This window comes from Pelodiscus sinensis, chromosome 1 (assembly GCF_049634645.1).
Source record: "Pelodiscus sinensis isolate JC-2024 chromosome 1, ASM4963464v1, whole genome shotgun sequence".
Taxonomy (NCBI): domain Eukaryota; kingdom Metazoa; phylum Chordata; order Testudines; family Trionychidae; genus Pelodiscus; species Pelodiscus sinensis.
The window spans coordinates 317,953,111-318,023,616 of NC_134711.1; the positions used below are offsets into that span (position 1 = coordinate 317,953,111).

At 45.8% G+C, this 70,506-nt stretch overlaps 3 protein-coding genes and 1 pseudogene across 8 annotated transcripts; 2 read left to right on the forward strand and 2 right to left on the reverse strand.

The window, feature by feature from the left end:
• Positions 1-5,106: 5,106 nt before the first annotated feature.
• LOC142826581 (protein maestro-like) lies at positions 5,107-7,887 on the reverse strand. The gene is made up of 3 exons (XM_075919522.1): positions 7,653-7,887; positions 6,609-6,764; positions 5,107-5,581 (listed from the first exon to the last, which is right to left on the reverse strand). Exons 1-3 carry the CDS (start codon positions 7,749-7,751, stop codon positions 5,432-5,434), a joined length of 405 nt encoding a protein of 134 aa, XP_075775637.1. The 5' UTR covers positions 7,752-7,887; the 3' UTR covers positions 5,107-5,431.
• A 5,387-nt stretch (positions 7,888-13,274) lies between these two features.
• LOC142827099 (maestro heat-like repeat-containing protein family member 2B) lies at positions 13,275-16,018 on the reverse strand. Its single transcript, XM_075920841.1, has 4 exons — positions 15,842-16,018; positions 15,202-15,398; positions 13,772-13,909; positions 13,275-13,563 (listed from the first exon to the last, which is right to left on the reverse strand). The coding sequence occupies exons 1-4, from the start codon at positions 16,016-16,018 to the stop codon at positions 13,446-13,448; spliced, it is 630 nt and encodes a 209-aa protein (XP_075776956.1). The 3' UTR covers positions 13,275-13,445.
• A 5,059-nt stretch (positions 16,019-21,077) lies between these two features.
• Positions 21,078-48,795, forward strand: LOC102459234 (centrosomal protein of 295 kDa-like). Of its 6 annotated transcripts, none has more exons than XM_075919519.1 (7): positions 31,256-31,711; positions 33,644-33,768; positions 34,652-34,767; positions 36,286-36,489; positions 36,977-37,076; positions 41,597-41,696; positions 48,367-48,795. In XM_075919519.1, exons 3-7 carry the CDS (start codon positions 34,737-34,739, stop codon positions 48,403-48,405), a joined length of 474 nt encoding a protein of 157 aa, XP_075775634.1. In that variant the 5' UTR covers positions 31,256-31,711; positions 33,644-33,768; positions 34,652-34,736; the 3' UTR covers positions 48,406-48,795. The 6 variants fall into 6 exon arrangements, 5 of the variants coding, with proteins under 5 accessions (XP_075775634.1, XP_075775632.1, XP_075775635.1 ...); XM_075919517.1 differs by having other exon boundaries at positions 31,256-31,663; XM_075919520.1 differs by having other exon boundaries at positions 31,256-31,607.
• A 14,493-nt stretch (positions 48,796-63,288) lies between these two features.
• On the forward strand, positions 63,289-68,514 carry LOC142827108 (macrophage metalloelastase-like; annotated as a pseudogene).
• Positions 68,515-70,506: the final 1,992 nt, after the last annotated feature.

Genomic DNA, 70,506 nt, shown 5'->3' on the forward strand with positions numbered 1-70,506 from the left:
CCCCTCCTGATTGGTAGAGGGAGGCGGGGCGAGTTCTTAGAGGGGTCACACGACCCACTGCTGGGCGGGTCATCTGGTCCCGGAACTGCCCCCCGATTGGTCAAAGCGGTTCGCAGGGCAGTCCTACAGGGGAAAAACCCTTCCTGATTGGTAGAGGGAGGCGGGGCGAGTCCTTAGAGGGGTCACATAACACCCCTTACTTCCGGTCACCTGCCCCTCTTGACCCCGGATGTATTACCCCCAAGGGCGGGACTTCCGGTGACAGGCGACGGGCCTAACGGGGGTCACATGACATCCTTTTATTTCCGGTCACCTGTCCCTCTTGACCCGGAAGTACTACCCACCAGGGGCGGGTCTTCCGGAGTCAGGGGGCGGAACTAACGTTTGATTGATGGCAGGGCCTTTATACTACTCTCCTACCCCATAGAGAGCTAGCATATATAGCGTTCAGTCACTGTAGCTGGCCGCATGCCACCAATGTCTAGCTTCCAACCCCAAGGCTACGTCTACACTGGCCCCTTTTCCGGAAGGGGCATGTAAATTTCACGAGTCGTCGTAGGGAAATCCGCGGGGGATTTAAATATCCCCCGCGGCATTTAAATAAAAATGTCCGCCGCTTTTTTCCGGCTTTTAAAAAAGCCGGAAAAGAGCGTCTAGACTGGCCCCGATCCTCCGGAAAAAGCGCCCTTTTCCGGAGGCTCTTATTCCTACTTCAAAGTAGGAAGTACTTTGAAGTAGGAATAAGAGCCTCCGGAAAAGGGCGCTTTTTCCGGAGGATCGGGGCCAGTCTAGACGCTCTTTTCCGGCCTTTTTAAAAGCCGGAAAAAAGCGGCGGACATTTTAATTTAAATGCCGCGGGGGATATTTAAATCCCCCGCGGATTTCCCTACGACGACTCGTGAAATTTACATGCCCCTTCCGGAAAAGGGGCCAGTGTAGACGTAGCCCAAGTATATGAGGTGCAAGCTGGAAACAGAAGCTGGCACAGACAGAGCACATTGTGCTCCAGCAATCCCCAGTGAAGCAATGGATGTGACAAGACAGCATAATTTAGAACATCACAGAGTCTAGAGCTCTAGTATATTTGAGGATCTGGGCTAGTAGATGTTACTATAGTAACGACCTTTGCAGAAACAGTAAAATATACATGCTTATCACTGGGCCTGTCCAGAGACTGCATGTCCACTACAATGACTACATGTTCTGAAGTCTAATAAAAATACTTTGAGTATTAAAATAAACCAAGGCTGCTTTACAGGGCTCAATTCTTTACTCACTTACAGCATCCAAGCAGCATGAGAACAGCTCATACTGGCCAGTATTACAGTTGGCTCTCTCCCCCTCTCTTGTTCCCATTCAAAGTAGCAGGAGCTCTTTGTTCTATTTGTCTGTGCTTCATTCCCCAAGCACTCATCCAGGTCAGATGTCTCTTAGGACCTGAGTTGCCACCAGCTGGACAATGGGACTGGGGTCATTCTGTAGGACCTGGAGAGCTGGAACTACAGAGAATATGATTTACTTTTCATATAGTCACCTATGCCTGCAGTAGCTGGAGATTTAGTACCAGTGAGTACCAAGCTACAGAAGCTCTCTGTACAAACAAAGCTTTAGGTTCCTCCATTGGGATCCTTCCATGCTCCAAACTGAGATGGAGGAGGGGGGAGAGGGGAGACCCTGACCCTACCAGAAACTCATCCAATTGGAAGGTGCTCCATTGACTCAATAGCTTCTGCTTTTAAGTTATTTTACATCTCCTGACAGAAATAAATCTGATGGTGTGGAGTTTGGGGTAGCAAAAAGTGGCTTCCAGGGAGCCGATGGAGCCCAAAGAGTGGATCACACAGGTTGGGAAGAGGCATTGCCAGGATAGCCAGGAGATGCACTGATTTCTATCACACTGGCTGCAGTATCCTCCAGGTACGTCTACACCGCAAAGTTAATTCAAAATAACAGCTGTTATTTTGAATTAACTTTAATAGCATCTATACATGCAAACCGCTATTTCGAAATTAATTCGAAATAGCAGAGCGCTTAATTCAAATTTGGTAAACCTCATTCTACGAGGAGTAACACCAAATTTGAAATAGCTATTTCAAATTAAGTGCTGTGTAGACAATTAATTCAAAATAGGGGGCCTCCAGCCCTTCCCAGGGAACCCTGGTGGCCACTCTGGGCACAACCAGGAAAACTTACTCTCCTCTCCCCCTGGCCCCAGAGCCATTAAAGGGATACACCCTGGCCTGTGCCAGATCCAAGCCTACCAGCCAAGAGCCAGCAGTGGCCACTGGGGCCCGTGAGCCAGTAGCCACAAAACGTGAGCCAGCAAGGCACTGGCAGCCAACCCTCCACTGCTCCTCAGGAGCAGTCTGCCAGCACCCAGGAGCCTGACAGGGGCTGGAGAAGGCGGGTGCCTTCCTGGTCCAGGGTGGAGATCATGGACCTTATTCAGGTTTGGGAGGGATGCCCCAGCATCCATGATCTCCGCACTAGACAGAGGAACACGGCCGTCAATGGCAGGATAGCTGCCAGCCTGGCCACCAAAGGCCACATGCGAACCCAGGAGCAGGTTTGCATGACAATCAAGTTGGTGCGGTGAGACCCCCAACCTTGGGCCCTGATCTTCCCTTCTCCTTTCTTCCCTTTGCTTCTCCCTTCCAACTTCCTCCTCCCAGGTTTCACCCTCCCCTCTCCCACCCACTCTATTCCTCTCTCCCACCTCCTTTTCCCAGTCTCCCCAGAGGTTCACCCTGTTGTTCAATAAACCCAGTTTCTATTTTTGAACATACATGTCTTTTATTTGACATCAGGAAGGGAGGCTAGGGAGGAGTAAGTAGATGGACGTGAGGGAGGAATGGGGCACGAGCCCCCGGTGGGGAGGACCGGGGTGGCTCTGAGGGCTCCTCGGGGTGGACACTCTCCTGCAGGGCCTCCTGGATCCTGACAGCCCCCCAATGGACTCCCCGGACGGTAGCCTGCAGCAAGTGCAGCTGGGCTGATGGCAACAACCCTACGAGACGCACCGGTGTGCCCAGGGGCAGCTCTGGCTCCATGTGGCCGAGTGCTGTGGTGTCCCGAGTGCAGGCACTCAGGGCACTCCAAGACAGGACTGCTTTGTTGTCCCTCATCGGGGTAGACAAGCGAGCGGGGAACCCTGAGAACTGTCTGTTCGGGGTGGGGGTAGGGTCCCATGAAGCACGGAGCTCAGTTAGCCTGAGGCAGCAGCCCCACACACTATGTCCTAACCTGATGCCCTGCCAGCACTGGTTCCGGCCAGCCTGAACTTCGGTTCAGGGTCCACTCAGTGTGGACGCGCTATTTCAAAATAACAAAATGCTATTTTGAAATAGGTTTTGTGTATAGATGCATAATTCGAATGAGCTTAATTCAAATGAACAATTTCGAATTAAGTTAACTTGAATTAACGCTGTAGTGTAGACGTACCTCTTTCAGAGCAGACTAAAGCTGAATCTGTCCTTTGATGTGTGGCTGATGCACTTCACACCTGTGGTATCAGTTACTGCTTGCTTGTCAGCTAAATTTCTACACTACAACGTTAATTCGAACTAACGGATCTAGACTAAAAAACTAGTTTGAATTAGCGTTTTGCTAACTCGAACTAGCATGTCCACATTAAGTGGACCCTGAACCAGGCTTAAGGATGGCCAGAAGCAGTGCCGGCAGGGCATCAGAGGAGGACTTAGAGCATGGAGATACTGTCTCAGGCTAGCCGAGGGCTGTGCTTAAAGGGTCCCAACCCCCACCCCGGACAGACAGTTCTCAGGGGTGCCCCGCTTGCAAAGCAGTCCTGGCTTGGAGTGCCCGGAGTACCCACACTGGGCACATCACAGCACTCGGTCATCAGACCAGCTGCACTTGCCGCAGGCTGCCATCTGGGGAGAAGGGGCAACTAGGGGGCTGCAGGAAAGTTTCCACCACAAAAGACTGCAGAGCCAGCCCTGTCCTCCCCATCGGGGGCGCGTACCCCATTCCTCCCTCACCTCCTTCCACTTACCCTTCCCTAGCCCCTCTTCTTGATGTATAAAATAAGGACAATTGTGTTAAAAAATGGAATCTGTCTTTATTGAACAAAACTGGGGGAGACTGGGAAAAGGAGGTGGGAGAGGGGAAGAGAGAGGGTGGCAGAGGGGAGGGCAACTCAAATGATCAGAGCTTTGAAACAGGTCCCATATGAAGAGAGGCTAAAGAGACTGGGACTTTTCAGCTTAGAAAAGAGGAGACGGAGGGGGGACAGGATAGAGGTCTCTAAAAGCAGGAGTTGGGTGGAGAGGGTGCATACAGAAAAGTTCTTCATTAGTTCCCATAAAGAAGGACTAGAGGACACCAAAGGAAAGGAATGGGTAACAGGCTTCAAATTAGTAACAGAAAGTTGTTCTTCACAAAGCAAAGAGTCAACCTGTGGAACTCCTTGCTGCAGGAGTCGGTAAAGGCTAGATCTAGAACAGAGTTTAAAGGGAAGTGAGATTAAGCCATGGAGGTTGGGTCCATGGAGTGATATTAGCCAGGGGGTAGGAGTGGTGTCCCTGCCCAAGGTTTGTGGAAGGCTGGAGAGGGATGGCACGAGACAAACGGCTTGGTCACTGTCTTCGGTCCATCCCCTCCAGGGTCCCTAGGGTTGGCCGCTGTCGGCAGACAGGCTACTGGACTAGATGGACCTTTTGTCTGACCCAGGACGGCCATTGTAAGCTCAGGGCTCAGGGTCGGGGGGCTCAGTGGACCACCTTGATTTTCATGCACTCCTGCTCCTGGGTGGCCAGGCTGGCAGCTCTCCTGCCCTAGCCGGCCACCTTCCTGTGCCTAGTGTGGAGATCGTGGACGAGGTCCACGATGTCCGAAATAGCCCAGGCAGGTGCCCGCCTTTTGCGGTCCCGGGCAAGCTCCCGGGAGCCGCCAGCCTGGTCCCGGGAAGAGGGGGAGGGCTGGGGGGCATCGGGTGGGTGGCTCGATCCGTGCCAGGTGCAGGGTCTGCTGGCTGGGTGCTGGCAGGCTTGCACCTGGCATGGGCACCGTAGCCAGCCCGTGCCCCTTTAAGGGGTCCGGGGCCGGGAGGGGGGCATACAAGTTTCCCTGGTGTTGACCAGAGTGGCCACCAGGGAAAGCTGGGGAGGGCTAGCCTCCCACTAGTTCGCATTAAGGGGCTACAGAGCCCTTAATTCGAACTAGTAAATTCGAACTAGGCTTAATCCTCGTGGAATGAGGATTACCTAGTTTGAACTAAGCGCTCCGTTAGTTTGAATTAAATTCGAACTAACGGAGCGCTAGTGTAGCGCCTATGAAAGTTAGTTCGAACTAACGTCCGTTAGTTCAAACTAACTTTGTAGTGTAGACATACCCATAGATACTTACATTGCCCATCACACATTCCCCCTGCTTCGATACTACAAGCTTATGCTGTCAATAATCTCATATAATTCTATAGGTCACTCACAAGGTGTCTGCAGATATCCATCTGGAGCTCCTCAGGGTTCAGCTCGGTTGTCCAACTAAGATGCTCATTAAGTAAAGTTTGGAGCCTCTTCCGTCCCAAAAATGGGGCACAGAGATGAAATGTAGCTCTGCACTCCTGAAAAAGAGGGTTGCACCATTGAATTGTTCCATAACATGTATTGTGCTCATTCAAATGGAACTCATGTCCTTGACATCTACCCCAAGAATAAAAGGGATTCCCCTGAAGTAATAGACAGAAAATATGCCAGCATGACTTTAATAGGGGGAAAGGGATTCTACTTCTGGAGTATTGCATCGAATTCTGGGCACCCCATTACTTAAAAAATGTTGATACATTGGAGAAAGTCCAACCGAGGGCAACAAAAATGATTAGGAGGCTGGAACACATGATTTACAAGGAGAGGCTGAGGGATTTGGGATTATTTAGTCTTCAGAAGAGAAGAGTGAGGGGAGCTTTGATAGAAGGCTTTAACTACCTGAAGGGGGATTTCAAAGAGGATGGAGAGAGGCTGTTCTCAGTGGTACTAGATGACTGAATGAGGAACAATGGTCTCAAGTAACAGTGGGGGAGGTCTAGGTTGGAGATTCGGAAAAACTATTTTACTAGGAAGGTGGTGAAGCACTGGAATGGCTTACCTAGGGAGGCAACGGAACCTCTAAATCTAGAGTTTTCAAGTCCTAGCTTGACAAAGCCTTGGCTGGGATTGTTTAGTTGAGGCTGGTCCTGTTTTGGGCAGGAGGTTGGACTCAGTGACCTCCTGAGGTCTCCTCCAAACCTATGGTTCTATGATTTTATAATACTGAAAACTGGAGATAGCAGCAATGTTTTTTCAGAACAGATGTAGCTATGAAAGCTGCTTCACTAGGCATAGCTGTGGTCTTTCCTCTGTTGTGGGGAGGCAGGAACGTGGGGTGCAGAGATAGGCAGGAATGAACTCTTGGGATCAGACCCATGACCTATCCTGAACTCCAGTGAGACAACCCTGGCTGCTAAGGACCAGCCTGTCTGGGATTGACTCAAAAGGAGGGCAATGAACTGAGGGAAGAATTTAGGTCTCCACTGCGGGAAGGAATAGCAGAGCTCGCCTGGCATCAGGAGGAAGATTCTTTTTGCTTAGTAATTAAGTCACTGTCATTCTTACCATTGAAACCTCAAGGCTTGGATCTTGCAGGTGCAGCAGAAGCGTGACCCAGCTCTGTCTAACCTGCTTGGCAAAATAGTCCTTCCATTTTCTCTTTGCAGAGCCGGCCAGGATACCAAACAGGACAAAGGCCAATGCACGAAGAGTGTTGTCCTCCTATAGCCAAGAAAGCCACACAGGTTGGTAACGAAGAGATAACCACATCATGTATCTAGCACAGCTGTCTCTTCTACATTAGAGTAGAGTGATTCCAACTACAGAAGTTTAGAAGAACTGGAATTAATCAAGTTTGGGCCAATTGTGTTGATTCATCAAAATACTTTGAAATTCTTCTAGAATTTCTTCCAGAAATTCTTCCAGAAGCCAAGTAGGGGTACTTGGTCAGCTTCTTGGTGACCCATCTAGCAGGCTGACTGGGATCTTTGGCTTCCTGGCCCTCACCTTCAGAACAGCCTGTCTGGCAGGCTGACAAGGAGCCAGGAAATGTGCACCCTGGCACCTCTAATTCCCAGTGTTTCCAGGTTCCCTGTCTCCAGCATAGTCTGCCAGTAGACTGCCCTCAGGCAAGGCTCCCAGTAGAGCTGGATTGAGAATAGTATGACTGTTTCACAAAGAGTTTTGAAATTTGGGCTTGGGGGTGTGTCCCCCAAATAGGAACAAAACCAAAATTTGAAATCTCAAACTTCTCTGCAAAATGGAATAATTTCAACCATCTGACATAAAAATCGTATGGAGCAGGCCCAAAACAGTCTATTACACCCTGTATGCCCATTTTCCTTGGTATGCAGCTACCTAATCTAGTATTCATACTTCCTTTGCCATTCTCATTGGAAATAAAGATGAACAGAAGGGTGAGACTGAAGGAGCAGGGATGGCATCCTCATTTTCTTAATTCTCTGCTCCTCCATAAAACACATCTCTTCCCTAAGGCCTAAAATCACTTCATTCTGACATGAACAATGCCCAGTGAGGACACATCATGCATTGTAAATGGAGCCTCATCAATGTCAGCTGAACTGGGGTTGAAGGCTTCTGTTCACGTACATTATCGAAGTACTTCCGGATCTGTGTGGTGAGGTCTCTGAAGGAAGAACCTATGTCCTTCCCTTTCAGCTCGGTCAGAACGTTGGCCAGTGCCTTCATGATTTCGACAATGACTTCAGAACTGAAAGTGTCTTCTAAAGTCCTGATCAGTGCCTCCAGAAGAAACTTCTTGTACTTTTTCACCTGTTCAGACGTATGACATTAAAAAACACTTTCCACTAACCACATTTCTAATATGTTTTTTTAGCAATTATGAAGCAGTGGGAATTTCATCTGCCCCCCAGTGACCTATAGCTATATTTTACATCAGGTACTAGCTACAATAAGCCAAACTCTGTGCCATATTACACCTATGTAATCCTATTAGATTTCTAATTACTTAGATTTGAAGGCCAAAAGGGACCATTGTGATCATTCAGTCTGACCTCCTTCACAACACAGAACCTCCCCAAAATAATGTCTGTTTGACTAGAGCACCTCTTTTAGAAAAACAGCCCATCTTGTTTTTAAAGTTGCTACTGATAGAGACCCCACCACAACCCTTGGTAAATGGTTCCAATGATTGAAATTACCATTAAAATGTATGCCTTACTAGCAGTCTGAATTAGTTTAGCTTCATTCCCCCCCCCCCCCATTGAATCTAAAGGCACATTTTCTAGCCCTTTGAAAATTCTTGTGACTCTTCTCCAATTTATCAGCATCCTTCTTGAATTGCAGGCATGATCCTGACATAGTATTCTAGCAGTTCTCACACCAGTGCCATAAGCAGAGGTAAAATAACTTCTTTATTCTTATTCAGAATCCCTCTGTCTATGCCTCCGAGGATCACCTCAGCTCTTTTGGTCACAGCTTTGTACTGGGCGCTTACGTTCAGCTGATTATCTATCATGATTTGAGTTTTTTAGTGTCTCTGTTTCCTGGAATAGAATCTCTCATCTTGGAAATAAAGCCTACACTCTTCATTCCTAGGAGTATACATTTACATATGATCATATTAAGTACATATTGTTTCCTTATGCCCAGCTTACCAAGGGAACAAACCTGCTGTGTATTGACTGCAAAGAGGTTACAGGGGTATGAGAGAGCAGAAGTTGGCCTAGTGCATTGTGCATGGCCTCTGTAAATCCTGAGCAATTGTGTCCTTTAGTTTCTCTAGTTATGCTGCATTGTATTCAGTATTCTATCTTACCTTCTCAGGTGCCCCATAGACTAAATTGCCTAGGCCTCTTACAGCCATTTGACGGACAATGCTGTTATTGTCCCGTGACCTTTCTTCTAAGCTATGTAAGACAGACTTAAGGATCTTCTTCTCCCTGAGTATGGGATCAGTCATTAGCTGAAATAAAATCAACATGTCCATTAGCTCTAATATGTTCATTAAGATAGCGAATATAATTTGAGGAGACACGTAATACACTGTAATTTATTATTCTATATGAATGAGTACTGGGTTAAAAACATGGATTTTTCCTTTTAGGCACTATAATGGGTGATTGCTCATCCCTTGAAAGCCTCTCAGTGACTGCATTTGATACCACAGTCCTTTTCTCTCCCAGGTGCATCCTGCCAGTCGATCTTAGTGAGTCTTCCATGGCTCAACCCTCTGGCCAAGTCCCAAAGTCCAAACAAATGCCTTTTAGGTCCTGTTGCCCTCACTAGGGTCTTCAGCCCCAACTCTGGACCCTTTATAGTCTGTTCTTTGTTCAACCTCTCCATAAGCCTTGTCCCCTTCATCGGGTTTATGCCACTGGGGAACCTGGGCCTGCCCACTACTCTTGGTTCCAACCTAGAAATAGCAGCGAGTCATTGCTTCATTTCAGTTTATTGCTACTTTTTCCTTGGGTTCTTCCTATGGGGCCACTTTCAGTTTCTCCCTCTAATTATATGTTTAAGGCTCGTAAGGCTCTCTCTCTGCAAATTCAGCTTCAGAAAATGCTGCCTGAATTGGTTTGGCCAGAGAATAGCACCCTTTCTTGGCCCTCCACTTCCTGAAAGGAACTGACCTAATAAAGCCCTGTAGCTCCATATATCTGAGCCAGCTGGGCTCTGATTGGCAGCTTTCATGAGGCCTCTCTAGGCAGACCTTGAAAACCCATGTTTGTGACTCCTTTCCTAGGTGGGGTCTAGAAAGATTTTGGGGCACAAACAGATTCCTAGAACCACCAGATGAGCCTCTAAAATAGCGACTTAGCGTAAATGTGAAATATGACACAGACGTTATAGCAAGGCTGTGGAGAGGGAGGATGCTCCAGTAGTTAGCAGCCTAGGACTTAGGAGGTTCCAGTTCAATTTCCTGCACCCTCAAAGACTTCCTAGATGATGTTGGGCAAGTCACTTAGGCCTTCTGTGCATCAGTTTCCTGTTTGCAAAATGGGACTAATAGTGTTTCCCTGCCTCACAGGGGTATTGTAGGGATACATACTTTTAAAGAGTTTTGAGGCACTCAGATACTACATTATCATTTTGAAATACTCAGATAATACAAGTTTCTAAAAGGATGTTTTAAGGAAGATGGAGAAAAATTGTTCTCCTTGGCCTCTAAGGATAGGATAAGAAGCAATGAGCTTAAATTACATCAAGGGAAGTTTAGGTTGGACAGCAGGAAAAACGTCCTGCCTGTCAGGGTGGTTAAACCCTGCAATAAATTGCCTCAGGAGGTTGTGGAATTTGCATCACTAGAAATATTTAAGAGCAGGTTAGACAAACACCTGTCAGGGATGATCTAGACTGTGCTTGGTCCTGCCGTGACGGCTGGGGATTGGACTCGAAGACCTCTCAAGATCCCTTCCAGTTCTAATGTTCTATGAATCTATTATTCTACATTAATGAGAATCTAAGATAGATGTTAATGTATTTGTATGTTGCTTATTTTATAGTATTAGGACACTAGATTCATTTAGAAGATTTGCTGAGCTAGGCCAAAATCAGGAGCTGTTGGTCAGTATTAGCCCTAGGAATTGTCAGAAAAGGTCTAGTAATTCAAATTCTATGGCTACATCTACATTGGCATGATTTTGCGCAAAAGCAGCTGCCAGTCTACACTGGCGGGGAGTTCTTGCGCAAGAACACTGACATTCTAATGTCTAAAATCAGTGCTTCTTGCGCAAAAACTATGATGCTCCCGCTCAGGAAAAAGCCCTCCTGTGCAACTGTTCTTGCGCAAGAGGCCAGTGTAGACAGGCCACATTAATTTCTTGTGCAAGAAAGCCCAATGGCTAAAATGGCCATCGGAGCTTTCTTGCGCAAGAGAGCATCTACACTGGCACGGATGATTTTGCAGAAAAGCGCCTCTTAGCACAACAGCACATGCCAGTGTAGACGCTCTCTTGCGCAAATATTCTAACGCAAAAACTCTTGCGTTAAAAGTATGGGTATGTCTACACTACAAAGTTAATTCGAACTAACAGCCGTTAGTTCGAATTAACTTTAATAGCGGCTATACATACAAACTGCTAGTTCGAATTTAAATCGAACTAGCGGAGCGCTTAATTCGAACTAGGTAAACCTCATTCTACGAGGAGTAACGCCTCGTTCGAATTAAGTAGTTCAAATTAAGGGCTGTGTAGCCACTAAATTCGAACTAGTTGGAGGCTAACCCTAATCAGGTTGCCCTGATGGCCACTCTGGGCCAAACCAGGGAAACTTTTCTGCCCCTCTCCCAGCCCAGGAGCCCTTAAAGGGGCACGGTCTGGCTACAGTGCCTGTGCCAGTTGCAAGCCTGCCAGCACCCAGCCAGCAGACCCTGCACCTGGCATGGCATGAGCCAGCCACCCGCTGCCACCCAGCCCTCCGCCTCTTCCCAGGACCAGGCTGGCGGCTCCTAGGAGCCTGCCCAGGGCCACAAGAGGCAGGCGCCCGCCTGGTCTAGTGCGGAGATCGTGGACATTATCGAGGTTTGGGGGGGGAAGGCCTCCAGCGTCCACGACCTCCACACTTGGCACAGGAATGCAGCCGTCTAGGGCAGGATAGCTGCCAGCCTGGCCACCAAAGGCCACATCCAAACCCAGGAGCAGGTTTGCATGAAAATCAAGTTGTTCCAGTGAGACCCCCGACCCTGAGCCCTGCGCTTAGAACATAAGAACATAAGAATGGCCGTACTGGGTCAGACCAAAGGTCCATCTAGTCCAGTAGCCTGTCTGCCAACAGCGGCCAACACCAGGTACCCCGGAGGGGATAGACTGAAGACAATGACCAAGCAATTTGTCTCGTGCCATCCATCTTCAGCCTTCCACAAACAGAGGCCAGGGACACCATTCCTACCCCCTGGCTAATAGCACTCCACGGACCCAACCTCCATGAATTTATCTAACTTCTCTTTAAACTCTGTTATAGTTCTAGGCCTCACAGCCTCCTGTGGCAAGGAGTTCCACAGGTTGACTATAAGAAGAACTTTGTGTGAAGAAGAACTTTCTTTTATTAGTTTTAAGCCTGATGTCCATTCATTTCATTTGGTGTCCTCTAGTCCTTATATTATGGGAACTAATGAAGAACTTTTCTTTATGCACCCTCTCCACACCACTCATGATTTTATAGACCTCTATCATATCACCCCTCAGTCTCCTCTTTTCTAAGCTGAAAAGTCCCAGTCTCTTTAGCCTCTCTTCATATGGGACCTGTTCCAAACCCCTAATCATTGTACTTGCCCTTTTCTGAACCCTTTCCAAGGCCATATCTTTTTTGAGGTGAGAAGACCACATCTGTACACAGTTCTGAAGATATGGCGTACCATAGTTTTATACTTCCCCTCCTCCTTCTTCCCCTGGCTTCCCCCTTCCAGCTCCCTCCTCCCAGGTTTCCACCTCCCCTCTCCCACCCTCTTTCTTCCCCTCTCCCACCTCCTTTTCCCAGTCCCCCAGAGGTTAATCCCCCCCGCCCCCAGTTTTGTTAAATAAAGATGGTTTCTTTTTTTGAACACGTGTCCTTTATTTTTTACATCAGGAAGAGGGGGCTCGGGAAGGGTAAGTGGAAGGAGGTGAGGGTGGAATGGGGCAGGAGCCCCCGATGGGGAGGACTGGGGTGGCTCTGCGGGCTCCTCGGGGTGGAAGCTTTCCTGTAGGGCCTCCTGGATCCTGATAGCCCCCTGATTGACCTCCCCCGGATGGCAGCCTGCGGCAAGTGCAACCGGGCTGATGGTCGAGTGCTGAAATGTGCCGAGTGTGGGCATTCAGGGCACTCCAAGACAGGACTGCTTTGATGTCCCCATCGAGTTAGACATGCAAGCGGGGAATCCTGAGAACTGTCTGTCCGGGGTGGGGGTCAGGTCTTTTTAAGCACAGCCCTCGGCTAGCCTGAGGAAGCAGCTCCACACCTTAAGTCCTAACCTGATGCCCTGACGGCACTGGTTCTGGCCAGCCTTAACTTCGGTTCAGGGTCCACTCAATGTGGACATGCTATTTCGAATTAGCAAAATGCTAATTTGAATTAGTTTTTAGGTCTAAATGCACTCATTCGAATTAGCTTATTTCAAATTAACTAATTTGAATTAAGTTAATTCGAATTAGTGCTGTAGTGTAGACATACCCTATTTGCGCAAAATCTTGCCAATGTAGACGTAGCCTATCTATATCTTGCTCACTCTCTCTTAACCAGCAACTAGAATAGGCAGCTAGGCTAGGCTAGTATAGGCCCCAAAAATAACAAAGAGAAAATGATTAAGAAAGGTGTAATGAAGTTCCTTATGAGATTTCCTTATAAAGGACACATTCTACTATCTAAAATGAATTCCTATGAACTGAACTGTACAATTCCCCAGAGAAAGGTAAACAACAGATAACAGCCTAATGGTGGAACTGCTCATACCTGAGCAAAGAAAGCTGTGCTGGTGACTCGCTGGTTTTCTGATGGGGAATTTACCCAGGGAAGGAGGCTCTGTATGATCTCCACTGTTATTAGTCCAGATCTTTGCAGAACCCTGGAAGACAAAAGGAACCACTTATGGGGCAGACTGTGCACTTCAAAAGCTTAGCTGCTATGACCATACAACTCTAAAACCTACGCATGGAAGCTCTGTGTTTCTCACCCAGGGCACCCCGCACAAAGCTATACCTGAAAGTTCCCTGTCAGTCACTCTATTTGTTGCCGATCCCTGAGGATGAAGTGCTGTCTCCTAGATCTCTTACCTCACCAGCAAACACACCCCCTCGTGGTGAGTCTGCGGATTTTCAAGAAGCATCCAAGTTTTCTGCTTCCAGAGAGTTCTTATCAGCTTCTCATTCATAGCCTTGAGAAGCACAGCCTCTAATGCTTCAATAGAAAGCCTGGGGGAAAAGAGGCACAGAACTGTAGTAACCAATAGAAAGGCACAGCCTAAGCAGTCAGGAAACCCCAGTTACTTGTCAGGTCTGTTGTTCATTGACAGTTCATCCATTGACAGTATCCTGGGGACCACTGTTTTTGGAAGGACTTAATTCCAGGAGGTATTTCAGTCTCATACATCTCATATTACTAGTGTTGCTATGGACAACATTTTGCAGTCACTTTCTCCTATCTGCAAGGTGTATGGGCACTAGCACAGTACAGTAATATGGAAAAAATACACAACCAGACCCCAAAAGCTGGGACACAGAGAGATTAGTGATCACTAATGGTTATTTTGGGGCCCTATGTCCAGCGAGATGTGACAGGGTGCTGAGAGCTTGTACTTGGGGTCAGCACTCTGGTAACTACTAGTACTAATTAGCTTCCCCAGAGAAAGCCTAATTGGATAGAAATGTACCTGATTGCCTGGCTAGAGTGGGGCTATAGAATCAACAAACCTATTATCCCATTAATAAGGAATCTGCCTAAAGGGACACCCACAGGAGTGTTTGAGGGAAACAGAGAGCAAAAGAGACAAAATGCTAGAGGCATCTAGATAGACTTATGTGTAGTGCTGGGGAGGAGCCGGTGGTCGTGGTACATGTAGGTCTCAATGACATAGGGAAGAGTAGGAGAGATGTCCTGGAGGCCAAATTTAGGTTGCTAGGAAAGAGACTGAAATCCAGGACCTCTATGGTGGCATTCTTGGAAATGCTTCCAGTTCCACGCGCAGGACCAGGTAGGCAGGCAAAGCTTCAGAGTCTCAATGTGTGGATGAGACAATGGTGTAGGGAAGAGGGGTTTGGATTTATCAAGAACTGGGGACACTTTTGGGAGAGGGGGAGCCTATACAGGAAGGATGGGCTCCACCTAAACCAGGGTGGAACCAGACTACTGGCACTAAACATTTAAAAGGCTGTAGAGCAGTTTTTAAACTAAGAGATGGGGGAAAGCCGATTGGTGGGGAGATGCAGGGAGACTTCTCTTAGAGGAGAATCCGTTGATAGAGATTCTCTAAGCTGTAGTCAGAAAGAGAGAACAAAGAGACTGAGGCCTGAGGAGGCCTAGATAGTAGTGTTTGTGTTGCCAGAGGTTGGTGGTTTCAGGGAACTGACCTATAGCAAGCACAAACAAGACTTTCTCATATTAAAAGCAGGTGATGGTAAGGTGCCTCATAACCCTGAGAACTCCTGGGGAGTGTCACACAAATGTACTGGGATTCTCTTTGTTTTGCTCCCTTTCTTCTAATTACCTGCAAGGGTTGCCCTCACATAGTTGTTGTCCTTTTCTAAATAACCTCCTTCGGCTGCTCATCCTGGGCAAAGGCATCTTTTGTCCTAGGGTTTGGCTGATCTGCTGCAGAAGAACAGTGAACAACTCCGGGAACAGCTCCTGCACAGTTTTGCTCAACTGCAATGCTGACACCACTTCAAAGATGGCACATGTTGCCTGAAAGGAGAGCATGGTAAAAGAAGAGGTCTCTTCCTAACACTATCACACTCTCTCCCCTTCTGATACCTGCTGGACTAAATTCCCACTCCTGTCACTAACTTGATGAATGACCGAGAGCAATTCACTCCATGTGTGCCTTAGCGTCCCATATCTGTAAAAATGTGTACGACCTATCAAGGCATGTTATTAGTTGCACAAAACATTTGCAAAGCACTGTAAGAAATCTGATTCAAAGACTTTCTAATTGCCAGATATTATTAAGTGAATCAGCCACATACTCTAAATCTGCCATCTGTTGTTCCACAGAAAGCACAGCTGGAATCCAGGAAACAGTACTTCAGAAAAGAAGTGCCCATATGACAATATTATACCACTCATCTAGCTTTCCATCAGCATGTGTGTCACAAGGCAGAGAAATACATGTCTGTCGTCTAACTTACTGTGAGAGGTTCAGCAGCTGCTAAATGCAGGTCAGTTTCTGTCTCTGAGGTCGTGCTTCCTTCTTGGCTTGTTGGAGTCTTTATTCTTTCTATTAGGACCTTCAGGACTTGAGGGGCGAGCAAGGGATCTGTCCCTAGAGATCTCCACAGCTCAGTGGTGTCACTGCAATTTAACATAAGTTATATGTGACCCCTGGAGACTTTTGTGGCTCTGACTATATGCATCATATTCAAGTAAAGAACAAATTTTCTCCTTGACTATGATCAGGGCTCACCAACCGCGCTGTCCGGCGATCTGCGCATGCACAGATCGCCCGAACCTGGCTCTTCCAGGTTACAATCTACACGCCATGGGTGAGTAGATTGTATTATTTGTCAAGCCCTGCCTATGATGAGCAAGTTCAGAGTGCTGTCCTCCTTATATGGTCCTCATGTTTTACATATTGAGTTTCTAGTTACAGAACTAAGTTAAGTTACATTTCAGGTTACATTTCTACAGTGCATGACTATTTGGGGATCCTGGAGGTATCCCGAAATAGCTACCCCACATTTACACAAGCAGCCCGTTATTTTGAAATATTTTTCAAAATAATGGGCACACTATTTTGCCATCCCAATAAACTTTGTTGCATGAGGGATAAGGGATAGCTTGAAATAGCACATTATTTCGACATTTGGTGCTGTGTAGAAGCGCCACATTTCAAAATAGGCTATGCAAAATATGATACGCAATTTGCAGAGTGCATATTGTGCATCTTATTTCAAGTTTAGGGTGCTGTATAGACACAACCCTAGTCTTACTGCACCATAACCATTAATGCTAGACTTCAGAAGGAAAGGACACAGAGCTCTAATCACAGTTCCTGTTTTCCTACTTCTCAGTAGATATGGAATCATGAGCATGTGATGCCCAAAGATCTACGGCCTGGGAGACAAGTTGAAGAAAGAAAAATGATCTTCCTACTAACTGGATGTACAACTATGAGAACAAATATTTGTGGCTAGCCCATGACCTCTTCACAAATGGCATTCCCTGGCCTCTATTTGCCAGAATGGGCATGTTCTGTTCACTCCCTATGGGGCACCTGGCATTGGCCATGTCTGAAGACAGGATCCTGGGCTAGATGGACATTTGGTCTGACCCACTACAGCCGTTCTCATGTTCTTAGATTCCTGCACTGATGACTGATAATTCAGCTAGGGATGTTTGAATGAAATGATAGATATGCTTACCACCCTGTCTTTAAGTACCAAGAATGACAATTCCATTCCAGCAGCCATACCCTTGCTGATACCAAAAGCCTGGTGCCCTATCCTTGCTAATCAGCCAGGAATTTGGATTTGAAGCTTTCATGCTACCAGAAAACGAACAGTCACTGGCAATTTCCAGGGTGATGTTAGTTCAGGGGTCTGGAGAGGCCAAACTCCACTCCAGTGATGCCAGTAAAGGGAAGTCTTTAGGATGCCAAAGCAACTATTAATTAATGGAAACAGAATGACACTTAATTTCTCCCTGCACCCACCTTGACATGGTCTTGGACCTTTCTGCAGAAAGACCCAAGCTATTAACCTTTAGGAATTATCTCAAACTGTCTGTGGCTTAAATGAAGCCTTACATCTTCCAGTGAAGCTGTGGGATCCATGGTTACCAAAATGAACACTGTAAGGAGCAGTATATACCTGTCCATCGGCAGATGTTTGATGAGGAGGCTGAAGATCACTGCCTCTAGGTGATGGTGACCTAGAATGGACACTGCCTCCACCAGGAACTGCCTCAAGCTACCCTGCTTGATGGTAGGCATGTGAATGTATATTATACTCAGGATATCTGGCACCTGGACAGAATAAAACCAGAAAAAATGTCCCTTTTCCATTCTCTCCATTCATTCTGCAGAACCAAAACGTTTATTTAGTCGTTTAGCAATTTGCTGTTCTTGTAGAAAATCCTCCCTTCAAAAAACAAGTATTTAGACATGGCTGCATAGATTTAACCCACAAAAATTATACATATCTCTGCCCATACCTGGCTGCAACACCAGGTTAAGACATGCTGAGGCCCTAAGCTATGTCAAGTTAAAGAGGCCTCATTGCATTTCCAAAAAAACATGTATTATTCTAACAGAAAGGACAATGAAAATAGAAATAATCAAGTTATCTATCTATCAGTTCATAGGCAAAGAGGCAAGTAAAAACTAGTAATTTTGGGTTATTTTTAGAGACCCCTCATTATCTGAGGCCCTAAGATGTAGTTCACTTAGCTTGTCTCTTGGGGCCGGATATTCTCTTTTTGCATTTTACTCGGAGTCTAATTTTTCCAAGCCTTTCATGGCTGGAAACTGTGACAACAAGATAGACAACTAATCAAGCATCTTCCTTTTCCCTTGGGGTACGGCTACACTAGCTCGTTAGTTTGAGCTAGGTAGAGTAATGAGGGCAAGCAGAGTTGCAAATGAAGCCCAGGATTTAAATATCCCAGGCTTCATTTGCATGTTCCCGGGTTCTGCCATTTTTAAATCCCCCTTCATCCGAACTCCATGCCTGCAGCTACACGTGGCACGGAGTAGGTAGTTCTAATTAAAGATCCTAATTCCATGAGGAGTAACTGTAGTTCGAATTAGGATCTTTAATTTGAACTACCTAGTCCATGCCGCATGTAGCAGTGGGCACGGAGTTCGGACTAAGGGGGATTTAAAAATGGTGGCACCAGGGAACATGCAAATGAAGCCCGGGATATTTAAATCTCGGGCTTCATTTGCAAATCCGCTTGCCCTCATTACCCTACCTAGCTCGAACTAACGAGCTAGTGCAGATGTACCATTAGATTATCTCTGTCTTCTGCTGTTGATTCCCCCGTTGCCTGACTCAGGATAGGAACACAGATGGAATTACCTTCCAATCCCAGAGGGAGAAACAGCAAGACTTGTGTTCACTGCAAATGATGGCAAAGACCTGAAAGCCTGCAGGTTAGCCAGAAAAATCTCTCCAGCTTCTATTTTACCTCATCCAGCATGGCACCTCCACACTCCTTCAGGATGATCTTCATCCACAGACCAGTTGCTGTGGCACAGGAGGGGCTAGCAGACAGCATACCATCCAGTATGGCCTCAATAAAATCTGTGGCTTGTTCAGAGGGAAAGTACTTACTAACCACCTGTGGACAGATCAAAAACAGGAAAGATTGCAATGATAGTCGGCTCCAGTACTTTTAAGAAAGGAGGCCGAAGAGCTGTATAGGAAAATAATGTATTCATCAGCAAATTGCTAATTGGGCTCATATCTGGCAAGGCAGTTGCAATTAAAATTTTCTCTGTAATCTTTCTAGCTACCACATCTCTATTCTACACTAATAATATCAGGTTAGATCTTAGGTTGTACAGTTAGCACAACATTGTATGGGACAAACAGGATGTAAATTTCCAGTTTATATTCTATGATGTACATGACATCTTTTCACAAAATATAAAAATATGCAAAGAGATGCATGCACACAAATATAGGTTGAGGTAAACACACAAGGTGCCAAGACTGGTTTCTCAGCTTGATGTCCCGCTCACATATTTTCCCCCTGGATGGATGGATGGATGGATGGATGGATGGATGGATGGATGGATGTGCGTGCGCACATGCATGGGCATGTTCATGCAACTGTCTGGAATCTGTTTTTTACATGGCATTCATAGCATATACCTATGAAAAGCATGTTACTGATTACCCATGAATGCCTCACTCCCATAGCTCGCTCCAAGTGTGGAAAGACATCACAAAAGCATAAAACAATCATAGAATCATAGAATACTAGGACTGGAAGGGACCTTGAGAGTTCATCGAGTCCAATCCCCTGCCCTCATGGCAGGATCAAATACTGTCTAGACCATCCCTGATAGACATTTATCTAACCTACTCTTAAATATCTCCAGAGATGGAGATTCCACAACCTCCCTGGGCAATTTATTCCAGTGTTTGACTACCCTGACAATTAGGAACTTTTTCCTAATGTCCAATCTAAATCTCCCTTGCTGCAGTTTAAGCCCATTGCTTCTTGTTTTATCCGCATAGGCCAAGATGAACAAGTTTTCTCCCTCCTCCTTATGGCACCCTTTTAGATATCTGAAAACTGCTATCATGTTCCCCCTCGATCTTCTCTTTTCTAAACTAAACAAACCTAATTCCTTCAGCCTTCCCTCATAGGTCATGTTCTCTAGACCTTTCATCATTCTCGTTGCTCTTCTCGGGACCCTTTCCAATTTCTCCACATCTTTCTTGAAATGCGGTGCTCAGAACTGAACACAATACTCCAATTGAGGCCTAACCAGCGCAGAGTAGAGCGGAAGAATGACTTCTCATGTCTTGCTCACAACACCCCTGTTAATGCATCCCAGAATCATGTTTGCTTTCTTTGCAAAGGCATCACACTGCTGACTCATATTCAATTTGTGGTCCACTATAACCCCTAGATCCCTTTCTGCCCTACTCCTTCCCAGACAGTCGCTTCCCATTTTGTATGTATGAAACTGATTGTTCCTTCCTAAGTGGAGAACTTGGCATTTGTCTTAAACTTCATCCTATTTACCTCAGACCATTTCTCCAATTTGTCCAAGTCATTTTGAATTATGACCCTATCTTGCAGATTAGTCGCAACCCCTCCCAGCTTGGTATCATCTGCAAACTTAATAAGTGTACTTTCTATACCAATATCTAAATCGTTGATGAAGATATTGAACGAAGCCGGTCCCAAAACAGACCCCTGTGGAACCCCACTTGTTATGCCTTTCCAGCAGGATTGTGAACCATTAATAACTACTCTCTGAGTATGGTTATCCAGCCAGTTATGCACCCACCTTATAGTAGCCCCATCAAAGTTGTATTTACCTGGTTTATTGATAAGAATATCATGCGAGACTGTATCAAATGCCTTACTAAAGTCTAGGTATACCACATCCACCACTTCTCCCTTATCCACAAGACTCGTTATCCTATCAAAGAAAACTATCAGATTGGTTTGACATGATTTGTTCTTTACAAATCCAGGCTGGCTGTTCCCTATCACCTTGCCACTTTCCAAGTGTTTACAGACGATTTCCTTAATTACTTGCTCCATTATCTTTCCAGGCACAGAAGTTAAACTAACTGGTCTGTAGTTTCCTGGGTTGTTCTTATTTCCCTTTTTATAGATGGGCACTATATTTGCCCATTTGTTGTACATGCAAATTGATGGGGCCCCGAGACCGCAGCCAAAGGAGCCTGCTTTGAATGTGGCCAGGAGGGGCACTTCAGGAGGGACTGCCCCTTTATGGACTGCTCCTATGGGAGAGCGTCGGGGGCAGACCAGCGGGCGAGGCGCCGGGATGACAGCAAGATCACCATTCATGTAGGCATCGCGGGCCAGGTGGTGTGGGCCCTAGTAGACACGGGGTGTAATCAAACGCTAGTCCGGAAAGAGCTGGTCCCTCGTGAAGGGGCCCCGGGCCCCACCGTGGCAATGCAGTGCATCCACGGGGACGCGAGGCACTACCCGACGCAGGCGGTCCAAATTACCGCGGGAGGAAGACAGCAGACCTGCCGAGTGGCGGTGGCCCCCAATTTGGCCTACCCTGTAGTGTTGGGGCGGGACTGGCCAGGACTACGCGGGCTAATTCAAGACTGGGGGAGGGCCTGCCCGGGCGCGCCAGGAGGCAGACGGCCGTGCCACAGGGAAGAGGAACCTGCGTGGGAAGCCCAGGCCGGAGACGTGACGAATGTCAGAGGCGGACGGGCGGTTCCGGAGGCCGATGCAGATTTCGTAAGGGACCAGAGGGAGGACGACTCCTTGAGGCATGCCTGGGACCAAGCGGGAACCGAAGAGGACTCCGACGGCCAGGGGGCCCAAGGACCTCAGTTCGAGGTAAGGGGTGAGCGCTTGTACCGGGAAGTCTCCCAGCCCGGGCAAAAAGAGGGGGTGCGGCAGCTCCTGGTCCCAGCCCGAAGGCGATGGCAGGTACTGGAGGCGGCCCACGCCAACCCCTGGGCGTGCCACTTAGGGACGGAAAAGACTCTGCAGCGCTAGTGACAGACCATGCACCGCTAACATGGATGCATAATATGAAGGAGGCTAATCCCCGGATAATGAGGTGGTATTTGTTTTTACAGCAGTACTCGTTTAAAATAGAACACCGGGCAGGGCAAGAACATACCAATGTGGACTTTTTATCTAGGGCAGCCGGGAGAGAGGAAACAAGGGAAGAGGCGAAAGAGACCCCAGGGAAGGGGTGTGACGGGGGGACTTACCCCCGCACTAACGGAGGCAGGGTCCGCAGCCCCGGACCCCGCGCGGAAAATCCACTTCCAGTGCCAGGGTCACTTGACAGATTCCTTCCTCCCCCTGGCACTGTAGCCTCACCCACGCCATGGGGTAGGGGCGAACGTCCCCGTGGATGCACCGCACCCGAATTGTGGAACCAGTCGGTTCAGGGCTCGGGACTAACTCGGGGCGGACCATTGTCAGTCCGCACCCTGAGTCCACTAAAGCCTGTCGCGGCACCCCTTCTACCCATATTTGGGTGGTTACTCTAGCTCGTGGGTCGCGACAAGGGGGCACTCCCGCCAGGTGCTTGGCGCTTGGCGGAGATGACCATTACTATGGGGTTCTGGATGTGAAAAAGTTGTTCGGAACGAAAAATTATTGTGAGTTTTGCCACACAGTGTACAGTCATGACCACTCTTACAGGTATTGTTGCTGCCTCTTCTTGAGCGGAACGTGCTCAGACAGCATGCGCGTGCCGCTGCGGTGTCCGAGCTGTAGACTATTTTGTCGATCCACAGAGTGCTTAGTCAGACACATAGACTGCACATCGAAAAAACAAGTCGCATGCCTGTCTAAAACTTTGTGTGATGTGTGTCAGTCTTACGTGGACAAGCGGCACCGCTGTAAAGGGCGACGCTGTAAGCAGTGTAAGGGCTTGCTTGTTGGCAACATTGACAATCATTTCTGTTTTATGGACAGCCTTAGAAAGCCCGAAGCCTCAGAAAAGTATATTTTTTATGATTTCGAATGCACACAGGAGACGGGGTTGCACACTCCCAATTACATTTTTGCTATGGCCCTAAAGCCAGAAAAATCCTGGGAATTTAAGGGTAGCGAGTGTCTTTCTATGTTGGTTAAGATCTTTATTGGCAAAGAGTTCCGTGACTACACATTCATAGCGCACAATTCCAAAGGTTACGATGCGTACTTTGTCGTGAGACAGCTACTGAAGGAAAAGATGTGCCTAGAACTGATCACTCGGGGTAGTAAACTAATGTGTGTGAAAGTTAAGGCCCTGAACATTCGATTTATAGACTCTTCTTGCCCATGAAGCTTAGCAAGCTACCGTAGGCGATGGGGTTTGAAGGGTGCAAAGGGTATTTTCCACATTTTTTTAACACTTTAGAAAACCAAAATTACGTGGGGCCTATGCCCGGTGTGGGACACTATAGTGTAGACAGTATGATGCCCAGGGAAAAAGCAGAGTTTCTCGACTGGTATCGGGACCACAGCTATGAGACGTTTGACTTGCAGAAAGAGCTCGCGTATTACTGTCAACAGGATGTTAACATTTTGAGACAGGCTTGTATTCTATATAGAAAAGAGATTATGAACATGACAGAGATGGGGGATGTAGCAGAGAGAGGCTCTGGTAAATTCACTGAGATAAACCTGTATATCGATCCTTTCCAGTACATCATGCTGGCCTCCGTCTGCATGGCGATGTACAGGTTTATGTTTTTGGAGCCTAACACGGTAGCTCTTCTCCCTCCAGACAATTACCACCGGCAGAAAAAGAGATATTCGACCCCATCTATTCAGTGGCTGCTGTATACCTCTTACAAAGAAAATATACAAATACGGCATGCTTTACAGTGTGGGGAACTACAGGTAGGCCCCTACTTTTTAGACGGTTATGCCAATGTTGACGGGGTACGCACGGCCTTTGAATTTAACGGGTGTGTTTTCCATGGCTGTGTCACCTGTTATTGTGAAAAAGCACAAAACCCTATGACAGGGACAACTTTTGGGTTTCTTTATTACAAGACGCAGCTTAAGACTGACTATCCAAAACGACTTGGTTTTGTAGTGAGGACTCTCTGGGAGCACGAGTGGGAGGTGATGAAAGAAACAGACAGGGAGCTTGCAGGCTTTTTAAACCGAGCCCAGTTACCCCAGCCTCTCAGGCCTAGGGATGCTCTTTTCGGGGGGAGGACAAACGCTATCCGCCTATATTACAAGCCTAACCCCGGGGAAGAAATCCACTATTATGATTTTACCAGCCTGTACCCTTTCGTAAACAAAACCAAAGAATACCCTATTGGACACCCTGATATAGTTTATGACAACTTTGGACCCCTTGCAAATTATTTTGGAATTGCAAAAGTTAAGGTGTACCCCCCGCAAGGCCTCTTTTTCCCATTGTTACCTGTCAGAGTGGGTGGCAAGCTTATGTTCCCGCTATGCCAAACATGTGCGGAAACCGAGCAGCGGGAGACGTGCACCCATACTGATGAGGAGAGAGCTATCCTGGGGACATGGTGCACGGTGGAATTGAATGTGGCCATAGCAAAGGGGTATACAGTGGCTAAAATCTGTGAAATCTGGCATTTCAGTGACAAATCTGACAAACTCTTTTCAGAGTATATAAAATTACACCTCCGTCAGAAACAAGAGTCTTCAGGGTATCCCAGCTGGTGCACAGACGAACAAAAACAAAATAAGTACGTTAACGATTTTTACCAAAAAGAAGGCGTGCGTTTACGCCAACTCGAGATCAGGTCGAACCCAGCTAAATGCCAAATTGCTAAACTGTTTTTAAATCCTCTGTGGGGTAAATTCGGCCAAACAACAAACCTACCCAACACCAGCATCGTAAGAGACCCTGACGAACTCTTTCGGTACCTGTTTTCCCCCCCAATTACGAGGTTTCATCCTGCGAGTTTATCGACGATGAAACAGCATGCGTGTCTTGGAAGCACGAAAAAGACCGGTACTCTGTCTCTGGCAATACCAATGTTTTCATAGCCTGTTTCACCACCGCTTATGTCCGCTTAGAATTATACAGTCTCCTAGATGGGTTGCAAGAGCGGTGCCTATACCACGACACTGACTCAGTGATATTTGTGAAAAGGGAAGGTGACTGGAATCCCCCTCTGGGGGATTATTTAGGGGACCTCACGAGCGAGATCCCGTCAGATCAACACATCACTGAGTTTGTGTCGGCAGGCCCGAAAACCTATGGGTATAAGCTGTCGGGAGGAAAGGCCTGAATGAAAGTCAAAGGAATTACCCTAAACGTAGCAAACTGTGAAAAGATCAACTTTGACAGTTTGAAAGATCTAGTCCTGGACTATTGCACGGGTCTGCAAGAAAACACCTCAAAAAAGATAGAGGTGCAACAGCCCTCGATTGTAAGAAACAAAAATCAGTGGCAAATAGAGACAAAAACCCTTAAAAAAACACAAAGTCGTTTATAACAAGAGGGTCCTAGGAGAAGGGTTTAAAACCCGGCCCTACGGCTTTTGAAAAATGGATACGAGGTGGAAACACCCCTTTTCTGCAATTGTAAGTATGGAAGGAACACATTCACACCAACACATTTAATACAAGTTTTATTAAGCATCTGGATTAACACACCCTTTTACAGCCGTCTGCAAATGGGCACCATGACACCCCCACCACTATCGCTATTAGGGAGTCCGAGTTAATTCATTCTTCCACGTTTGTTCTCGAGATCCATGTGTCAGATATGAGCAAAAACAGCTGGCACAAGATAGATTTACTCCCACAGGATTTCCAATGTGCAATTTCTCAAAGGTTTCTAGGAATCCAAATTATGGATTTTAAACTTCATAAATTGAACTGCTACTTTCAAAATAACACATAGCATCATGAAAACTATGGCTATACGCTTGCCAAAATTTAACACATTGAGTCAGAGAGAGAGAGAGAGAGAGAGACTCAACACTGCTCATACTTTGTACAATATTAATGTACATGAAGCTGAACTTATACTGTTCTTTATTGCAAATTAAGCAAAAATCAATTGTCGGGAGGGGTTAAAACATTTCCAACACTTGTTAGACTAGAGCTGCACACACTTCTGGGGATTTTGATCATGCATCCAATGACCAACTTACTGTAGAAAGGCTCTTCTCAACTGTGAAGTTTTGTGTCAATATGCTGAAAAGTTGCCAATATGCTATCTCTTGTCCTTTGAAAAAGACTTCTGTGATTCTCTGGATTTTGACTCTGTGGTTACCATATTTAACAGCAAGCCCTAACACATTATACTATAAAACAGCAGACCAGAGACTGTAAGTACCATTCTTTATTGAGTAGGCTATATAAAAATGTGTGTTATTGTGTTTTTGCTGGGTGGAGTTGTTTAATTTATTTTAAGGACATTTACTACAGGATTGATGTATTTTATGTGTTTAAATGCATGTAATATACATGATTGCAGAATAGGATTTAATTCTTTTTCTTCAGCATAAACTGTTTACTTCTATGTCATAGCTATTAGACACTGCCCATACATAATAATTTGTGGCCCATACAATCTTAACTCCTAACTATGTCACTGCTGGGATGTCTCTTTTCATCTACTGAAACGGACAATTAAGTTAATAAAATAGGCAGGCTATTGTGGGGGTTGCCACAAGCCTGTTTGGGAAGGTAAAAATGTGCTCTTTCCCCATTTGATGCTTGGATTGAACAGAGCATGCTAACGCAGACTGACTGCTGAAGTTGACTATCCTCACTCTGCCCCCTTTGCTTTTGGCAGGCCTGGGACATCTATCTGTTTTTGACAGACACTTCAAGCAGACAAGAGGAAGGCAGTTTCAAGCTGAAGTTGTTGCTAATAGTATGTGTATGTTTGAAGAATATAAACTTTAAAACTGTAAGTCACCTGGTGGAAATAGTTCTGAAATAATTCTTTGGTAAAAAAAAAAAAATCACAACTTGTGTCACAAGCAATGCTGCATATGTGAATAAAACCTGAGAATGAGGTTTCAAAATGCTTTTTCTGAATGCAGTGCATATATTATACACTGTACATGTTCAATTTAGAGAAAATAGAGAAAAAAAATCTGGAAAAGTAAATGAACTCATCATTGCCATAAGATGTGTATTCAAACTGCCTGCGAAGTATGGTTCTATTAACCACTGCAGGAATAAGGGAAAGTGCCTGCATTGTCACATCCTGGAACACCTGGTTTGAAACTGTCCCTTTGTGTACCAGCCATCTGCAGGATTATGTGGATTTTTTTGAGGAGTGGGAATTAAGCTATAGTTCGCTTGTTGAAGATTTGGTAGACATTGCAGACATAAAAATGTTTGCACCAAAAATAGCAACTATCATTGCTTAAAAAAAATCAAATCAGATTGCATAAAGTGGCAAATGGTTTGGATGATCTTGTCAGTTGGGCAAAGTCCTTCCTTCGCACTCATGATGACCTGTTAGCTAAGAAAGCCCTTCCTGAAAACAGTGATAATATCGTAGCCTACATGACTGGTCCTCTATGTTTGTCAACTCACTGATAAAGCCTGACAAGATTTTGATCCCAATCAAGCCAAACTTCTTCATCTCTAAACAACTTTCATCTCTAAACAAATTTGAATCTATTGCCATGTTTGAAGACAATGAGGGTACATCTAGACTGCAGGCTTCTTTTGGAAGAAGCTTTTTTTGGAAGATCTTCCAAAAAAACTTCTTTCGAAAGAGAGCATCTACATACAAAAGCGCATCAAAAAAGCGATGCACTTTTTCGAAAGAAAGCATCCAGACTGATTGGATGCTCTCTCGTGTAAAAGGCCATCTGGAACCATTTCAACCAGGGCTTTAGGTCACCAGTTGCTTTGAAGTGTTGGTGCCGCAGTCTTGCAGAGACACGCATTTAAAGGGACACCCCTGGACAGCTGTTTCTCTGCTTCTGCTGTGTGCTTGCTACCTCTTCGAGGGACAGCAAAGCTGTCCCAGTGCCTGTTGTGGTTGCCCTGTTATTTTTTGGACACCACAGCTTTGTTCTTTGTGCCATGGAGCCAAAGCTGCCCCTGGGCATGCGACGGCTCCATATGGCCATGCTGTGTTTTTGCAGCAGTTTGTGCCAGCTGCCTTCCTGGTCCTGATTGAGCTCATTTTGGGGACCCTCTCCATGAGTGCGGGAGCTATACTCTGGCAACCACAAACCACTGTGGCAAAGCATTTTTGGAGGCTCGACACCAGTTCAGACAGCATGGAGTGGTGGGATGACTAGCAGTGGCTCCAAAACTTCCACATGCAGACCACCTTTTTGGACCTGTGACCCTGGCTCACCCCCACCCTCCAGGGACAAAACACCCACCTGTGGCCTACCATTCCCCAGAGAAGCGGGTCATAATAGCCCTCTGGAAGCTCGCCACCACAGACGGCTACCCGTTGGTGGGCAACCAGTTTGGCACAGGGAAATCCACCATCGGAGCCCTCCTTATGGAGATAAGACACTCTGGGGCTGCAGTCCCTGCATGGCGAGTCGGGGGTGAGGGGAGTCCTGGAACAGGGGGTTTCTCAGGAAAGGGGAGTTGGGCGCTGGGGGTGGGGGAGAAGCCCCATCCCTGGGGAGTTGTGCCATCCCACCCTCACACAGTCCTGCTGTTGGGGCAGAGGGTGGCCTCATAGGGGGTGGCTCTTGGTATATTTGAGACCATTTTTCCGACAAAACTCTGTAGTATAGACATACCCTGAGTTGGCAAAAGCAATCTTGGGCATCTGGTAGTATAGGCGGGGGAAGGCACAGTCTTCCCAAACCATCAGGCATGGCCCTGCCACCCAAAACGCCTGCTGTAGGTGTTCTGGGGGCAGCGTATTGTTGCCCCCAGCACCTGCCTTCTCTATACTCCAGGGTTGGAGAGGCTGGGGCCACACACCCTATTCCTTCCTACATGGTGGTGGTGCACTGCCCCGTGTCTTCCCCTTCATGGGGGGGGGGGACCTCAACAGAGGAGGCAAGGGCAGGAGCTGGTGCTAGGGGGAGCTGGTGCTAGGAGGAGCTGGCTTAAAAGCTTGGGCTTTTGCTACATTTCAAAAGCAGAAGTGGTGCAGCAGGAACCCAGGGCAAGCAGAAAGGGACTCAAGCAGTCCCCACTCACCCTGAGTTCCCCACTGCACTTCTGCCTTGGATGGCTCTTACTACATTTAAAATGCAGAGGCGCAGATGACATTGCGAGCACCCCATCCCACAACTAATGGAGTAGTCAATGGAAATTCCATCAGCTACTCGATTAGCTGTTTAATTGAAATTTAACATTCCTATCTACATGTAAGGAAATAGTACAAGTAACTGCTCCATTTCCAAACCTTTGACAATCATAGCACCAAATAGGGAGATAAATTTATAGTTTAATGAAGATTGCCAGCCCATTTTGATTACATCTGGAAGTGTCCCACCTTTAAGTGTTGTCTGTATAGTCGTAAATGGCTGGTTTCCCACCCCCCTTTTCCTACTGAATAGTTATTTAACCAAGTATATTTTTGACATCATCCTCAATCCTAGCTACAATCCACATGTAACATCTCTTCCTTCTATCAGGAATTTAGGCACTTGACAAGTAACTCTCATTTCCCCTAAAATTACAGTTAAGAAGCAAGCTAGAAAATTCTTATCTGTACATTCTATCACTAGCTCTCTACCCTGCATTACTCTTATCTGAGCCCCTGGTGATTCCAGAAACACTTTTAAGTAAATCAAAAATATTGTAGATAAAGGGAATGGAAAAAAAATCAATGGTAGTTTGATATTAAATGTCACAGCAGAGAATGAGTAGCTTTTAACTATTACTATTTGTGGTTCATACAGAGTAATCTTTCTTTCAGTGACTATCAATCCTTTACTTTTGTGAACTCAAAATGTAAAGCCCTACATTTCCTCATTCTCCACTTTTCCTAAGAGCATCTTTTATTCTCTCCTCCGTCAGGGCCTGGTTTGTGTTTTTTGCTCTTATAGTATGGTCACTGTCAAACAAGGAAATGCCTATTCCTGTACTCCTTTTCTGGAGGTCAATACAGTAAGGCTAATTACACTGCTTTATGGAGTACTGTTTATTTCTCTATGCTATGGTAGACTTTTTCTACTATAATATGCATAGTTTTTACTTTCAAAATCCTTTTTTAACCTACATAGTGCTCTCTTTAGGTCAATGGATGCTATTTTATACAATAAGCCTTCTCACTAGGGCACATCACATGCTTTTTCAATATCTAGGAAAGCTAGTTATTTCTCATACTTTTTCCCCATCTTTAATATTTAATCAACTGTACTCCTTCCTCTCTTTGCTTTACATGTTCTCTACAAGTACATTTCCCTCTGTTACTAATCTTTGGGTCAACATTCTTTCCATGGTTTCATCCAGATATGCTGTAAGGACAATTAACCCATCAGTATCATGTTTTATGCGCAGCATAGGGGGTTTCCACAGTGGTCCTACAAATCATGTTTTCACTCCACTGGCAGCTCACCTTTTCCCTGTATACTGTTGTACAGTTCTGGAAGTATTTTCAGATGTTTTAACATTTCATTACATATGTCATCCTAGTCCAATGCAGAGTTTTTGCTTTTAGCTATAACTTTCTGAAGTTTCTTTGTACAGGTTTCAGTTAATGTCAAATCCCCATCTTCCTCCCACCTTTTCTAGTTCTCATAGACTTCTATATTATTAGATTTCACCATAGCTAACATTGTAGAATATTTCTGCTAAGGGTCCACTTTTCCTTCAATTAAAGCTTTTATTTCCCCTTTACTTTCTGCAATACTCCAGGGTAGCTCATATGGGCACCACCCTCAGCTCTAGCCCTTGCACGAACTAGCACAACCAGGGACAGCTACCCGGTTGGCAGGCTTGGAAGAATTTTAAAAGGCTTTGTTTTTTAAATCTCGTCTGTGAGGGTTGCCCCCTGTGACTGAAGCTATCCTGGGAGATTTATTTTCCCCATCTGGAAGGCCAGGACAAGCCTATTTAGAGTCCCCCGTCTCCAGAGCCTAAGCGCCTTGACTAATAATTTCATTATATCCGCGTTTTCCCTTTACTCTCTCCCGCCCACTGTCTCTGTGCTAGCTCTGGCACCGCCACCCGTAACCGCCAAGGCGCTCCCCTGCGAGCTCCCTCCCAGTACTAGTCCCCCTCCTAGCCCCACACAAAATGGCGCTTCCTTCCCGCCCGCAGTCCAGAGGCGCGTTTTTATCTCCCCTCCCACAGACACTGCGTAAGTAACTAGCGCACGCAGCTAATTCCTACAGCTACCAGCCCCTGACACTACACCGGCCAATCACGGCCCGTCTTAGTTACCATTGGCCAATAGGCACGGCGATGCCACCATAGGGGCGTTCCCACCTGCAAACCTTCTCATTGGCTCGCGCCCAATCACTGGTTCGTGAGTTGAACCAGTCGCTGAGCTCCTGCCTGGCGCATGCGTATTGTAATTTATCAGTTCTAAACCCGCAGGCGGTGGCTTCGCGCGTTTGGCCTTAATCGCTGGCGGGCGATTCGAGCTATAGTGGATGTGACGACATAGGCCACGGCCTAGTGACCGGAAGAAGCCGTTTGAAACGATGGAGGCTGAAGTTTGCCTAAAACATGCTGTGAACGAGACACGTGATAGGGAATGGCGGTGTGAGAGCTGGCTTGGTAGGCGTGTGGGATAACGTGTGTGCTTCTTGCGCAAAGGCAGTCATCCTATACACAGACCGAAAATGGTTCTGCACTGTCACGTGTTTTTTGAAACAGGCATGTGAATGTGTATGAACATTTTTACAAAAATTCAGTGCTGACCTTGATTTAAGGTAGGAGAAAGGAAAGCTGCATGCTAAATTGCTGGTTCTAGCTAAATGGTAAGAGGAGTTCTTGAACAAATGGACTCTCAGATGAACAGGCAGATACACAGGTGCACATTTCTAAAATAAGAGGAGGCAACTAATTGCAAAGGGTAGAGTTACATTTAATCTATCCTAGTAACTGGCAGCAGCACAAAAAGGATGTGGTGGTATAATGAGCTTTTGCCAAAATATTGTTGCTAAATCATGGTGATATTTCTTTGAAATGTTTGTACACGACTATGAAATTAGTACTTTGAACAATTCTTGCTTCCAATATATGAAGCTAGCAGTCAGAGAATAAATGCAGAGGAATGCTTAACTTTTCAAACTGTTTCATGGAATAGAGGGAGGGAATGCATGGCAAATTTGTTGGTATTTACTGTCTTCCTTCTTCTTTATTTGTATAATGAAGAGTGTAAGGCAGCATTTCCCAAACTATGGGCCACGGCCCAGTACCGCTCTGCCGGAAAAAATACCGGGCCTTAGTGTGGCTGCCAGGGTGTTCCAGGCTCCCAGAGTGCCCGTGCGGCGCCGGGTCCCCCAAGCCCTGGGCCACGCTGGGCGGAGGATGCAGCCGGCTGTTCCGGGATCCCGGCAGAGGCATAGTGAGGAGAGAGCAGGGGGGGCAGTTGCCCCCGGGCACCACAGTAGGGGGGGCGCCAGGCTGGGCTGCGGCGGTGGGAGGTGCAGGGCACTGGGCTCACCTGGGCTGCGGGAGGAGGGAGGTGCCAGAAACCCAGCACTGGACTGGAGGGAAGGAGGGAGGGGCAGGGAATCAGTGCTGGCCTCAGCATGTCTGTGTGGTTTGGGGGGAGGTGCAGGGAAACAGGGCTCAGCTGTGCTGTGGGGGAGGCATGTAGGGAACCAGTATGGGGCTCAACTGGGCTGAGGTGGATGGAGGAAGGCATAGGGAACAGAAGGGCAGCTCAGCTGAGCTGCAGAGAAGTGGTGCTGCACTCCCTTGGATTGTGGGGATGGTTTTGGGGGATGTGCAGGGAACCAACAGGGGTGGGCAGCTCAGTTAGGTTGCAGGGGAGGGAGGCACAAAGAAGCCTAGTGGAGTAGGGGGGAACCAGGAGCCCTGAAATGACCTGCCCTGGTCACTAAAATCCCTCATCTGGGATGAATCAGGTCCAGAGGGTGCCAGACCAGGGAGGTCCAACTCCTACCCAAGTGCCCTCCTTGCACGCTCCCTCCTAGCCAGATACTCTGCCCCCAATTTGGTCCTGCTCCCGCCTCCCGGAGTGCCCATGCAGCATCAAGTCCTCCAGGCCTGGGCTGGGCGAAAGATGCAGCCAAATGTTCCGGGCTCCCAGAGTACCCATGCGGCACCAGGTACCCCAAGCCCTGGCCCAGGCTGGGCGGAGGATGTAGCCGGGTGAAACAGTGAAATTTATTCATTTTTCATTCTTTTTTTTTTAAAATATGCATTTATGTTTTTGGGCTGCAAAAACCAGTACTGAAAAAAGGTTCCAACTAAAGTAAAAAGTTTGGGAAACCCTGGTCTAGCCAGCTTTCTATCCATCTTACAGTCCATTTATCCAATCCATATTCCCTTAACTTGCTGGCAAGAATATTGTGGGTGACCGTATCAAAAGCTTTGCTAAAGCTGGGACTGGGGGCTTTCGGAGGACCAGATATAACTTATTTGCATATTTATCATTTGCTTAATGAATATGCAAATGAATGTTACCAGTCCTCCAAAAGCTCGTGAATGGATTTACTGGTCCCCATGTCAAAAAGTTTGGGAACGCCTGGTATAAGGGGAAATGATTATCCTGAGGATTTTGATTCTTGTAGCATGGAAATTTGTCATTGTGTTTAATGCAGTCATATAAGTTGCTATTTCTCAGCAGCAATACTTGAATTATCATGTTATTAGTATTATAAGTAATTAGAATCTGGGCAAAGTGTTTATTATAACATTCATTACATTTTATTGTAAAGGAACCTGATTTGGTGGCTCTGGCAAAGCAAGCAGAGGAAAGGAAACAAAGAGCAGAGAAGAGACATAAAGAAGCCCTGAAACAACAGAAAACTCAAAAAGAAAAATTGTTGAAAGAGCAAACATGGTATTTAGTTGTAATTTTTCTTAAAAGTGCAGACTATAGTGCATAAAGAGTGAAATGCTGGAACACTGAGACTTCTTGTTTGGATTTGTTTGTAGTTTAGGAATTCCGTGTAGTGCTAGCTGATGTTATGGAGTTTGGTAAGAATTATAGCTTGAGAAACAGAGGAATAAAATGGTCAAAAGCACTAAATGGCTCAAGAGACTGTCTGTGGGATGAAGGGCCTTGTACCCTTGTCATTGATTTCCACCCACTTGAGTAGCTGACAGCAATTCAGGGACATATATTAAATTAATTGATCTTGGTTCAGTTCATGAGGGACACATACCTATTTCATAAAACCCACCACTATGTATGTCACTAGCTGTCATGCTTTGTGTTCTCAAAGGATGAGTTCAAACTTGGCTGGATATGAAAAAATAAATAATATGCTTTAGAACAGATATGGGCAATAATTTTTGGTGGGGGGGCCACTCTAAGTTTTTGGAAAGTGGTCAAGGGCTGCACTTTTCTGTGGAGGAGATGTGGGGTCTAGGATGGAGGCTGCGTAAAGAAGGATGCATGGGGTAAGGGACTGGGGTGCAGGAGACAGTGTGAGGTTTGAGAGGGAGTTTGGGTGAAAGAAGGAGAAGAAAAAGGGGCTTTGTGGGGAAGGCACAGCTTTTTTGTTAATTTTATTTAATAAAATGGCTTTTAGTGCCAAGAGCCTGGCTGTTGTGTGCTAAATAATTTTTCTTCCATCTGTGCTAATAATGAAAGATGTAATTCCATTCACTCCTTAATTGTTTGCTCTTTGACAAAAATAGAGCTGCATTAATATTACTTCACTAAAATAGATGCGTGTTCTAAGTACATTTTACCAATCCATTCTTCTGTCTTGGAACAGGGGAGAGAATTTTTGCCTTTAAACCCAGAAGCAGATTACTCGGTTTCCATGCTTTCTGACTGCTCTGCAATAGCTCAGACTCCTAATGAGGATCAGTCTGTTACACCAATCTGCAGGTACTCGTGTGTAACTTCTGTACATTCAATCACACACTATCTAACATCCCTACCTTTCATGTACTAGGATGTCAAGTATCGAGTAAATGAGTAATCGTTTACTTGATATAATTTGTATCCAGCACATGATTAGTCAGTAAGGGGCCACTGCAGCTCTGCAGTTTAAACGTAATAGGAGCTGGGCATGCAGGCAGTCCAGCTCCTACTCATTAAACTGCAGAGCGAGAGTAGGTTTGCACCTGGCGCGAGTTTCAGTCCTGACTCGCACTAGCTCCCATGCTGCAGCTCTGCCTCCCATGCCTCTTCCTTTCCCACACCACGGGGACAATGCTGTGGAGAACCAGCTTTTAAGCTGGCTCCCCCAGCACCAGCTCCTGCTTCCCTGCCCCCCTTGATGCCTCTGATATAGTCAACTCGACTACCCGATAAGCCTGGGCTTTTACTACCCAATAAGAGTATTTGACTACTCTTTTACATCCCTAGTTGTGTAACTGCATCAAATTTTAGCAGTTACAGAACTATTAAATAGTCCCTGGAAGCAGGACTGGCAGTCAGTGCACTCCTTGCTCCGCTTCCAGCTCCACTCCCGGGGAGTCCCCTGCCACCTCGCACTACTGCCTCTCTGTCAGAGGCAGTAGCACAGAGTAGCAGGCGGGAGATGGTCTGCAAGGGGAGCTGGTTTAAAAATCGGCTTCCTGCACAGACTGGCTGCTGCCCCGCACTGCTGCTTCTGATATAGAGGCAGCAGCGCAGGGTGGCAGCAACCTCTGTCTTGAGGGGGAGGTGTCCAAGTGCCCCATGGACAGAAGCTGTTGCACAGCAGCAGCCCCTGTCCATGGGGAGCTCTCTCCATGGGATGCCAGAGCAGCCTCCCCTGCCACCGCCCCCTGACCCTACCCGCATGCTGCTGCCTTTAATAGGCAGCCTCCCCTCCTGCCCCCTTCACCCTCTGTAGGAGGCTGCAAGTGGAAGCAGGTGGGTTCACAGAGCCAGCACATGTGGAGAGCAGCAAAGAGGGGGCACAGAGGCAACAGGGGAGAGAGGGTGGGAATGTGTGTAGTGAGCAGGATTAGCTAATAATCCCAGGTTTATCAGTTAATCGTGTAGTCCTCTAATGAAGGGTGTCTAGTACACTTTGGGTAATTATTAAAATAAGTATCCTCTGACAAGCTGGGTATTAGAACTATAAGCAGTATGAAAGATGGAATTGGACAAACTCTGCCTGGTGCTTTTGAGTGTCTGTAGTTTGGACCCTAGTGTTTATAATAAGATTTAATAACAGATGTAGAAAATATACAATTATATATACGTGATGGTTAGCTTTATTATAAATGTAGGAACTGTACATCTGAATTACTGTTTTAGTAAATTTCTTAATTCTCCAACCTGGTTCAATCCATGAAAATAGTAAAGCTCATTTTTAGGATGGTTATCTATATTAAGATAATCACCTGCAGAAACCTATTATCAGTGATAAAATCAGAAGTGCTGAGACAGACCTTTCCTCCTCCTTCACAGTCACGTTGTTAGAGTTCACACCCACACCATGTACTTTACAAGAATCGTTTTTAAAGAGAAAAAAAAACTTTATCCAGAAGTCCTCTAAAAGAGTGGAAGAAATAAAAAATAAAGAGAGAGACTCTGAAAAACCTCAAGATATGTTGTTTCAAAGGGAAAAGGCTAAAAGATTTCATATGCTGAAGGAGCATTCTCCTACTTCTGGTACGTTTCATTTGGAAGTAGAATAAAGCATTATGGATTCTTCCTGTAATTATTCTGTAAAACAGGATGGATTCTGTTGTTCTTGGATCTTTGCTCTTGCAGATTAGGATATTCTGTCACAGGGTTTTCACATTTTTTCCCTGCCTGGATCTCAAAAGAAGAAAGTCTGCCCCATAGAATCCATTCTGCCAGCCTTTTGTTTTTCAGACTTGTTTTCTCCAAAATAGGAAATGTGATTTAATCTCTGTTGTTTTTGTTTCAGATCTTACTACCTTTTGAGATTAGTGTTCATTGGGCCTTTTTTTTTTTAAACTGATATCTGTCAATCATGAAAAACAATTTTGTAGAAAGCATAAACTTGTCCTGCTAAAAATTATGTAGTGCATACTTCCACTATTTACTTCATTGTCACTGATCTGTATGATCTGATCTTTGGCCTCCTAGTTTCATTTTTAAAGTTTTAAAGACTATTTTGTTTAATACAAAGGTACAGTTGTCAATCAGTTGAAGAAAGTGGAGGAAGTGAAAGTTTGCTCTCCAGAGGAGAAAAGGTCTGATGATGTTGAAATACAGCAGCGCACTTTAAGGTATTGTGTGAATATAGTTAGGATAAATTAGACTAATGTAAACTACTTCTGTTTCTGAAGTAATACTACTTGCAGTAATATAGAGCCTTAATTTTAGCAGTGGTTATCTAGATTAATCTCTTATTTATTTCCCAGACCCGTAGACAAAAATTAAATGAATTCTCATGGAGACTCATGAGAAAAAGGTTTTGTGCTTTTTGTTGTTGGGAGTTGCGTGGTAGGAAACTGGTATAAAGAAGGAATTTGTCTTTGTGTCAGATTGCCAGAGACACTCAGATTTTTTTGCTGCCTTCTGCAATGTGGGACATAGGTCATTTGCTGGTTTGAACTAGAGTAAATGATAGCTTCCCCGTAACTGGAAGTCTTGACATCAGGTTTTGAGGACTTCAGTAACTCAGTCATGGGCCTATTACAGGGGAAAGGAGGCGCAGTTTTGTGGCTTGTGATGGCTCAGTAGTTCTGACTAGAAGATCATGCTGGTCTCTTCTGACCTTAAAATCTGAGTCTGAATCTATCCAATTCAGGCTTAATCATTTTCACCTTTATTTATAAAACTTCAGGTATAGATGATGAGTAAGTTAAAATAGAGACCCAAGTTACCAAATTCTGAGCTACCAAGAAGTTCTCCTGTACTTTATGGTGATCATTACTGTTGACTGATCAAAGATTGCTTATGAATTTCCAGTTACCACCTTTAGGGTTGACAGGTCCTTTGTCCCAGGATCAGGCCCGGTATTCAGTTATTTTATGGTTGGGAACCCTGAAGTGTACAAATGGAACACACACACTATAGCAGTTGTCTCCAGCCTTTTTAAGCATGAGATCACTTTTGAATTTAAGTGCAAGCCAAGATCTACCTCAAACCCAAATACCCCCTTACACTGCCTCCTTCATGCCCCTTCTCCAAGGCCCTGCCCCTGCTCACTCCATCTTCCCTCCCTCCCTTTCACCAGGCTGGGATAGCGGGTTGGGTTGCATTCTCTGGTCTTGGATTAAAGGATTTGGAGTGTGAGAGGGGGCTCTGAGCTGAGCTTGGGGCAGGCAGTTGGGGTGTCGGGGCGTTCTAGGTGCAGGCTCTGGAAGAGTGTTTGGATACTGGGAGCTTAGGGCTAGGGTAGGGGCTGGGGGTGCAGAAGGGGGATCATGACACGGGTAGGGTTTCAGGATGTGGGCTCCAGCTGGGCACCTCTTACCTCAGGTGGCTCCTGGATGGTGGTACAGCGGGGGGCTAAGGCCCTGCACCACTCCCAAAAGCAGCCAGCAAACTCCCTCCCAAATCCTATTCCCCCTTGTCCTGCTCTGTGGATATAGGATACAGGATGGAAGAGGGGGCATCTTGACATCAGCACCCCTTTTCTTCCTCCCCTGCCCTGCACAGCAAGCAGGAGGCTGTCGGAGGTGGGAGGAGGCAGCTCCAAGGCAAAGGGCAGGAGGTGCACAGAAATAGGCGGGAGAGGCTGTTGAAGTGCCAGCACTTCGATAGCCTCTTGGCCAAACCAGTCAGGATCAGCTGTCAGAGGCTTCAAGATCTACCAGTAGATCCCGATCTGCTGGTTGGTGAACACTGCACTATAGGAACTATTCTATATTTTCAAATATAGTCTCTTCATACATTTAGCACAGTCACAAACCACCCAATTCCCTAAGATAAATAGGGAATGTACATCTATATTTCTATACATATACTCAGATCATTCCTTCTAGAATAACCTGAGGTGTTAGCCATAATCTTCATCATCACCTGCATTCCCACCATCATCACCAGTGGCCATCATTCTGGCACTTCCCTAAGGACTGCATCTCCTACTATAATACCTAGGCTGGGATGCCACTTTTATCATATGTTACTCTGATGCTGTGTTTGATGTATATTCTGTAGGGGATATGTTCTTTTTTCTTTATTTGTATTTCCTCCCCTTACTAATAAAGTATCTTTTTCCAATAGGTCTGTATATCATTGATCTCAACTTATTATATATGTCAGTTTGTTACCATGGGCCTTTTGTGGTTGTCTATCACATTTATTGTTTCTGTCCTACTCAGTTATTCAGTCTGGTCTCAACCAGTTATTTTGGGTTTTTCTAAATAACAATGTACCTGCTAAGTTGTTCTTTGTGTAGTGTCCCCGTGGGTGCTCCACACTAGGGGTACGTCTAGACTACATGCCTCTAGCGACAGAGGCATGTAGATTAGACTACCCGGCATAGGAAAATGAAGCGGCGATTTAAACAATCGCCGCTTCATTTAAATTTACATGGCTGCCGCACTGAGCCAATCCGCTGTTTGTCGGCTCAGCTCGGTAGTCTGGACGCTCCGCGGTCAACATAAAAGGCATTTGTCGACCTCCCAGGTATGCCTCATTCCAGGCATACCTCCGCCTGAGGATGATTTTGTTTGAAAAGACTCTATAGCCTACAGAGAAACCCGGGGAAACGCAGCAGGAACACACACAGCCTCCCCCCTGCCACCCAAAGCTGTAACAAGGCAGAGAGCCTCACCTTCACTCTCTCTCCCACCTTCCTCCTCCCTGAAAAGCAGGGGAGAGACGCATGGCAGTACGAGGACCCCTGCTAATAAAGCAGTGGGAAGATCCTCGCATTCCACACCGGGACCAGTGTGCACTGCCTCTGAGCTGTCCCAGGAACACTCTAAACACCTGGCATGGCAAGAAAAGCCGGCACTGCTTCAAACTGTGGCACTATTGAAAGCTCTGGCACCACTTGCTCCCTGCAGACAAGCCACCAAGGCAGGGCCGGGCGGCGGAAGCAGGGTCTTCAAAGGTAGGGTTACCGTATTTCCTGTGCCTGGCTCTGGGGAAGGGGCACTGGGTTAGAGCGGGGGACCTGAGCGTGCCTGGCTCTGGAGGTACTTATAATTTTGTTTTTAAAAGGGGGGTACTTTATTTTAAAAAGTTGAGAAACACTGCTCTATCTTACCGCCATCTATCTAGGTGAAAGACCCCGAATATATGTGAGTTAACTGTACTATCTGGATGAAAGCTCCCAGACAAAAATACTAACTTTGCCTTAACTCAGTTTTTAGGAAGTGGCCTGTAAGTCTCTTGTGTTACAGCCAAGCTGCCAGTATAAACCTACTGTAACTCATTATAATCAGGGCTCGACAATCTATGTAATCTACTCGCCCATGGCGAGTAGATTACAACTCGGAAGAGCCAGGTTCGGACGGTCTACGCATGTGCAGATTGCCGGACAGCGCGGCTGGCAAGCGGGTCTCGCTGCAGTTCAGCAAGCTCTGATTATAATAAACCTATAATCAAAACCATAAGGCAATAATAAATGTATATATCTATAGGCAAGGAAGCAGGTTAGTTCTATAGGTTACATCGCCACCTCCAATCCCTGGTCTGATCTGTCAGGCTGCTTCCTCCCTCCAGTTTCCGCTCAAGTATTTCTCCAGTTTGGTGCTACCTCTATCCCTTCACTTGCACTCTTATACTTGTCTTTGTTACATATATATGAATTTAATTATTCTCCAGTCAGCACTAAGTGTTCTTATGTAACAGGGATATACCCAGGAATGGGTCAGGGCCCACCCACTTAACATACAGGCCCAGCTGCCCCTAGTCCTCTGTCTGCTCCCACTGGCGCGCAGGGGCTTGCCCTTCTCCAGCTGGTGCTCCAGCTGGACCAGGGGAGAGGGTTTGGGGGCTTGCCTTGTTCCACTCACCTCATGCTCCATGCAAGCCTCCATGCCCTGACCCCGCTCCCAAGAAGGAGCACCAGGTGCACAGACCAGGGCAAACTCCTGGAACCTAACCTCCCTCCCGCCAGCATGCAGATCAGGGCAAGTCCCAATGTACTGACCCTGCCTGCCAGGCCCTCCTGTCAGGGAGGCGGAGCAAGGAGGGCAAAATGGGTGGGGGATGGGAGGGGCACATTCTTATAGCACCCCAGGGCAGATCATCTATCCCTCCCCCTCTTCCAAGGCCAGCTCGGGGCCGGGGGGGGGGGGGGGTCGGGGCGGCATCACTCTTATTTCCTCCCTCCCCCTCCCTCCCCCCGACATCATTGCCCACCTACCTGTCCCAATCTGGCTATGCCACTGTTCTGTAATGCACACAGTATGCATGTGTAAGCTTCAATTTACACAACTTTTGCTGTTTATACAGTTGTCACGTGGTCCTTAATTTTCCCAGTAAACATTACTTTTAGCATTACAAGGCTGTACGTTTATTACACTAACTTTTCCTTGTACCAAAAATCTAATGCAACATATTCCATGAACAAAACATAACCTTTTATCTAGCTAGCAGTAGCTTTATTTAAGCTGATCTATGTAAGAGGAAAAAAAATGGCAAAACTACTCTCGTGCTAGGGAAAGTTAGGCCAAGACCTAACTGTTGCTGCATCTGAGCTCATTCGCTATCCGTAATTATAAATTATTTCTGTTAAAGTTAGTGAAAAGAGTTTTGACATAGTCAGTGTCAAACTCTTTTTCCCTTTCTGTGGTCTGTTTGAGTTGTTACAATTGAAATAAACACATTTTTTATTGTTTGGCAGACTTTATAATCAACTAGCTGAAGTGAAAAGCAGAAAGGAAGAGAAATCAAGACAAGAAACCTATGCTAAAAACAGGGAAAAGGCCAAAGAGTTTCAAAAGGTAACTGCATGTGGTAAAGTATCTTCAACCTCTTGGCCTAGCATTTCCCTATTTTAATGCCTGTTGTTTTGAGCAGTTCTAATTGTACTGAACAATCTAATCTGTGCAGTCCCTTTTTTGATGAGCCTGCTATCTACATAGTATTGCTAAAAACTGGAGTTCATCTGAAGATTTGGATCCTACGTTTTGAATAACTACTTGTAAGTTATCAAATAGATTACACTAAGAAATAGAACTGCTTGTTTCATTTAAACTTCTAGCAGTTTAGTACACTGTTCCATGCATTGCACCAAATTTAGAGGTAGCCTGAGAAAATCCCTCCAGAAGTATGCATTTAGAACCAAGGATGTTGAAATGAGGTTACTTTCCTAATCAAATTGTTTATTTTTCATCAACTACTTGATTAGTCAATAAGAGTAGGCAGTTAGGGTATGTCTACACTACCCTCCTAGTTTGAACTAGGAGGGTAATGTAGGCATACCGCACTTGCAAATGAAGCCCGGGATTTGAATTTCCCGGGCTTCATTTGCATAAGCCGGGCGCCGCCATTTTTAAATCCCGGCTCGTTCGAACCCCGTGCCGCGCGGCTACACACGGCACGGAGTAGCTAGTTCGGATTAGGCTTCTAATCTGAACTAGCTGTACTCCTCGTGGAATGAGGAATACAGCTAGTTCGGATTAGGAAGCCTAATCCGAACTAGCTACTCCGTGCCGTGTGTAGCCGCGATTTAAAAATGGCGGCGCCCGGCTTATGCAAATGAAGTCCGGGAAATTCAAATCCCGGGCTTCATTTGCAAGTGCAGTATGCCTACATTACCCCGCTAGTTCGAACTAGCAGGGTAGTGTAGACATACCCTTACAGAGCTCATGGCTCATGTTGGGTCCAAGCATAATGCCCCTCTGCATTATAAAGGACACGGAAGCTGGCGAGCAAAGATACTGGGTCAGTTTCTGCTCTCTCACCTGTAGCATCCCAGCCCCTTTTGCAGGATTTCTGTTGTCAGTCAGCCATAGCCTCCTGGCTTGCTCATTGTTCTGGTGCGTGGTGAGACCTGCGGGTTCTGTTACTCTTTGCCATTAATTTCCTTTATTCCTGTCTTCTCCTCAGCACTCTTGATGTCGGCTGCTTCCACAAACACTCCATCTCCCTCACACTGAAGTGTCCTCCTGCTGTCTCCTAACACGTCTTTGTTTCACTCTAAGGGTATGACTACACTACAAAGTTAATTCGAATTAACAGATGTTAGTTCGAATTAACTTTGATAGGTGCTACACTAGCGCTCCACTAGTTCGAACTTAATTCGAACTAGTAGAGTGCTTAGTTCGAACTATGTAAACCTCATTCTACGAGGACTAAGCCTAGTTCGAACTTACTAGTTCGAATTAAGGGGTGTGTAGCCCCTTAATTCAAACTAGTGGGAGGCTAGCCCTCCCCAGCTTTCCCTGGTGGCCACTCTGGCCAACACCAGGGAAACTCGTCTGCCCCCCTCCCAGCCCCAGACCCCTTAAAGGGGCAAGGGCTGGCTACGGAGCCCGTGCCAGGTGCAAGCCTGCCAGCACCCAGCTAGCAGACCCTGCACCTGGCACGGCTCGAGCCAGCCACCTGATGCCCCCCAGCCCTCCGCCTCTTCCCGGGACCAGGCTGGCGGCTCCCGGGAACTTGCCCGGGACCGCAAGAGGCAGGCACCCGCCTGGTCTAGTGCGGACATCGTGGACCTCGTCCACGACCTCCGCACTAGGCACAGGAAAGTGGCCGTCTAGGGCAGAAGAGCTGGCAGCCTGGCCACCCAGGAACAGGTGTGCATGAAAATCAAGGTGGTCCACTGAGACCCCCGACCATGAGCCCTGAGCTTACAATGGCCGTACTGGGTCAGACCAAAGGTCCATCTAGCCCAGTAGCCTGTCTGCCGACAGCGGCCAACTCTAGGGACACTGAAGGGGATGGACCGAAGACAGTGACCAAGCCATTTGTCTCGTGCCATCCATCTCCAGCCTTCCACAAACTTTGGGCAGGGACACCACTCCTACCCCCTGGCTAATACCACTCCATGGACCCAACCTCCATCACTTTCTCACTTCTCTTTAAACTCTGTTCTAGTTGTAGCCTTCACAGCCTCCTGCAGCAAGGAGTTCCACAGGTTGACTCTTTGCTTTGTAAAGAACAACTTTCTGTTATTAGTTTGAAGCCTGCTACCCATTCCTTTCCTTTGGTGTCCTCTAGTCCTTCTTTATGGGAACTCATGAAGAACTTTTCTTGCTGCACCCTCTCCACCCCACTTCTGCTTTTATAGACCTCTATCCTATCCCCCCTCAGTCTCCTCTTTTCTAAACTGAAAAGTCCCAGTCTCTTTAGCCTCTCTTCATATGGGACCTGTTTCAAACCTCTGATCATTTGAGTTGCCCTCCCCTCTCCCAGTCTCTCTCTTCCCCTCTCCCATCTCCTTTTCCCAGTCTCCCTGAGTTTTGTTCAATAAAGAGAGATTCTATTTTTGACCACACGTTTTCTTTATTTTGTACATCAGGAAGGGGGGCTAGGGAAGGGTAAGTGGAAGGAGGTGAGGAAGGAATGGGGTACGAGCCCCCGATGGGGAGGACTGGTCTGGCTCTGCGGGCTTCTGGGGGTGGAAGCTCTTCTTCAGCCCCCCAGATGGCAGCCTGCGGCAAGTGCAGCCAGTCTGATGGCCAAGTGCTGTGATGTGCCCAGTGTGGGCACTCAGGGCACTCCAAGCCAGGACTGCTTTGCAAGCGGGGCACCCCTGAGAACTGTCTGTCCAGGGTGGGGGTCGGGACCCTTTAAGCAAAGCCCTTGGCTAGCCTGAGGCAGCAGCTCCATGCTCTAAGTCCTCATCTGATGCCCTGCCGGCACTGCTTCCGGCCATCCTTATCCCCGGTTCAGGGTCCACTTAATGTGGACATGCTAGTTCGAATTAGCAAAACGCTAATTCGAACTAGTTTTTTAGTCTGGATCCGGTAATTTGAATTAGCTTAGTTCGAATTAACTAAGTTAGTTCGAATTAGCGCTGTAGTGTAGACATACGCTAAGTAATCCTTCCTCCTTTACATTTTGCTGGTGTCCTTTCAGTTCCCTCCTACTGTGTCTTTGTTTCCATCCTTCACCTTCACATTTTGGTAGCCATGTTCAAGCAGCTTCCACCTGTCCTTGTTTCCCTGGGCAAAATACAGCACAAATGTGTTTGGGGTCTCACCTGTTTGTAACATCTTGCCAGCTTCATAGTTCATACAGCAATTGTCGTTTTTGTTTTATTTTACTGTTGGTGACCGCTACTGGATTGTTAAGAAGGAGCTATCAAAAAGGAGTGCTGGCTGGAATTATTTCACACAACCAAGTGCAGACACTTAAATGTAAACTACGTTCTGCAGAGCTAACATATGCAAGGAGTACTGAAGTCATGCGCAACCATTTGAGGCTGAAGCGCCCACGTGTTTCATGTGAGCCAGAAAGCACACAGCAAGCAACGTTGACAGTATTTGTTCTGGGAGATCTTTGAGGAGATGCAGCGTACAATGTGAGGAACAACTGATGGAATTGTTGTGCACTGTAATCACTGCAGATATGCTTCCCATAAGTTTCATTGAGGGTGCCAGTTTTCGTGCGCTGATGAGTTTTGTGGAACCTGAATACCGTGTGCCTATGAGACAGACAATGACCTTGCGAGTAGAACATTGCTATGAAGCCTGTGTGAAGATTTTCCCGGAAAAATTGGACAAAGCTGAGACCGTAGCTTTAACCACGGGCTGCTGGACTGCATTAAAATACTAAAAGCTACAATACTGTCACTTGCCATTACATCAATAATTGGAAGCTGCAATCCATAGTTCTACAAATTGACAATCAAACATAGCAGAAAACATTGCCATAAATTGCATGCTGTAGTTGAAAGATGGGTGTTGAAAGTGTCCTGGTGTGTGTGCGTGACAATGCAAGCAATACTGTGTGCGCTAACTCACCAAGATTTGTTACATGGGAATCCATCAGTTGCTTTGCCCATGCCTTGCAGCTAGCCATAAATGATGACTTCTGGGAAACAAATTCCCAGAAAACAATTGCCACAGCAAGTCAACTAGTTGGGCACTTCCACCGCTGTACCATGGCTACTAAAGCACTAGAAAGAAAACAAACTCAGCTTCAAGTTCAGAAACATCATCTGATCCGATCATGTAAAACTCACTGGAATTCAGTCTGACGTTTTCAAAAGACTCACTGAACAAAGGTGGGCAATAGCAGCTGTGCTTTCTGATAGCACTGTAACAAGACAAACTGATGCCTGCATCCTTCAGCTGCGTGATGAGCAACGGAAATTAATAGAGGATTTCTTACCAGTGCTTTCCACTTCAAAGTGCACTACAACTTGCAATTAGTCAGGAGGGGTCAGGATTTACTGCTGAGGTGTTCTCACAGGTCTCTGGCTCCATTGATGAAAACCAGAAGTCTGCTTGCATATGTACTCAATGATGTGTGCCGTATCGACTTGTGAACTCAGTCTCCACAGCAGACCCCAAGAGAGCCCCCAAAGACCACAAATCAGATAAGGATTGAAGGTTTATTGTCAAGCAAAGTATAGTAATAGTTTCAGTAGACTCTACTGAACCACTACGCATATGCAATTCAACAATGGAATGACTCAATCAGTGGAAAAGTTCCATTTCCTCCAAAGACTGCCTCCCCCAAGACACACTGCTTTATATACAGGTGCTAACAACTTACACATCACTGCTGACGTGTCAGGCTGCCACTCTGACGCTTCTTAGATACTACGCATTACCCTGTACCTCATGGTTTATTTAGATCATCTCTATCCATCGTATTGTCACTTTAGATCCTTTCCTGAACCTATATCGGTAATCTGTGGGGAGTGTTTACCAAGGTCTTTTTTAATGAGCTGGTGGTACCAAGTTATACTTTCAAGTTATGACCAGTACCAATTCCTGTTCTATACCTGGACCAATTGGCGTTTTGCTCTCAGCCCTGTTCATGCTAAGTTCTATAAGCAGGGGCCAGCCTGCTTTGTTTTAGGCCTTCATCTTACTACATGACTGTCATGTCTGGGGAACAGAGTCAATTTCAAATATTTACCCAATTTGCAACAGTCTTCTCCACACTCACCTGAAAAGTGAAGCTGTTTCTGAGAATAAAATTGTCAATACCTTCAGAAATGATGTTGGTCCCTCTCTGTAGCATTGCATGACACCCAGTGACCCTAACATAACTGCCTAACTGGCACTTATTGCCTCCTTGTTAGGACCATGCCATAAGTACATGCGGTTTCTTTCATCTGCTGTCGAGGATGCTACCAAGGCAAAGTTTGAACTTGCATTAGGACTGGAAACAGAGGAACTTCCAAGTGTTGGGGCTGAATTGAGAGGTGCTGAGCCAGATCAGCCAACAAAGCCAGCGCCGAAGAAAAAGACAAGTGGCATGCTGATGCTTCTAAGTCATGGGTTCCCAAACTGGGAGGCGTGCCCCCCTGGGGGGAGGGGCGATGCAACCCAGCCCACCCTCCCTCATCAAGTTTTGCTGCCCCAGTCAGTTCCTTTTTTTTCCCCCTTCCCTCCCCCCCCCCCCAGCAATTTTGCTGTGCTTGGGGAGGGGGGGGGTTCCTGAGGGTTTTTCAAAAAGGGGGCGTGATGCCGAAAAGTTTGGGAACCACTGTTCTAGGTGAAGGTTACACTGAAAAGGATACTGATGAGGACAATACTGTGGAAAATGAACTAGATAATTACTTCAGGGAGCCTTGCCCTTCATTGGAATGCAGTCCACTGAAATGGTGGAAGATCAATGCCCCACATTTTCCAAGGCTTGGAAAACTAGCAAAGAGTTACCTGTGCATTCCAGGAACCTCTGTGCCTTCAGAACATGTTTTTTGGCACTGGCCTTACTATTAATTGACCAGACCATGTAATCATGTTATTTTTTCTTAACAAAAGTAAAAAATAGAATTGCAAGTGTAAAGTGATGTGTTGTGGTTTTTGATTTGGACAGCTCAGGGATACTATGCACAACAGACCAGCTGACCCCTGGCTCCAGGTGGCGCTGCCTCTTCAAAATGCAAAAAGGGGCAGCACCTCACAGCTGAACCAGGGGGCAGTGCCGCAGCTGTGTGGCGCTGCCCTTTGAAGTGCCCACTCTTCCCCCCCCTCCTTTGCTGCTGGGGGGTTAATTAGTTGACTGACTATCCGATAAGCATTTGCTTATCGGATAGTCGACTAGTCTTTAACATCTTTAATCATAACTCCCTCTCCTACACCCCATCCACCATCCCTGACCCCCACGTCCTCCATAGAACTGCAGCCCTTGATCACTTATCAAAATCTTAGAGTGGCCCCCAATGAAAATTATTGCCCATTAGAGCATCTACTTCCTGACTTTCTGGAATGGGGAATAATAATAATATTTACTGTGCTTGTTCCATTATTTACATAATATTGCCTGGTGCCAATATACACTGATGTATTTGAGCATTCTGAATACCATTTTTTAAATATCTCATTGTCTGCCTAATCCAATCTGCTGTAGTGGCATGTATTCAATACTGCATTGAATCTTAATGCCTTCCCTATTAAGCATTTAACTTATTCATACAACTGTTATTTAGGAACTTCAAATCTAAATCAATTTGCTAGATACTTAAGCATCTGTTTTTGCTTACAGAAAACATTGGAAAAACTACGAGCCAAAAAGACTCCTTGAACACCAGATCCTTTAAGAGACTTCTGGGAATAAAAGAAGTGCTTGACTCCTTTCTCAGGTCAATCCAAGAAACATATCAGAAGGCCAGAGTCACATTAAGCAATACCATTATGTAACTAATGTACTGAGTTTTTATATAGATGAAAAATTGATAATTTAAATAATGTAGCAACCTAGAGTATATTCCCAAATTTTGAGTGATAACCACTACCCAAGCTTCGCTAATTGCAGATTTAGTCTGCCAGTTTAAACTCCATTTCTACTTGTATTATGACTCAGATTAACCAGCTCTAGATTATTGTACAAAAGCTTTTTTAATTGAGGAAGGTCTGCACTTAAAAGTGAAGAGTAAGGTGAATCTTTTTAATAAAGTTTTGTAATGAAACCTGGGATTTATGTGCAAGTGTCTATTTTATTGGAAAATCAAAGGATGCAATTTTCACATTTGCTTAGTCCCTATTGATTTAAAATGATGGATGCAAACACCCTTTCAATGACACTTCAGGGGAGAATATTTCAAAAATGGAAATGGTGATTAGGCCTATTACTGTTAATTTCAATGGGAATTAAGCTGCCATTTTTATCTTTGAAATTTTCAACTTAGACTCTTTAATGCCTCTTGGTTTTGAAAATCTTACCGACTGTGTTTTACTGAAACTTGAGTCCTGTGATACAGAATGGCAAACAGTATACTCTGGAAAGGCTGTAGGGGAGCTATGCTTAACCACACTTCCCTGAAAAGAAAACAAGTACTATTGGACTGTCTTGATGAAGCCAGACATTCAAAGTTAACTTAGATTTTTAGATGACTAACTACAGGAACAAACTTTCTAAGAAAACTGCCAGGTTTCTCTTGGCGTCTTGTGATTTAGTGAAAGTCATGGAGAGGTCATGGCAATAAAAAAGTAGCAGCCTGTGTTCTGTCCATGACTCACTAAAAATACCCCTAAAATATAGGTGCCAAGGAAGGGGTATTCCTGCAGATGCTCCTGCTGCTCCGGGCTAGTGCCTGGGACCAGCTTCCTGGGGCTGTCCAAGCAGTGTCCAATATGGGAGCAGCTCAGACATCCAAAGGGGCTGGCCCAAGAGCAGGACATTAAGCCTTGCAAGAGAGGAGTGGATGTGACAGTGACATCACAAAGGCCTTTTGCAGCACCTCAACTTATTGGTCAAAGGAAGTTGAGAGACAGTGACTTGAGTCAATGACAGCAGGTGCAAGTAAGACAGTCTGCTCATGAAGACATCAAAAGCTGCTCAATGTGCCACACTCAGTTTTATGTAGATGTATAGACTTAATGCCAGAAGAGACCATTTGATCATCTAATCTGATGCCACTGCACATCACAGGCTTCCTGTCTGGTGCAGTAGTGAGGTTTGGATCAAAGTATATTCCAGAACAGTTTTCTGTCTTTAGTGGAAGACATCAAGAGGCGGAGAAACCACCCCTTCCCTTGATAGTATCTTCATAAAAGTACCTTACACTGATGTAGCTTATTCCCCTTACTAAACTGCTACCAAACACATTTGACTAAGACTGAGCCCATAGTAAGGGGATTGTATCTACTCTACTAGTACTAGAGGAAACTACCCCCTGCTTGCCAACATTCATGCTGCCTTAGATTGAATTAAAACAAAAAAGTCAAGCTTTTGTTAAGAAGGGAGATTGTCTTCACACTAGGGATGTAAATGAATAGTTGAGTATACGATTAACCAATAAGCCTAGGCTTATCGGTTAATCTTGACTACTCGCATTTCCCTCCCTTGCTGCCTCTGTATTAGAGGGAGCAAGGTGGGGAGAGCTGGGGAGGGGGGCTGGTTTAAAAGCTAGTTCCCCCAGTACTGGCTCCGCAGTGCCACCTGCTCATCCCTCTGCGGAGGTGGGGGGCAGGAGCAGCTGCTGCAACATAGCAGCCTCTGTCCATGGAGGGTCCAGGCTTTGTTACCCTGACCTAAGATATAAAATGGAGGTTATGTTGGGTTCCGTTTTTTTTTTTCCTCGACAGTTAGGTTTTCCCGCCAAAACAGCCTGAGGAGAACCTTTGCACTCCTCCCTAAACTTGTGCACTCCACCTTTTCAGATGCGCACGCAGTCAACAGGTGCACTCAGCACGCTGAATTTTGCATGTCCCCTATATTTGCACTCAGCATGCTATCCAAGTTTTCCTGCCTTAAACCCTTTATAACCCTATCTTGAGGAGAACTTTAGTGGTTCTCACTTCCTCTGTTCGTCTGTGAAGTTCTGTTCCTCCCTGAGAAGATTCACCATTTTGTTCGGCGTACTGTGGCTTGGAGATACCAAGGCCTAGTTTAGATATCATCTCCACTGCTGTGTGTGTGTGTATATGGGAGAAGTGTCTATGCTAAGGCTGGTGTTGCGTATCCTTGGAACTGGACTTCACTCTCCACTGTACTTCGGATTTCCCACAGAGTCGACAGACTGGTGCGGTTTCATTCGAGAGTCCCATCCACGACAGAGGTGAGGATCCCTTCCTTTCTCAGCATCCATTCCAGACGGAAGGATTTTGCTCCGAGAGATCTCCCTGTTAGTCCTCCCTCAAGGCTTTCAAATACCTAATAGGTTGTAGGTCACAGGCCTGAATCGCCACCTCATTTCTAAGGTCTATTATATTGTATGGGAATCTGTCAGTCGTTCTTTTCTTCAGGGATAGGGTGGGATTTGTTAATTGATGTGGTTGTGCTCAACTGATTTTTAAAATACATGGTTTAGCCCTAAACACACCTGTCTGTTTTATTCTGGAATTAGTTGAACCTAGTGGTGATAGATACATTATACCAGGCCGAATCTGGCTTCTGACAGAGACATTCCCTTTACCCTTATTAATCCACCAAATTGGCCATAATCTCTAGTTTACTTGAAGTCTCCAAGGTAACCGCTCCCTGCAGACAGAGGCTGCTCTGCATCCCATGGACAGCCTCCCCCCTGCCCTGCAGCAGCCTCAGTCTGTGGGGAGCTCAGATCCCCTGCACACAGGAGCTGCTGCCACCCCATGCTGCTTCCTCTGTATTAGGTGCAGCAGCATGGGGCAGCAGGTAGTAAATCTTCATGGGAATCTGGTTTTTAAATTCGCTCCTTTCATGGACCAGTTGCTGCCTGGCATCCCCCCCCCCCCCACACACACACTGATATTTTATGTAGTTACTCAACTATTCTATTACTTGATACCTAAAATCTCTACTTCCCATGTGGTAAATGACACTCAGACACTTTGCCCTCAGATTCAGTGGTGATGGGCACCAAGTGAAAACCTTAGCTAAACAGCTCCTGTTGTCCACATGGACAACTGAAGGTCAATGGAGGGATGTCATGGGGTTGCTTGGCCAGGCAAGGTATGGAATCTAATTTGAAGGGAAAGAAACCATCAGCTGCCTTATCTAGGCTGTCAAAGACCTAGGCCATGTGGACTCAGTGACAAAGAGAGGCTCTTGGGAGCAGGAGCAGACCCACATCCTGCTGAAGTCTCTAGATCCGTGGTCACCAATCTGTCAATTGTGATTTACTGGTCGATTGGGAGGGCTTGACCAGTTGATCACGAGGCGTTCGGGGCCCCCCAATTCCCTCCACTCCCAAGAAGCCCTACTACCTACCTCTGAAAATCGAGGTAGTCCGGCAGCTGCGTGCCACTTCTGGGGTTTCCAGAAGTGCGCTGCCTGCTCCTCTCCTCCAGGTCTGTGGCGCGCCGGGAGGAGGTAGGAGTCCCGGAGAAAGACGCATACTGAGGTGGAGGGGAGGAGAGGCGCACACCAGGACTCCCCTGCTCTGTGGGGGAGGAGGTAGGAGTCCTGAGGGCAAGCTTGCACCGGGAAGTGGGGGGAGCAGTCCTGGGGGGAAGCGTGCACTGGGAGGAGGTAGGAGTCCTAGGGTGGGGAGGCGTACACCAGGGCTCCCCTCCTCTACAGGGGAGGAGGTAGGATTCTGGAGGGGAAGGGTGCGCTGCGGAGGAGGAAGGAGTCCCTGTAGAAGCGTGCACTGGGAGGAGGGTAGGAGTCCTGGGGGGAAGCGCACGCCGGGGTTCCCCTCCTTTGCGGGGGAAAGGGGAGTTGTCCTGGGGGAAGCATGCACTAGGGCTTCCCTCCGGAGGGGGGGGAGAGGAAAGGAGGTGCGCATGGGGGCTCCCCCCCCTCAGTGGGGGAGGAGATAGGAGTCCTGTGTGGAAGCGTGTGCCGGGGAGGAGTCCCTGAGGGGAAATGTGCACTGTGGCTTTCCTCCTTTGCCGGGGAGAAGGGAGAAGTCTTGGAAGGAGGCTCTTGCCAGAGCTTCCCTCCTCTGGGTAGGGGGGGAAGGCACATGCTGAGGATTCCCTGCTCAAGCCAACACCCTGCTCCCTGCCCCCGCTGACACCCTGCCCAGCCCAGCACCCATTGGCACTCTGCCCCAGCACCTACAAGCACCCTGTCCCCTGCCCCAGCACCCATTGGCACCCTACCCAGCACCCTGTCCCGGTACCCCCTGGCACCCTTCCCCAATACCATGTCCCTTGGGGCCACATTAGTGAGGCTTGTGGGTGTTTTGGAGTTTTTATTTTGCATCTCACTTGTGTGGCCCCAACTGACTTTTTCTGTGGGTTAGCGATCCCTGACTCAAAACAGATTCCCTGCCCTTCTCATAAATAAAGACAATGCAGAAACTTTTTGGCTACAGCTACATTGGCAAGATTTTGCACAAATACTTTTAGCGCAAGAGTTTTTGCGTTAAAGTATTTGCGCAAGAGCGCGTCTACACTGGCATGTGCTTTTGTGCAAGAGATGTGCTTTTGCGCAAAAGCATCCGTGCCAGTGTAGACGCTCTCTCAATAAATTCATGTTTCCTGTCTACACTGGCCTCCTGCGCAAGAACAGTTGTGCAAGAGGGCTTATTCCTGAGCGGGAGCATCAGAGTTCTTGCACAAGAAGCACTGATTTCACACATTAGAACGTCAGTGTTCTTGCGCAAGAACTCCCCTCCAGTATAGACAGGCAGCATGTTCTTCTGCTTTTTTTTAGTGGAAGAGCAAACATGATCTTTTGGTCACCCCTGTATTCCTCTTTCCACGAGGAATAAGGGGGCTTCCAAAAGAAGAATTTTTTTCTGATACTTGGTCCAGTCTAAACAGGTCAAATGTTGGAAAAACCTCTTCCTACAGAAGAACTGGGGGGGAAAAGCAGCAGTATAAGGGTTGGGGATAGCAAGTGATGGAGGAGGAGGAGAATAGAGAGGAACGGGGGGGCAGGTAGATCTTGGTTTGTTCTGTCATTTACAAAGTGATCTTGGGTGTAAAAAGGTTGGAGACCACTGCCCTAGATGGTAAGATGAAACTGATGGAAGTAGAAAGAGGAGAGCTTAAGCCTCAAGCTCAGCCAATCAGCATTAAGACTCAGAGGGCTGGGAAGCTTAAGAGTTCCTCCCCAGATAGCCCAAAGGATGGCTTCCAGTCACCAGTGGGAATCATGGTCAAAGCACTTCCCCTGCCCTAACTTTTTTTTATGGTTTCCATAAACAAAGGCTAAACTGCAGTCCCCCGGGGGCCACTAATAAGGGGGAAGCAGGGAAAAGGGAAACCGAACCATAGAAACCCAATGTTCCCAGTGATTGTAAGGGAAAAAATTCTCTCCTAAAACTAGTGTTTTCTATACTGTCAATGTGTCCAGCACCACGTGGATCAGGCTGCAGAGATACCAAACCTCTCAGGCTCTTACCTTCTCTACATGGGCTCAGTCTTCTAGCAAAATGGGTAGGGGTATAACAAGGGACTTGGAGGGAGATTGAGGGTCAGTTCACAGTGAGCTGCTTAGAAAGCGAGTGGCTCAGGTTCCTCTACTATAAGGCACACCAACCCATTCACAGAACTCTTGGTTCACCACTTTGGCTAATGAAGTCATACAAGCAATTCCCTCTCACACTCCAGTTCTCCTGTATCACCACCCACAACACTCCTGAAATGGATGAAACTAGATTATGAACACCAATCTCATCACAAAAAAATTCTTCTGATACCAAAGGACCAGCTGTGTTCCCAGGTCAATTTAGAACTCCTCTCTTGTACAAAAATCATGCCATGACCAATCATTTAGAATCTAAGGCTATGTGTACACTTGCTGCTTCTTGCGCAATAAATATGAAAATTAGGCCAAGCCTCATTTGCATACCTAATGAGCTGCCATTGTTGCATAAGAGGCTCTTGTGCCAGGAGCTGTCTACACTGCCCCTTCTTGTGCAAGAAAACCCCTCTTATGCAATGCTGTTACTCCTGAAAATAATCAGCGTAGCTGCATTGCGCAAGAGGGTTTTTCTTGCATAAGAAGGGGCAGTGTAGATAGCTCCTTCTGGCACAAGAGCCTCTTCTGCAAAAATTGTGGCTCATTAGATATGCAAATGAGGCTTGGCAATATTCCGTGCTTAGCCTCATTTGCATATTTCACACAAGAAGCTGTGAGTATAGACATAGCCTAAAGGGTTATAGGACACAAAGAAAGGATGAATGTTAAAATCGTTAAAGAATCAAATCATACAATTGAAGAGTTCTTGGTTAAGCCTTGTAGCAGTGATGCCAGCTTAAACCTTGTTTTGGGTATGGCCACCGCTTGGCTGGATCATTCTGTTCTTTGTTTACAGGAAGAGTGAGAAACCTGTGGTCTGTGGCTTGCCTTATTGGGAGATGCTTCCCACCCACTCACCAGTGGTGCAGCTGGGGGGTGAGCACCAGTTCCCCACTTTGAGGTGGGGGCAGAGGGGAGATTCCAAGCCACCTGGGCCTGATCTTGGCAAGTTGCAGGCCACATTCAGCCTGGGCGCTCCACCTAGCAAGGGGAGCACGTGGCTCTGGGTGCTACAGAGAGCACAGCATGCAGAGTCAGATAGGCACCCCCATCTCCTACTCCTTCCCAGACTTCACACTGCACTTGCATCCACCCTCCCAGACTTCACACCCACCCTCACTCTCCTCTGGACTCTGCACTCCCACCTCTTACATTCTGCCCAGATCCTGCACCTCTATCAACTCCCCAGCAGCACCCTCCACCACACTCAGTCCCTCATTTTAGAGCCCACAAAAAAATCTAACCTCCTCTGCCCAGGGCTGGTGCTTCATGGAAGGGAGGTGTCTTTTTTCATACTTTGGAGCTGAGGGCTTTTCTTGGGGGAGGGAGGGGAAGAGGTATTGTCAGGTCAGTGATGGTGGGTTTTTTTTGCTTGGTTGTGCTCCTTGATTTTTCTAAGGGTCATAGGCTGCTGACTCAACAGGCTCCCCCACCTCTGCTTTACAGCTTCAGTTTGCAGCAATAATCCTTCAGTGATAAGGATTTAAAACAAAATAGAGACCTTCCCAGAGGCTTGCCCTGTGAAAGGAATCCCCTTGTTCTTCTAGAACAGTTTAGCAACAAGTAGGCTACGTCTACACTGGCGTGAGCTTGTGCAAAGACTCTTTAGCACAAGAGTTCTACGCAGTGTAGACACAGCGGTAGTGTTTTGAGTCACAGAGGCAGGCCCCATTCCCTGTGTGACTACAGGTAGAAACCATTTCTCCCATTTTAGCCCTATGTTTGCAGAATTGCTCATTAGGCCTGGATTGGTATTTCCCACAGCCTATTTGTCAGTCTAGTACTTTCATTTAACCTGAATGCACCCTTCACCATGCACTGGCCAGAACTTCTAACAGTGGTGGCAATATCATCCATTCACTATTTCAAGTGCCAGACTGCAAGAAAAGATTTCTCCCTGTACTCACCTAGATGGGCCTGAATTTTCCACAAGTAGTAAAGTCCTACAGTTAAGCCACACCAAATCTGTGATTTACCCTATCCTGACCACTGTGATGACATGTAAGTCACCACCTCCCCAGGCCAATAAGCTGGGGAGTGCTGCAACAAAGCCTTGTGATGTCACCCAGCCCTGTGCTGCAGGGCCCTGTCCTTCCCTGGCCAGCCCTTTTGAAGGGATCAAACAGGCTCCACATGGAAACATGGCAAGCTACTGATTGTGCCACTTAGTTTTACAGTTAAACCCAGTTAGCAGCCCTTCCTTTGGGAAGGGAGAGTAGCTGTGGCACCTGACCCACTTTGAAGGACAGTAGGAGAGTAATATGCCTCTACCCTCCATTAAGTGTCAGCAGCAGCTGCATTGCTAAAAATTAATGATAGGTGTGTTCATGTGCACTTGTGGGTGACAGCTGCCAGCCTTATATTAAGTGCTGCAGTTACTTAGGCTGCATTTCTGGCACAGAATCATGGAAGTGTAAAAATAGTAGAGCAGTGGTCTCCACCCTTTAAGTTTCAGATAAATTAAAAAAGTGAAGTGCAATCGAAGATCTACCTCAAACTCAAATACCCTGGCCCTGCCTCCTCTGTGACCCCGCCCCTGCTCCGTCCATTCTCTCATCCTCCCTCACTTTCACCAGGCAGGGGCAATGGGTTAGGGATGCAAGCTGTGGTCTTGGATTAAGGGATTTGGAATGTGAGGGGCTCTGAGCTGAGCATGGGGCAGGCAGTTGGGGTTATCAGAGGGGGTTCTAGGTGTAGGCTCTGGGAGGGTGTTTGGATGCAGGGGTGCTTGGGGCTGGGGGAGGAGCCGGGAGTTTATGACTGGGGTAGGGTTTCAGGATGTGGGCTCGATTGGACACTCCTTACCTCAGGTGGCTCCTGGGTGGGGATGCAGTGAGGCTAAAGTAGTCTGGTCCCTGCCCTGACCCTGCACCACTCCTAAAAGCAGCCAGAAAACTCCATCCCAAGTCCTGCTGTGCCCCCTTTCTGCTCTGTGGAGATAGGACAAGGAGTTGGAAAGGGGCCCCTTGACATCAGCACCCCCTCTTCTCCCTTCCCTGCCCAGCAGTGTGGGAGGGGCAGTTGAAATGCCAGCACTTAATAGCCTCTTTGCCAAATCAGTAAAGATCACCTGTCAGAGGCTCCAAGATCTATCAGTAGATTCCGATCTACTGGTTGGTGACCACTGTAGTAGGGACTGAGTGGTCATGCAATCTACACCCAAGTAATAACTGGACCATTCCTGACAGCTGTTTAACATGTTAAGGCTCTAGTGACAGTCTATGAACTTCGTAAGCCATTTTCCTTCTAGCAAAATGGAGATTATACCTTAAGCTGCCAGTCTACATCACACTTTATATTCAACCTCTGCAGAACATGCAATTACAATTAATTTTGCTAATGTACAATTGCTGTCCCAGTGATCTAAATACCCTGAAGCAAACAGCTTGACTTTGAGAAGGAACCTTAGAATAAACCAGACATAAGGGAGAAAGCTATTTCCAGGAAAATGCTGTAAGTTTATGTAGAGCAAGACAACTCATTATACGAAGTTGGACCTGTGAAAGTCCATTCTAAAGCCTTTTCCTCAACACAACTTGCTTCACTTTCAAAAGGGCTGGATTAGAAAGCTGTTAGCCTCAGACTACCATAAGTCCAGTTAGAAACTTACCTAAGACCACATTTAAGATGTAAATGCAGTAAGTCTTTAAGCTACAATGTGTTTTGCAATGAATTAGTCCTAGAGTGAACTACTCTCAGCTGGATCAATGTTACATTGATCAAGCAACACTCTGAGGAAAATTTATCTTCTGTTCCATTCCAACATGAGGCATTCAAACCACGTTTTTCCTCTCCAATTATTCAGAGCTAATATGGTGGAACACATTTGTCTAACAAGTAATGAGTGGGTCAGCTTTTTACAACAGAACATTTTTACAAATGAACACTGCAGGAAAAAATGGGAGTTAAAATTGGTCTCAGTTTCATTAACATCCCATTTTACAACTTACATTCCTGTGTGTGTGATTCAAAACTTCATATTAAAATACACAACTTATTTTGAAAAGTCATCTTCATTAATATATGGAAGATGCAGCATCTTTAGTTCAAGCTAATAGTTCTTCCCCCAGCTCAGCAAGTTGATGCTTGAGCTGTCTAAGTCCACACAAATCAGCTCTTATCTACAAACTCAAATCAAATTGGATCCCATCTGCAGAGTTAGCTCCTGGCAGGACCCCCACCTCCATGTTTACCTCCACAAGTATTGGAGGATCACTGCTCACACTGGCTGGGTATATATGGTTGTGACTATTTTCTTCCACTATTTGATCTGAGGAAGTGGGTCTGGCCCACGAAAGCTCATCATCTAATCAACCATCCTGTTAGTCTTTAAAGTGCTACATAGTCCTGTATTTTGCTTCAGCTACACCAGACTAACACGGCTACATTTCTATTACTATTGCTCACTAAGGCTGTGTCCAGACTCAGGGGGTTTTTCGGGAAAAGTAGCCTTTTTCCGAAAAAACTTCACCTGCGTCTAGACTGCAGCCGCGTTCTTTCGAAATTAAATCGAAAGAAGGCGTCTTTTCTTTTGATGGCGGTAAACCACATTTCACGAGGAAGAACGCCTTCTTTCGAAAGTGCTTCTTTCGAAAGAAGGCGTTCTTGAATGTAAATAGGGCTTCTTCGAACGAGAGCATCCAGACTCACTGGGTGCTTTCTTTCGAAAAAGCGGCTTGCTCTTTCGAAAGTTCCGCGTGCAGTCTAGACGCTCTCTTTCGAAAGAGGCTCTTTCGAAAGTATCTTTCGAAAGAGCCTCTTTCGAAAGAGGCTTGCAGTCTAGACATAGCCTAAGTCTCTCCTGCAGGCTGTAGTCTCGCCCGGGTATACAGGGATTCCTAAACTTAAAAGGGAAAAGCCGCGGGGTATACTGGGGTACGGGGTTTATTCGGGTGCGGGGTATATTTGCTAAATTACGGTAGGTATTTTTGCACCCAGGGCAAAATATTAATTATGCACCCCCTCTCCTTAGGTTAGCACACATTACGCTCATTACTTTTGCAGCTTATTATTTTTACTTATTGCACCTTTGTGCTCCTGATTATGATGCTTCAGGTGTGAGCACCCTAATTGCCATCCCGTTGTTACAACTCTGTGTGGACCTGTAGACTTCCAGATGCTCTGTGCCATCTGATAGAGTGTATTCTGTTTTGAAAAGGCCATTTGATGTCACTTCAAAATACTTCCTAAGGACCATTGGTTCCTGAAGAGTGTAAAAGTCTCTGCCCAGGAGTCTAACTCAGTTGGCGTTGCTGGACAGTGCTCATGGTATGAAACAGGATGCTGAAGACCAGAGACTCAGTTTTAGATGTGTTGAGGCTACAAGGACAACCTTCAAGTAAAAGTGGGTCCCCCGTTGGTGGGTTGTCACACTCCTCTAAAGGACTGTTTAGAAACTGAGGTGCAGCACAGATCCTGTGGGTCCATGCTACTCTGTTTATGCACAGAACAGATACAGAGTGTGAGGAGCAGCAGAGCAAGAAGAGAAGAACATACTGGGAAGTGTTGCTACAGAATCATAGAAAAGGGGGTCTGGAAAGCTTTTCAGGAGGTTGCATAGGGCCAGGTGATAAGGCAGGACTCAGGTATTTGTCTAATTTGTTAAAACCCCCTCAGTGCCTGGGATATCCAACTTAAATCTCCCTGGCTGCAAACTTTGCTGATTATTTCTTGTCCTACCCTTTGTGGACATGGAAAATAAGTGATCACCCTCCTCTTCATAACATACTTTTACGTATGTGTGCACTGATACTGTTCCTCTTCCCAGTCTCCACTCAGATTTTCTTCTCCACACTGAAGCTACCCAGTTCTTTCAACTTATTTTCATAGGTCAAGTTTTCTAACTGTCTTCTTAGTTTTGCTGTTCTATGCTGGAATCTCTCTAATTTCTTTACATCTTTTCTCAGGTGTGCTGCCCCATACTGGGCACTATATTCAGTTGACTCCTGATAGAGTGGAGCAATTACTTACGTATCACACACCAGAGTGACTTTTCACATTTTTACACTTGCAACACTAGTGTCTAGGATTTAGTATTCAAATGCTGGTCTAAAAACACTTCAGCTTCCATCATGCCAAGCCATAATTATTTTTAGTTCTTTCAGGATTATATATGTAGAGCTATAAATGCCACCTAGTGGTTTTAATTGTTTTGACAAGCTTTTATCAATTTGATAGTCAAAAGCTTAGGGTTTGCTCCAAATGTCTGTGGCCCTACATAAATTCTTTTGAAGTCAATGAGATTACTCACATAATTACATTGAAAATATGCTTAAGGGGTTTGTTGATTCAGAGCATTATCAGCTTTTCCTTCATGATGCAGGCTATTGAAAGGGGGTAGACATAGACTAAAGTATTAGTTTAGGCAGTACGCATGAAAATAGGATTAACAGGATGAAAATAAGAAAAGGAAGATTTGGAAATAAACATTTAATTTAATTTATTATATCTTAAATTTAAAATATATATAGCATGTGTGTGTGTGAGAGAGAGAGAGAGAGAAAGAGAGTGCGGGAGAGAGAGAGATTAAAAAACAGCCATGAATAAATAAAAAGAAAATGTAAGATGAATATTAGGGAAAATGACTTAAAGGCTGAGATCTATTAAACTGTGGGAAAGTCTCAAGAGAAGTGGTAGAAGCCTCATTCTTTGAGATAATGAACATTAGACTTGTCAAGGTAGACTCTCAATACTCAAATGTCAAGATGTCTCCAGGAAAAATATGTCACAGACAGCTAGCAGATAGCTTAGATATTATTGCTACTTCAAGAACCATATTTGGTACTGAAAATGAAAAATATATGGTTTGCAAACAGCACTAGATACCACTTTTCTTAACCTCTGACTATAGTCCAGACTATCCTCCAGGCATTTATAACCACTATTCTCCACATAAGCGACGAGGAGTCCTGTGGCACCTTAGAGACTAACTGAAGTGTAGGAGCATAAGCTTTCGTGGGCAAAGACCCACTTCGTCAGATGCAGGTAGTGGAAATTTCCAGAGGCAGGAATAAATATGCAGGCCAGGATCAGGCTGGAGATGACGAGGTGGATCCAATCAAGGAGGATGAGGCCCACTTCTAGCAGCTGATCTGGAGGTGTGAATTCCAAGAGAGCAGAAACTGCTTTTGTAGTTAGCAAGCCATTCACAGTCTTTGTTTAATCCAGAGTTGATTGTGTCAAACTTAAAGATGAACTGTAGCTCAGCAGTCTCTCTTTGAAGTCTGGTCCTAAAGTTTTTTTGCTGCAGGATGGCTACTTTTAGATCTGCAATTGTGTGTCCAGGAAGATTGAAGTGTTCCCCTACAGGTTTTTGTATGTTGCCATTCCTAATATCAGATTTGTGTCCATTGATTCTTTTACGTAGGGACTGTCCTGTTTGGCCGATGTATAGAGCAGTGGGGCATTGTTGGCACATGATGGCATATATTATGTTGGTAGATGTGCAGGAGAATGTACCAGTGACAGTATGGCTGATCTGGTTAGGTCCTGTGATGGTGTTGCTGGTGTAAATATGTGGGCAGAGTTGGCACTGAGGTTTGTTGCATGGATTGGTTCCTGAATTTGAGTTATTATGGTGCGGTGTGTAGTTGCTGGTGAGAATATGCTTCAGGTTGGCGGGTTGTCTGTGGGCAAGGACTGGCCTACCTCCCAAGGCCTGTGAAAGCGAGGGATCATTGTCCAGGATGGGTTGTAGATCACTAATGATGCGTTGGAGAGGTTTTAGCTGGGGACTGTAGGTGATGGCCAGTGGTGTTCTGTTGGTTTCTTTCTTGGGCTTGTCCCGTAGCAGGAGGCTTCTGGGTACACGTATGGCTATGTCAATCTGTCTCCTCACTTCCTCGTGTGGGTATTGCAGTTTACAGAATGCTTGTTGAAGATCTTGTAGGTGTAGGTCTCTGAGGGGTTGGAGCATATGCGGTTGTACCTCAGTGCTTGGCTGTAAACAATGGATCGTGTGGTTTGTCCGGGATGGAAACTGGAGGCATGCAGGTAAGTATAGCGATCGGTAGGTTTTCGGTATAGGGTGGTATTGATATGACCGTCACTTATTTGTATCGTGGTGTCCAGGAAATGGACCTCCCGTGTAGATTGGTCCATGCTGAGGTTGATGGAGGAGTGGAAGCTGTTGAAATCATGGTGAAATTCTTCCAGAGTCTCCTTCCCGTGGGTCCAGATAATGAAGATGTCATCGATGTAGCGTAGGTAGAGAAGGGGTGTAAGTGGACGAGAGCTGAGGAAGCGTTGTTCCAGGTCAGCCATAAAAATGTTGGCGTGTTGTGGGGCCATGCGGGTGCCCATAGCAGTGCCACTGGTCTGGAGGTATATGTTGTCACCAAATCTGAAATAGTTGTGTGTGAGGATAAATTCGCAGAGTTCAGCCACCAGTTGTGCTGTGGCATCATCAGGAATGCTGTTCCTGACAGCTTGTACTCCATCTGCATGAGGGATGTTTGTGTAGAGAGCCTCTACATCCATGGTGTCTAGGATGGTGTTTTCTGGAAGATCACCTATGCATTGTAGTTTTCTCAGGAAATCCGTAGTGTCACGAAGGTAACTGGGAGTGCTGGTGGCGTAGGGTCTGAGCAGAGAGTCCACATAGCCAGACAGTCCTTCAGTAAGAGTGCCAATGCCCAAGATGATGGGGCGTCCGGGATTTCCAGGTTTGTGGATCTTGGGTAATAGATAGAACAACCCTGGTTGGGGCTCTAAAGGTGTGTCGATTTGTTCCTGTGTTTGTTTAGGGAGTGTCCTGAGCAGATGGTGCAGTTTCTTAGTGTATTCTAATCTTAGTGTATTCTAATCTTAGTGTATTAGTGTATGAGGGCCGAAATGGCAGTCTGGACCTCTACATAGAATGCTTCTGCCGACGTGCACAGGCCAATGTAGACGAGCCCCTAGTGTTCATTTATATTGGAAAAGTGGTCTCATATCTGTCTGAACTGTTTCCCTTTTATGACAGAGTACTGTGATTTTCTAGGGATCTAGTAATTGAAGTATAGTCAAGGATCTGGATCTTATACTTGCCGACAAATTGATTCTTTAAGGTACAAGAGAACACAACTGGAGATGAACCCTGAATCTAAAGTTTCTTTTTATTTTCAGGATTATCTGCACAGGTTCTTTCCATCTATTAATAAAGTAGGTGGTTGGGACTTAGAAGAGAAAATTAAAGAGATGCAGAAATTTTTCCACCTGACTGTAACAGGAAAATTAAATTCACAAACAGAAGAAATGATGGCACGGCCAAGGTGTGGAGTCCCTGATGTATTAGATTACAGCACATTTCCAGGAACTCCAAGATGGAGGAAGAATGTATTGACTTATAGCTTGGTTATATGCCACGTTTGTGCATTTTGTTTTGTTTTAATGCTGTCATATTATTCCATGCCTTAAATGACAATAATTTCTTTTCTTTTGCTGCTGAAAGGATTCTGAACTATACACCTGATCTGCCTCGTTCTATGGTGGTGAAAGTGATTCAAAAAGGCATTTCAGGTGTGGAGTGATGTGACTCCACTGAGATTTCAAAACATTGCCAGGGGAGAAGCGGATATCCTAATTCGTTTTGCACATGGTGGTGAGGCTACTGCTATGTTTTTAAGAATCCATGAATTACATTTATTTAAAGTTGAAGCTATACTTTAAAAGCTTACATGTTTTCATACCCAAAGGCTGAAGAGAGAACAATTATTTTCATTCTGAGTTCATCCGATCTTTATCATGTCCTGCAGTTTTATATTTGTGTATCAGTTTAACTAATCAACCATCACAAAATCCCTTGGAAGTTCAAACTGTAAAATGAGGAAAATAGTGTCAACGTATATGTGATTGTAAAAGTACTCCTCTGCTAAGATCATTATTCCTATATATGAGCAAACAAGGAGTCTTCACACTTGTGAACGGTTTAAACACCTTGGTCATATGCCTCAAAAACATTTTTTTTGCCTCATTAGAGACAAACACAAATACAACAGAGCTTCTTTCCACTGTAGTCCAACGCAAGGGGGACTATTTTGGATTACAGTTTTATTTTAGGCTTCCAAGAAGTCTGAAAGGGGGAGAATGTGTGTGTATACGCACACATGCACATACTTTAGTTCCTCTCTCACTACAACTACAGGGCACCCCTCTTTCACAAAAGCCTATGCAACTGAAGCACCGATTAGCATATTGTCATGCTTCATTTGCATAATTCATTAGTGGCCATTTTTGCGCAAGAGTCTTTGTGCAAAAAAGAGCCATCTACACAGCTCCTTTTTGCACAAAAACACCCTCTTGCGCAAGAGCTATTCTTTCTGAAAAAATTGAGAAGAATGGCTCTTGTGAAAGAGGGGCTACGTCTACACTGGCCCCTTTTCCGGAAGGGGCATGTAAATTTCACCAGTTGTTGTAGGGAAATCCGCGGGGGATTTAAATATCCCCCGCGGCATTTAAATAAAAATGTCCGCTGCTTTTTTCCGGCTTTTAAAAAAGCCGGAAAAGAGCATCTACACTGGCCCCGATCCTCCGGAAAAAGCGCCCTTTTCCGGAGGCTCTTATTCCTACTTTGAAGTAGGAATAAGACCCTCCGGAAAAGGGCACTTTTTCCGGAGGATCGGGGCCAGTGTAGACGCTCTTTTCCGGCTTTTTTAAAAACCGGAAAAAAGCGGCGGACATTTTTATTTAAATGCCGCGGGGGATATTTAAATCCCCCGCGCATTTCCCTACGACGACTGGTGAAATTTACATGCCCCTTCCGGAAAAGGGGCCAGTGTAGACGTAGCCAGGGCGTTTTTGCCCAAAAAGGAGCTGTGTAGAGGGCTACTTTTTGTGCAAAAGCCTCTTGCGCAAAAATGTCCCCTGATTAATTATGCAAACGAAGCAGGGAAATATGCTAATCTGCACTTTGTTTGCATAGGCTTTTGTGCTAAAGAGATGCAGTGTAGACATTCAAGTGTTAGTCCTCCTCTTAAGTGCTGTTTACACTAGATTTTTATTTTGATAAAGCTATGTCCCTCGGTCGGCCGTGTGAAAAATCCTGACCCTTGAGAGTCATCTATAGACTAGTGCTAGGTCAAGAGGAGACTTCTCCCATTGACCTAGCTACCCCTTCTTGGGGAGGTGATGTACCTCCACCAAGGAGAGAACTCCTATTACTGTGGGCGCTACTTATGCTGAAGTGCTACAGTGGTGCAGCTGTAGCATTCTGAGTGTAGCCAAACCCTTAAAGATTCATCCCCAAACATCCAATAGTACAATAATGTTGTACTGTCTTCCTGGGTTATGAATTTTTGACAACTGTCCTGCAAATCCTTGAATTCCAGCAAGAAATTGTAGCCCTTCTTATAGGCAGAAGAGGAGAGTCAACCTTTTCCATCCAACCTCCAGCTGAAGATCCAGACACCTCAGCCACTCTTACGGGAGATTCTAACAGAAGACACATTAAATTAGTTTACCAAATGAGAGGCTCAGTTTTTCAAAGCAGTGGTTCCCTAAAATCATTCACTTGAAGTAGCACAGGTAGTGCAGGTAGCATAATCTATCCTTATTATTGCCCAATGCTGTCAATTCTAGGACCTTGCCTTCAGATGCTTATAACTTTGCAAAACTTAAGCCAGACATTTTCTCACTTGGTTTCAGCCTCAGGCTGAAATTTTGGAAAGTTTCAGAGAAGATGATTCAGCCATTACTGAGAAAATGCCCTCCATAAGACAGAAGTCCATGGGAAAAAATAGTTTGCAATCATGGAATTAAAAACCGTACCATAATGTGCACACACATGGGAGCTGAGTTCATTGAACAGGCAATCTTAAGTGTGACATTTCCTACCTTTTGAATGTTTGACTTTGCAACCTTAACATCATTTTAGTCTCATTTTAATATATTATTATCTACAATGAATAAAAGCAAATTCTAAACTTCAAGATATGTAACTGTGTTTAAAATGAATCATTGTGTTAATTGATGACATATTAATTTCCTTTCCTATGCAGCACACGGCGACCAGTCTCCCTTTGATGGAAGGGGGGGAGTACTGGCTCATGCCTTTGCAGCAAGCCCAGGGATAGGAGGAGATGCTCATTTTGATGAAGCTGAGAAATGGTCACAAAATCATATAGGTAAAGTATTTCCTGTGCCCTTCGCAACAAATTCAGCTCCTTCTACACAAAGCCCTGGCATTTTCTTCCTATAACTGTTTGTCCCTCTCTCTTATATATAATGTAACATACTTACCTTTGCCTGCCAGAGCATATATATAAGGTCTGTATTCTGTGGAGCTCAAATCACTTTACAAAAGTGGGAGAGAAATATTATCCTGGTGTTTTTGTAAGTTAGACACAACTTTAAGTGATTGTCAAAAGTGATCTCCATTAACAAAAGGAGAGTCAGGAATAGATTGCAGGTTTCCTGACTTCCCATTCATGGCCTCTGAAAAATTCTTACTAAAACATGGGAGAGCAGACAAACTTAAATTAAACCTATAGGATTTCATCACAATGAAAAGATGTGAATTCTTCTGCTTGTGATTCTCTGTTCCATTGTATGTTAATAATTCTTTTCCTCTTTTTTATATATGAAAAATTTAGGAACAAATTTGTTCCTTGTTGCTGCTCATGAATTTGGCCATTCTTTGGGACTGGGTCATTCAAATGTTCAAGGTGCTCTGACGTACCCTATTTATCGCTCCTGGGATCCAAACACCTTCGTCCTTCCAGATGACGACAGACAAGGAATTCAGCGATTATATGGTAATTTCAGTGTCAGATGTTAATTTTGATATAAAAAAATACCAAAAAGGGACAGATTTTGTCATACTTTAAGTACCTTACTCAGACAGCCAAACTGATTTGAATGGTCTACTCTCTGAGCAAGGTACTACTCAGTGAGAGTACCTAAATTTAGATCAAGCCAACATGATATACTTTATCCCTTCCGCCTATTCTTTCTGGAGTCTAAGAGTAAGCTGTCCATATCGCAAAACCACCTAATGGAGTTATAGACCGGGACTGACAAAGGGTCCCCTACACACCAGTGCTTTGCAGAAATCAATGATGGCATGCTGCTAACCTAACTGCCAGTGAGTAGTACCTTGCTCTACCAAAGAGGATATTGAAAGCAGTATGGCTGCTTGCTGAATGTGAGATTGTGCAATGTGGCTGTGTCTAGACTGGCCAGTTTTTCCGCAAAATCAGCTGCTTTTGCGGAGAAACTTGCTAGCTGTCTACACTGGCTGCTTGAATTTCTGCAAGAACACTGACGATCTCATGTAAGATTGTCATTGTTCTTGCGGAAATACTATGCTGCTCCAGTTTGGGCAAAAGCCCTCTTGCGCAAATCATTTGTGCAAGAGGGCCAGTGTAGACAGCACAGTACTGTTTTGCGCAAAAAAGCCCTGATGGCTAAAATGGCGATCGGGGCTTTTTTGCGCAAAAGCGCGTCTCGATTGGCACAGATGCTTTTCCGCAAAAAGTGCTTTTGCGGAAAAGCGTCCACGCCAATCTAGATGCTCTTTTCTGAAAATGCTTTTAACAGAAAACTTTTCCATTAAAAGCATTTCCGGAAATCATGCCAGTCTAGACGTAGCCTGTAAGTATGGCAGAATCTGGCCCTCACATCACTGTTCTCGGAGTCAGGACCTACTCATTCTAAGTTACAGTGGCAAAACTGTGCTCTAAAACTATGGCACTTGTGTGTGAACATTTGCTTCCATCAGACACTTCACAAAGGGACAGCAATCATGGTACATATTTCTCTGCATTTTATCTCAAACAAATACCTTATTGTTTCCGTATTTCTATTCCACAGGCAGAAAAAGAGAAAACTTCTAAAGAACCATGGTGTTTTTAAAGAGAATGAAGAAGTCAGCAAGTGTACTTTTCTTTCACACCAGAAATGTTTCATTTTATTTCTTTAAAGGGCAAATGTTTGAAGATCAATTTCTGCTCCTATACATTTAGGCTACGTCTAGACAGCAGTGCTATTTTGGGATATCCAAAGTATCCACAAATAGCTATTTCGCATCTTTAAATGCACCCATTACTTCGAAATATATTCCGGTGTCCCTGTAGCCCTCGTTCCATGAAGGTTAAGGGACTTGCTGGAATAGCGCTTTATTCTGAAATTTCAAAATAATCTATTTCAAAATTAGATTGAAATAAGATATGCAATTTGCGTAGCTCAAATTGCGTAGCTTATTTTGACCTACGGGTGCAGTGGAGATGCACCTTTACTGAGATTTGAAAACCTCTTTAAATGTATTCAGTAGTTTCTATGAAAATAAAAATTCTCCCAGCACTATTCTGCCATCCTACATTCCTGTCTGTCAAACGCTGGTGGTTTGCATTTCACTGGGGGGGCTCGGTGACTACTATATGGTCAATGCATGCAGGACAAAAATTGTCAGGTGGGTGCTTGAAGTGCATCTAACATCACGATTTAGGCTCTCTGTTCCCAGCCCATTCCCTTCTCCTCCTTACTGCATATACATACCCAGACTCTGAGTACCCTCCACAAGGCCCAGAGAAAGCATGTAAGGCAGTGAGTGGTTCACAAAGTGTGGTCTGCAACCATCTTGCAGGTAAGCTGCAGGCTCTGGGTTCACACACCCCTATACTGGGGAGCCTACACTGGTGCTCCAGCTCTGCAGCTTCCCTCTTGGGGGAGGATCCTCATGGGCCAGATCTAGCTCATGGGGACAGGAAGCAGCTCTATGCACTCCCACTCCTCCTCCTCTGAGCAGGGGGATTGGCAGTCCAAGAAACTGTTCACCTGAAAGCTTTCCCTGCTGCTTCCATTGACCAGATTCATGGTGCCTGAGAGCGACAGGAGGTACAGAGCCAGGTAAGTGTCGTCCCCTCCGCCCCACCTTCATATCCAAACTTCACACTCCCATTCCCGTCAGGCACCATTACTTTTTACCCTGCAAGGTAAAGTAAGGGCTGGCAGAGCCTTGAGAAGATTGGATGGGTGGCTCACGGACTGGTGGTGTTATCGAGTTAACATCAAGTCAACTCAGGGATGGTCTAGACAGTATGTGGACTGAAAGTAGGAGAAGTAGCAATCAGCTTAATCTGCAGCAAGGGAGATTTAGGTTCAATATTAGGAGAAACTTTCTAAGTAACTATAAAAACAGTTAAGCTAGGGAGTAGGCTTCAAAGGGAGGTTCTGGAATCTCCATCACTGGAGGTTTTTAAGAACCAGTTAGACAAAAGTGTGTAGGAATACTTGGTCCTGCCTCAGCACAGGGAGCTGGACTAGGGGGTCTTTCTAGGTCACTTCCACCCTGCATTTCTATGATTCTCTGTAGAGCTTAACTGGTGATCATCACAGCAAAACTGACCCTCCAGCCTTCACCCAGCTCCCGTCCAACGTGAATTATTAACAAATGAGCTGGTCCCTGATATAGAGAAGTCATAAGACCAGTGAGCCTAGCAGCCCTGTCAGTGATATCTCAGGACAGCCATTCCCTCATAGAACAGTGGGGGAAGCTAGGGGATCCAATCGTTCCTCCCTGATAAAGGTCTGCAAAGCACAAACAGGGACTTAGCTTAAAAAAGCAGAGATGCCTTCCCTCAATCACTATTACAGGCACCTATCCTAAGTCTGTAAGTAAACACATGGGCGACGTCTACATTGGCCCCTTTTCTGGAAGGGGCATGTTAATTTCAGAGGTCGTAATAGGGAAATCCGTGGGGGATTTAAATAAAAATGTCCAACACTTTTTTCTGGCTTTTAGAAAAGAGCGTCTACACTGGCCCCGATCCTCCGGAAAAAGCACCCTTTTTTGAATAAGTAGGAATAAGATCCTCCGGAAAAGGGTGCTTTTTCCGGAGGTTCGGGGCCAGTGTAGACGCTCTTTTCCGGCTTTTCTAAAAGCCGGAAAAAAGCGGCGGACATTTTTATTTAAATGCCGCGGGGGATATTTAAATCCCCCGCGGATTTCCCTATTACGACCTCTGAAATTAACATGCCCCTTCCGGAAAAGGGGCCAATGTAGACGAGCCCATGCAGTTCTCAGATAGCCTTCTGACCCAGAAAGAGGCTAGACAAGAGGGAGGGTAACACACCTGAACAGTCAATGCCACTTACAGCCCAGAATTCATCAGCAACACTGAATTCCCAGAAAGACAAAGTGAAGATGATAAAAAAAACCAGACCCCATATCACTAGCTATAGGGTTTAGATCTAGCTTGGTGTGTATCACAGAAGAGTGGTTAGAGACCCCCAAGAGGCACTGGACTGAGGGTCTTCTACCATCTTAGTGGAGAAAGGGCAAGGGAGAAACCCTGCATACTGGTTACTTAC

Coding starts and splice junctions, on each gene's coding strand:
- LOC142826581 (XM_075919522.1), bottom strand. CDS start 7,751: ATGAAGGCACTGGCCAACGTTCTGACCGAGCTGAAAGGGAAGGACATA. Junction 6,765..7,652: donor TCCGGAAGTACTTCGATAAT/GTACGTGAACAG, acceptor TCTTGGCTATAG/GAGGACAACACTCTTCGTGC. Junction 5,582..6,608: donor CAAGCCTTGAGGTTTCAATG/GTAAGAATGACA, acceptor CCTCTTTTTCAG/GAGTGCAGAGCTACATTTCA.
- LOC142827099 (XM_075920841.1), bottom strand. CDS start 16,018: ATGTTAAATTGCAGTGACACCACTGAGCTGTGGAGATCTCTAGGGACA. Junction 15,399..15,841: donor CAGCTGCTGAACCTCTCACA/GTAAGTTAGACG, acceptor CTCTCCTTTCAG/GCAACATGTGCCATCTTTGA. Junction 13,564..13,771: donor GGGGTGTGTTTGCTGGTGAG/GTAAGAGATCTA, acceptor TTTGTCTTCCAG/GGTTCTGCAAAGATCTGGAC.
- LOC102459234 (XM_075919519.1), top strand. CDS start 34,737: ATGAGGATCAGTCTGTTACACCAATCTGCAG. Junction 36,490..36,976: donor GGAGCATTCTCCTACTTCTG/GTACGTTTCATT, acceptor TTTAATACAAAG/GTACAGTTGTCAATCAGTTG. Junction 41,697..48,366: donor AGGCCAAAGAGTTTCAAAAG/GTAACTGCATGT, acceptor TTTTGCTTACAG/AAAACATTGGAAAAACTACG.